Raw genomic sequence first — 71,313 nt, forward strand, 5'->3', positions numbered from 1 at the left:
TCTGTTTGTGAAATTCTGTCTGTTCATAGTTTCTCTATCTCCTCCTTAACTCTCAAGCTGTCTCACTGTCTCAGGGTGCCAATCTGTGGTGCTAGGGATTGCTAAGACAGTGTCTCAGCCTTGTGTGAGCAGGGTCTGAGGGAAGGACCTTCCAGGAGAGAAGGGCTTTTCATGGGCTTTAAAAATTTATTTATTTATTTATTTATTTATTTATTTATTTATTTGGCTGCATCAGGTCTTTGTTTCAGCACTTGGGATCTTCATTGTGGCACGCGGGATCGCTCATTGTGGTGCATGGACTCTCTGGATGTGGCTCACAGGCTTTAGTTGCTCCACTGCATGTGGAATCATAGTTCCCTGACCAGGGATCAAACCTGTGTCCCCTGCATTGCAAGGTGGGTTCTTTAACACTGGACCACCAGGGAAGTCCCTTTCTGTGTGCTTCTGTGTGTGACCTTGGTGACCACTGTTGAGCTGCTCAGGAGCCTTCACCCTTCTGGTCCTCACTGTGCCCTACTAGGTTCATGGGTTTGCCTGATACTTAAACACAGGTGTCAGAGCCCATCTGTTGATGTTTGCAGATTTTGTGGATAGAGTTACCTCTCAGCACTGTTGTCTGGTGCAGGGCTTCCTCCTGCTTCCTGCTGAAATGGCCAGTGCTCAGAGGGCATCCCAGCCCTGATGTAAGTCCCCTTCAGCTGTTATTACCCCATCCATGATGGCCAGTGCTGCAGCCACCTCTCATAGGACTGATGAAAGCAGGGGTGGGAAGGATTTAGCTATCCATATAAATTAGCTTCCCCTGAAGGAGGGCATGGCAACCCACTTCAGTATTCTTGGCTGGAGAATCCCATGGACAGAAGAGCCTGGCAGGCTACAGCCCATGGGGTCACAAAGAGTTGGACACAACTGAGTGACTTAGCACAGTACAGCACATAAGTTGACTTCTGTAGGGTGTAAAGAATATTTTCAAACTCTTAAGAAATTAACTCATGTCACATGTGGAGCTGGCTTTGAAAAATGTAGGCCTGCTCTGGAAGGTTTGGGTAGCCCTCCCGTCCCAGGCTCCTGACCCCTCTGGGGCCCCCTTGACTCCAGGCTGGTGGAAAGTGATACCTCAGTGGGTGCATTGAGTCCTGGGGACTGGGAGCAGAGCAGAGGCCAGGCTGTTAAGTTTTTCTTTTCCTCTCTAAGTTAAATTGTTTAGGGATGTGAGAGGAGAGAAGCTTGGGTGGAGGGGGTGACTCCAGGGCAGAGGCCTTGGAGCTGAGAAACTCTGAGGAGAAACTACATTGTGAGGGTAGCAGTTGGGTTGAAACAAAACCCAGGCTTCTTGATACCCTTGAGAAGACATGCCTGAGAACTGATGCAAGTGTTCCCAGCCTGGGTGTCAGGGCTGGGACCGTCACCCCAGCAGGCTCATCAGCCTCCCACTTTCCAGGTCTCTGCGGGCAATTCTAAGGGCCGCCATAGCTGTTCCTGTCTTCATCCAAAGGAGACCATGTCTGTCTGGGTCTCTTGCCCGGATCACACTTTCAGGTAGAGCAGCTGATTACTGACCCCCCCACCCCAAGTCCTCACCCAGCCGGGGCCTTACATCAGTAAATTTGGGTGACAAGACACATCTCCATTATCATGATATTCTTTTACCTTTATGCAGCATTCAGTTTAAGGCAGGAAGGTCCGTATATGCCCGAGGTCACAGCCTCCCACAGCCCAGCAAGCCTGCAAGTATGAGAACAAAGGTTGGGCTGGGTCCTGTGTGTTCCCAAGGGACACTGTGGATTGGAAAATTTGCAAAGGACTCCAACAGGTCGCTTGCAAATGCCAAGGTTTCACTTCTCTATGATATAGAATATTCTGTGCCATGTTAATGTTTTCTTTTATTTTTAAGTTTTATTTTATTTTATATTTTGGCCACACCTTGAAGCTAGTGGGAATGGAACCCATGCCCCTGCATTGGCAACGCAGAGTCTTAACCACTGGACTGCCAGTGAAGTCTTGCTGTGTTGCTATTTTAAATGTCTTCTTTCCTTTGTTCTTTTATTCATCCACCTTCTCTTGAATGTCTTTCTTGCACACAGTGCTGTGAGAGCTAAAGGTAATGTAGTCGGAGAGAGAGCCAGCCAGACACTGGCAGCCCAGGGTAAGAGGGCATGTAGCTGGACCAGGATGTCAGGGGACAGCCCAGGGCTTGGGGTGACTTTGAGTTTTCTTTATCTCAACAGCAGTGATTTTATAACAAGATGCTTAAGCTAAGATTTAGTTTCAATTTTTCAAGTTGTATTACTTTGTAGGTGTTGCTGTGTATTCCCTGTTGTATCATGGCATGTCCAGTTGTTCTGTTTCTCATGATGCTAAGATTGATGAGTGGATCCATGTACAAAATATTTTTAAAGAAAGGAAAAAAGATTTTGAGGCTCTTTAATTAGGATGGACTAGGTGACAGGCCGTGAATGATTCCCAAAATGGACAGAAGCCATTAAAAAATCATCTGAGGTCTCTTAAGGTATAGTGTTGAGAGTCATTCTGCTTGAGTTTGAATCTTGATTCTACCACTTACTGACTGTTTGACCTTGGACAAGTGACTTAACCTCTCTGAGCCTGTCTCTTCAACTGTGAGATAGCAAAATAATAATCCTTTAGCCCATAGGGTGTTGTGATGATTAAGTGAGATAATGTGCAAAAAGTATACATAATGCTCCAAGTATTCAATGACTATCAATTACCATTATTATGTTGCTATTATTACAAAAATACAGGTTCTGAGGGCTTGCTGCTGGAGAATCTAATTTGGTAGGGTCTGTGGTAGGACCTGAAAATGTGCATGTTAAACAAGTTTTCCAGGTGATCCTGAGTTCCTGGATCCCCTGGCCCTGATCCCTTCCTGAGATCTTTTCCTTGGGTGAGCATTGACTATGTCCCAGTTCCTGAGGTGTGCCGGCTAGATACTTCAGCATGCGTCAGAGACCAAACAAGCCCACTAGGACTGCCAGATTTAGCAAATAAAAATCTTCCCATTTTGTCTGGCAACCCTAAATCCTGAATTCAGGTAAAACTGTAAACTAGTCTTTACAAGGGAGATTCTTTTTGCTCTGTTGGTCTCTCTTCCTGCCACATCAACCATAACATAGTGGAAAGTGGAGTGTGAGGACAAAAGCAGTATTTTAGAGTTTTGAAAGATGAATATAAAGGATGGATCTCGATGGTTAAGGTAGGAATATGCCTTTGAAGAGGTCATGCCTTCTATAAAGTCACAGAAAGGGGCTTTGGGAACAATCATGGTCAGTCTGCCCATTTTGCAGGTGAGGAAACTGAGGCCTGCCTAGAGTAGGTGGGGCAGGGAGTTGTCCAAAGCCAGTAGCAGGGCTGGACTGGAAACTAAGTCTCCATTTTCTGGCCCAGCATATGTTCCTCTTTGTCATCCCACATAGCACTTGTTTCTGTCCTCGGTCACCTCAGTCATATGGCGGGAGGGGACCACCCAGGGTAACCAGGGACCTGAGCCTCGAGTGTTAGCAGAGGCCCTTTTGCTGTCACCTGAGGGTTCCACCTGTTGTGATCCAAAGGGAACACAGCAGATAGAAGTAGTAGCAAAGTCAGTCTCTGTGCTGGCTGGACTGAGCCCGAGAGGTGGGTGAGGGGGTTCTGCCCTGCAGAGTGCCTGGGGGCAGGGGCTTGGGCTTCTGGCACATGGGACTGACTGGGCCTGGGCCCTCCCTACCGGTGTCTTGCAGAGTGTCCGGAGGAGAGCTCTTCGACTTCCTGGCCCAGAAGGAATCCCTGAGTGAGGAGGAGGCCACCAGCTTCATTAAACAGATCCTGGAAGGGGTGAACTACCTTCATGCCAAGAAAATCGCTCACTTTGATCTCAAGGTCAGTGACAGGGGGAGGGGAAAAGAGTCAGTTCAGGAAGAATGGACCCAGTCTCTCCAAATGTCATTGCCAGGAGGGGTCAGCACTCACTTGACCTTCCTCCCTCATCTTACCGTTGAAGACTTTGAGCTCCTGGAAAAGAAATGATGGCCCAGGAGTGTCCCTGTCCTCTGAGTTTCATTCCACAGATCAGGTTTCATTCATGTAGGGGCTGATGGCAAGAAGCTTCTGAATCAGACTAAAGGCACCTTATCTCTTTCAGGGGGCACTTGGGGTGTAATTTTTAAATAAGTGAGCCAAGGACAGGAAATGTGAAACCAAACCCATTTCACAAGACTGAACTTTTCAGTAACCAAGAGCTCATTCCCGAGCCACAGAGCTAGATGCCTTCAGGTGAGTAGTGCTGAGGTTGCCTGGCGCTCTGGACCCAGTACAGCAACCAGCATCCCTTGACCAGAGGTTGGAAATCTTAGAGCCCAGTGACCACGGGCTGCATTCCCCCACCCCACCCCTTCCTGTAGCCATGAAACTGCTTCCAGGGGCCACTGATCATTGGTGGTCACTGGCGTTCAGGGCTGAGAACGTCCATGGTGACCACATAGAACTTCACAAAGTGAGAGTGCGGTCAGAGTCGAAGGACTGGTTCCCATAGTGGCTGAGCTCAGGTTCATAGACTGTTGAGCCTTTACAGACAGGTGAAGCATGAAGACCCTCCACCCTGTGAGCAGGGGGACCCACTTACCGCGGAGGAGACCCACTCATTTTGCTGCGCAGAAATTCCTGTGGTGTCTCAACCGTTGTGCTGAGCGCCTGGGTGTTGCTACAGGTACAAAAGCAACTCAGGACTTCTCTGAGCTTAGTTCCTCTTTTCCAGGAACTTGTACAGGAATCAGAAAAGAGAGATCAATAACTCTAAGTGCTGTGATAGGGGGAAGTACATGGGAGCTGGGCGTCTAAATAAGAAAGCATCTAAGTCAGACTCTGGTGTCTAAGAGGACTTCTTGGAAGAGGTGGTATTTGAGTTGAATTTTGAGGGATTATCAGGCATCATCAGACGGGAAGGGCCTTCTAAGGAAGAGAGGTCAGCAGATACATGTTTCTGAAATAGCATTCAGGGTAGTTCAGGCAAAGGTTGAATGTGCTGAATGGAGAACCTGGGGGAGATCAGGAGGCAGACTCAGGGTATGGGAGCTAAGCCAAAGAATTTGAACTTTACTCTTAGAGATACAGGACCAGGTGAGCAGGGAGGTGAAGAGAGCAGATGTGTATTTCAGAAAGATCCCTCTGAATGGGAGCACAGATAGAATGGGGACAGTCATCTGGGTGAGATGTGGCAAGTGCCAAATTAATTTGAGGAGGGATGGATTCAAGATCTTTTATGGTTGCTCTGAAGATTGATTAGGTGCCTAATTAGATGTGGGAAATGAGGGGGAACGCAGAGTCCAGGATGATGCCCAAATGCTGGCTTGGGGTCCGGCCCAGAGAGGGTTTGGCGTGCCTAGGGTCTCACCAGCTGCACCAGGGCATGGGCTCACATCCCACACATGGATTCCAGCCCAGTTGTTACTCTGCCCTATGGGGTGACCTGCTGTGAGCCTCCCCTCCTTACTAATTGTCGCAGTATCTTGAATTCCTCCAACAGAAGATATCTTGCAGAGTCTCGCTCGGGTGTCACAGAGTACAAATCAGGGCCATCAAGGAGTGTGTGGCCTGGGCTGGCCTTTGGACCTCAGGATGATGATACACCAAGCCGGAAATGGGCTGCCTGGATTCACCTGAGACTTCTTCCTGATAATGCTGTGGAGAGTTGACTTATTTTCTGTGTCTTTTCTGGCTCCAGGAGGTCCAGATTGGGTCCTTTAGCACAAACGATAATACTTAGCTGTCAGAGTTGTAGAAATGAGACAGAAGCAGGATTAAGTGCTGGATACTAGATAGATGCTCTGTAATAGTAGCTGGTACTGTTATTTCCCTTCCCATAACAGAGGAAAAGAAAACACAGCTCTTGTTTTGGGCCCTGCTAGAGTAGGAAAACAAAGCCTGCTGCTGCTGCTGCTGCTGCTAAGTCTCTTCAGTCGTGTCCGACTCTGTGCGACCCCATGGACTGCAGCCTACCAGGCTCCTCCGTCCATGGGATTTTCCAGGCAAGAGTACTGGAGTGGGGTGCCATTGCCTTCTCCGACAAAGCCTGCTAGTGCAGTTCAAAGTTGCCCAGCAGAGAGCTGAGCGTGGTTGTTAGGTGGGGTTGCTGGTGGGGGATTCTTGTCTGGCTCCTGGGCTCAATCTGGACATTTTCCATAACCTGGAGACAGTCTGGGTTTCTCCTGGATGCGTGTAGGGTGAAGATGCTGGTAACCCCCACCCTGCCTCGTATCCTTAGCATTATGTGGACTCTGAGCCTTCTGACTCCCCTCCCATGGGTCCCTTGGCCCAGGCCCAGCTGGGCAACTTCAGAAGTGATGAGTAGCTGGAACTCAGTGGGATTACCTCATGGTTGACTAGACTTTCCGGAGCCAGAATGTGAGTCCGTGTTCCCCTTGGCTGGAACTTCCTGCCACTAGGGGGCCTCGTGCAGGAGTTCCAGCTGGTGGCTTAGAGGGGACTTCCTGATTCCATGTTTCTCACCATATACGATTCATTTTATATGAACACATTTCTCTTGCTGATTTTCCTTCTCCATGAGGGTTCTCAGCCTTCCCCTCCTCTTGTATTCTGTTACTTCTTGCCAAGTGAGTCAGGCTAGCTTGGCCGCCCCATGAATTCAGTCACCATGTTATCTCCACGTCCCTGCTCATGAGCTGTTCTCCATGCTCACCTTCCAGCTGGAAGGAGCAGGTGATGGAGGAGGGTCAGCTCTCTGGCTGGCCTTTGGAATAGGAATGACCTCTCCTCCCATGTCAGCCATTGTGCTAGTGCCAGGGAGGGTGAGACTGTATTCCTGCTTATGATATACTCCCAGCCTTGTGGCAGAGAGCAGATGAATGGAAAGATTGATGTACAGTAAACAGTCTTGGTGAAAACCGATCATGGCATGTTATTGCCTGGAAATTTGTGATGCATCCTTGTCACCAATAGGACAAATGAACCTATTCTCAGCATGGCATTCAGGCCTGTCTTGTACTGCCTGAGCCCCGGTTCTGGCCTCATTCCCCTTTCCCCACTCCAAAACACGAGCCCCAGGCACCAAGATGACAGATAAATGCCCTGTCTCCCCTCCCCTGCGCTGTTCATGCTGTGCACATCCAGGAAGCTACTAGTCTTCCTTTTCTCTGCCCACGGACTTCCTGCTCGTCCTCCAGGTCCAACAGTAATGCCGTTTCCTCTGCGAAGCCTTTCCCATGCCTTGCCACCTCCCAGAGCGTAACATAGAGCTAGCCTGCTTCCTTGCTTCTCTTTCCCCTTGTACAGACTTCCGCTGGGAGCATTTATTCCTGTGCATGACTTTCTGCTCTTGTCTCTAGTGCAGTGCCTGACACATGAGTTACTCAGTGTTGGATGAATGAGTGAATGAAGGAATCAATGCTTTAATAAGACAGATGCATACATGGATAGCACCTGGAAAAGGCAGAAGAGGTTGTGGGCAGTTTTCAATTCCATGACGTGACATTTATTGAGGGACTGTTGTATTATTCATTAAGGGCAGGGTGACAAACATCAATAAGATATGGCACCTGCCTTACAAGAACCCACCCTCTACGGGGAGAAGGCCACAGTGAGACTGGTGGCGAGGCCATCTGGAATAAAAGCTAACCACAATTCTCACCAAGAGACACTCACTTCCAAGGGGTAAGCTCTCTGCCTACGCAGAATGAACACCACCTTGACATGTGTTATAAACCCACTGTGGACAGGCCTGCTGGCCTGAGTAGGTAGAGGGGTGCAGGTGGATGATGTTGCCCTGGACGTGACACTGGGCTGACTGCCCTCATCCTGGATAGCACCCAAGGTACCATCTGGAGGATGGATACCAGAAAATATGGCTCAACACCACCCAGGAATCTCACCCTGGTAAGTGACTCCATACCAATAAAGGCCTTGCAGAGGGCGTTTCTGTGTGGTTTTCTGTGTATTTTGGATTTGGGAGTTTCCTCTCTGAGTATTGTGTCTCCCCCATACTTCCTCATAGCCAACCTCAGAATTCAGAAATGGAAGGTGGTTCTCAGATCTGATGGGTATTTTAAGCAAGAAGAACACACCATGAGAACTAAATGAAATTGTATATGAACCAGGAACCCAGAACTCTGAAGGGACTTTTTGATTTACATAAACAGTATTAGGAGGAGTGAATTCCTGAACAAGATATTCCAACAATCTAAATCTATGCCCTGATCATCTTTTGAGCTGTCTTTATGTTCATGATGTGTTGGTTCTGTTCATCAAGCTTTCTTAAGAATGATACTATGGGTGTGTGCGTGCGAAGTTACTTGGTCACATCTGACTCTTTGCAACCCTATGGGCTATAGCCCACCACACTCCTCTGTCCATGGGATTCTCCAGCTAGAATACTGGAGTGGGTGCCATTTCCTTCTCCAGGGACTCCTCCCAGTTCAGGGACCGAACCCATGTCTCTTAAGTCTCCTGCATTGGCAGGAGGGTTCATTACCACTAGTGCCACCTGGGAAGCTAGTGGTACTAGCTTAATAGAGCTTATTTATTAGAATTTCACCAATGTGCTTTTATTTTTATTTATTTATTTTGGTCATGTTGTATGGCTTGCGGGATCTTAGTTCCCTGACCAGAGATTGAACCTGGGCCCCTATAGTGAAAGCGGCAAGTCCTAACCACTGGACCACTGGGGAATTTCCACTAATAATGCTTTAAATGTACATGATACTTTCTAGAGTACAGCATGCATACACATCTCTCCTCTCATTGATTCTCATGGCTACCCACTGAGGTAAAAGGTGTTTTTACTTTTTATACATAAAGCACTTGGGATTAAAAGAGGTTAAATTACTTGTCCAAGACCAGACGGGTGTTAAATGATAGGGCTAGTACTTGAACTTCTGGAGAAGAGAATGGCAACCCACTCCAGTATTCTTGCCTGGAGGATTCCATGGACAGAGGAGCATGGTGGGCTACAGTCTATGGGGTCGCAGAGTCGGGGACATGACTGAGTGATTAACACACAGTACTTGAACTTAGCCAGTGAGGAGACACTAACAAAGCTGAGAGTCACCAGCTTTTGTTTCACCAGATTCTAACAGGGCAAATTTTGTACTTGCTTGCATCATGCCTTTTACACGTAGTTAATCCAAAGGTCTATGCTGTGCCATAAGTTTATCCTTTGCACAGTTAATTTTTCTTCTGTTTACATTTTTTTTTCTTTCTAATAGATTATTCCTCATACTTAAAAAATCAATCTGTGCTCTATTAATTGCTATAAAATGTGCATGCATTTGAAAGTAGATCTTATAAGAGTAAGATGATTTCCATACTAAAACCTTGGAGCATAAAACAGAGGTGAGACTTGGCAGTTTTTTAAACAATTTGTTGTATTTATTTATTTTTGACTGTGCTGGGTCTTTGTTGCTATGCGTGGGCTTTCTCTAGCTGCAGCGAGCAGGGTCTACTCTCTAGTTGTGGTGGATGAGCTGCTTCTCATTGCAGTGGCTTCTCTTGTTGTGTAGCACAGGCTCTCGGCACGTGGACTTCAGTAGTTGCAACTTCTGGGCTCATTAGTTGTGGTGCATAGTTACTCTGCAGCCTTCGGGGTCTTGCCAGACCAGGAATCGAATCTGTGTCCCCCACATTGGCAGGCAGATGCTCAACCACTGGACCACCAGGGAAGTCCAAGACTTGACGATTTTGACTGTCAAGGTAGATTAGCGTGAGATTGAAAAGGTTTAGGGCAGACCAAGAAGTTGGTATAGGCAGTCACAGCCGTGGAAGACTTTCCTGTCAATTTTTTTTATTATTATTATGAAAACATTTCAAAGCATTTGAAGAAACTAAGAATACAATGGGCACCATTATGTCTTCCTCCTCTATTCAACATTTGGCCACATTTGCTTTACCTCTTTCTTTAAAACAGAAAAATATATTTTTATATTTGTATTTATATAAAAGCATCATTGGGCTTTCCTGGTGGCTCAGTGGGTAAAGAATCCACCTGCAATATGGGAGACCCAGGTTTGATCCCTGGGTTGGGAGGATCCCCTGGAGAAGGAAATGGCAACCCACTCCAGTATTGTTGCCTGGAGAATCCCCATGGACAGAGGAGCCTGGCAGACTACAGTCCACGGGGTCACAAAGAGTCAGACATGACTGAAAGACTAAGCACAGAGCAAAAGCATTATATATACATATATGTGTGTCTAAAATATCTTTAAGAAAAATTTAAAAACAAATAGTAAAATATATGTAATTTTGAAAATTATGGTATAATTTGAAAGAAAATTCTAGCTATATTGACCCTTTACTCTAAATACTTCAATAAGCATCTCTCAAGATTAAATTCAGTCTCTTACCAACCCATAATGCCGTTATCACACTTAAAAAAATTAACAGTAATTTGTGGAAGACCTTTAATTGGTAGAGAAACATTATTCTAGTTCTGATTTAGAAAGCAAATTCTCCTGGCAGAGGAGAGAGAATAAATAGGGGAGAGTGAGCCAGTTGAAGGTAATGATAAGAATGTGGGAAAGAGGTGAACCAAAGATCTTCCGTAAGCATCTTTTAAATGAAATTGATGGTTGTTTATGCTCTTATAAAAAGTAATAAGTCATAGAAAATACAGAAACATACAAAGAAGTTACCTACAGACTCCCTACTCCAAAATATTCACTGTTAACTTTTTGGCGTATCTTCTCCAGCTTTTTATGAACAGTGTGTGTGTATGTGCGTGAGAACTGTACAACCTTTACAATCTTCTCTCCTGCTTTTTTCACTCTATATTCAACTCAAGCAGCACACGTTTGCTCTGTAATGATTTACTTTGCTATTGAGACTTCTATGTCAGTCTCTCCTGATTTCCTTAACCATTGGGTGTGTTCTGAGGGTGGACCTTGTTTCCTGGTCCTCATACCCAAAGCGTGGTTTGTGCCCCAGCCTCAGCGTGTGCCCCCATGAGCTCTTCATCTCATGAAGCCCCAGGTATCAGCCTGGGAGCCTGGACCCTTAGGAATGCATGTTGGCTGCTCCATCAACTGCTATGAGGCCACCCTAGAGTGATCTGAGGAGAAGTGAGGTGAGGACACTGAGCTCCTAAATGATTGAGGAAGGAAACAAAATGTGGCAAAAAATCAACTATGGAGAGCCATTATTGAAAGAGTTGAAATTTGGTGGTAAATGGGGAGCATTAAACCAACCAACTGCTGCTTATAAGATACAGCAAGAGGCCACATGGGAAGCAGAAAGAGAAGGGGATTGTGGGTAGAACCTGCATTTGAGTCTCAGTGCTGCTAGGGGATATTGAGCAGGTCATGGACTGACCTTTCCTGGCCTTGAAAGTGGAGATAATATTGCCCCTCACTTCCTCACCTGGGAGAGGAGTGAGGGGCCAGGGAGAAGTCAGTATTTCTGAAAGGGTCCTGCAAACTCCAAGACTCATTACAAGTGATGGCTGTGAATTTTAACTAGCCTCCCTATGAGGCCATGTTTCTCCCTATTCCTCTCTTTCCTCCAAAGGGATTCATCAAAGGAGGTGGGCATAGAGACACCCAAGAGGGGAATGAATAAGGTGGTGTGTTCCAGCCAGTAGGCTGAGCAGATTCCCAGGGCGGGCAGGACACTGGGTGTGAAGTTGATCTGACTTGGAGTAAATACCATGATCCCTGTTTTACAGACGAGGACACTAAGAGAAAAATGCAGTGCCCTCCTCCTCTTTGGTCCTTATTACGTTCGTCATCACTGTTAGGTGCTCAGAGACCCCTGCTACTGCCGGGTGCCCATCGTCCTCCTCTCTGGGTCCCTGCCCAGGCCTGATCTCCACTGAAGTATCATGTGTTCAAATAGTACTTTTTAGGTTCCATTCACATCTCCACCATCAGCCCTCCCTCTGAGCTGATCTCACTAGGAGTGAAAGAATCTGATTCTGGAAGTGGTGAAGGGTGGTGCAGACAGCAGGTATCTTGGCACTAAAATCCCTGAGTGAAAACCTAGCAGAACCACTTGGTAGTCGTGTGGCCTTGAAGCAGTTACTTAACTTCTCTGATCCTTGGTTTCCTCACCTGGGAAACTGGTAAGGAATTTAGTAATTTAGGAATTATTAGTAAAACAGTAATTTAGTCTATTCAGATTCTGTGCAGTGGTTTTCTGGTAATAGCTGGACTCCAGTAAACAAATACATGTACACACACACTAGATTACTATAAATTCTACTGATATAAAGGTTTATAATATAATTTACAAGTATAAAATATATAACATTTTATTTTGTTAACTTCACAAAATAAATTGATTCTCATAGAACACTTAGCTAGTTATATCTGTAGCCAACCTATGGATGCAGTAGACAGATGAGTGTAATTTCCAACAGGATTGTTGGTTGGTATTTTTGTTTATGTTAATAAGTAAAGTGAAAGTGAAGCAATGAATACTGCTTGTGCATTGGAACTTCACAACTTCAATGATGTGAGTGGCTCCTTTGCTGAATTGGATAATAATTTCTGAATATTAAAAAATATTTCCTCAGTTTTCTCTGCTAGCACAAAATAATAGCTAGAGACACAGCACACATAAGTTTAATCTCTGTTATTAAGTGATCTTTAGCACTTCCTAAGTGTAGAATCAAGAATTCAAGTCCTGATTTGTATTGTCTGCCAGTTTCTGTGGTGTAAATATACCTGCTGTGGCCAATTTCAAGGTACCAATATTGCTGACACTGACTAGAACTGGGAAGAGGGGTGCAGTGACCTACTATGATGTAGTAACATACCGTGATCTCTATTCAGAGAGAAGAGGCATTAAATAACTTCAAGAACATAAAATATAATAAAATAGAGTAGAAATTAGAAGCAATAAGTTTTAAGTGTTTTAAATATAATGTAATTAAACATATTTCCATAATTTAATTTTTAATATTAAAACAATATTCTTACGTGGCTCAGTTTAACACCTGGCTCACAAATTCCTGCAAATTTAGCAGCAGTCTCTCATGAGCCAGTAGGCACCAGCTTTAGCCTACCCTAAGCTCTCTGAGCCCCTGGAGGTGAAAGCATTTTGTAAACAGGACAGTGCTACATGCAGGCTGCTTGCTGTGGAGACGGCAGTGGTGTAACAGTAATGGTGCAGCCAGCATTTGTTCAGGGCTGTAGTCAACATGCAGGCTCGTCTCTGAGTGCTCTGCTTGTATTTATCTACTCCTTTAATCCACACGACAGACCCTATGAGAAAGGTTCCGTGGTCATGGCCGTTGTATAGAAAGGGGAGGTTCCTCAAGGGCTCTTAGGGCCTCCTGAGAACCCAGTACCGTGTTGATATTTCTGTTTTGTGGATGAGGGGCCAAGTGGTGAGTCAATTGCCAAGGTCACACAGCTAGCCTGGGGCAGAAGTGGAGTTCAAACCCAATTCTGTCTAAGAGAGGCCTTCTCTAGTGTTGGTTCCCCAAACACTGAGCACCCTGATTTTGACTTCCTTGCAGAACTTGCTTTAGAAAACCAATTCTGTAGCCTCACTCCCAGTGAGTTGATTTAATTGGTTTGGTCTTTTTAAACACAGCCTCCAGTAGATTCTAGTGGGTAACTAGCTCAGATGAGGCCCTCAAAGCACAGCTTGGGGCTCAGAATGTCTGAATTGAGACCCAGATTCTTCCCTGGCTAGATGGAGGCACTGGGCATTCATAGCTGGGTGGCCTTGAGGATCTAATAAGGTGATGTGTGGGAAGAACTCATGGCAAATGCTAGTCGTCATGTGGCACAGACCAAAGAACCAGAGGTCAAATTGCCAACACCCGCTGGATCATTGAAAAAGCAAAGGAATTCCAAAAAACATCTACTTGTGTTTCATTGACTGTGCTAAAGCCTTTGTGTGGATCACAACAAACTGTGGAAAATTCTTAAAGAGAAGGAAATGCCAGACCACCTTATCTGCCTCCTGAGAAACCTGTATTCAGGACAAGAAGCAATAGTTAGAACCAGACATGGAACAAAGGACTGGTTCCAAATTGGGAAAGGAGTACATCAAGGCTGTATATTGTCACCCTGCTTGTTTATATGCAGAGTACATCATGTGAAATACTAGGCTGGATGAAGCACAAGCCAGAATCAAGATTGCTGGGAGAAATGTCAATAACCTCAGATATGCAGATGACACCACCCTAATGGCAGAAAGTGAAGAGAAACGAAAGAGCCTCTTGATGAAGGTGAAAGAGGAGAGTGAAAAAACTGGCTTAAAACTCAACATTCAAAAAACTAAGATCATGGCATCTGGTCCCATCACTTCATGGCAAATAGATGGATAAAAAGTGGAAACAGTAACAGATTTCATTTTCTTGGGCTCCAAAGTCACTGCGGACGATGACTGCAGCTATGAAATTAAAAGACACTTGCTCCTTGGAAGAAAAGCTATGACAAACCTAGACAGCATATTGAAAAGCAGAGACATCACTTTGCTGACAAAGTATAGTATAAATTATGGTTTTTCCAATAGTCATGTACAGATGTGAGAGTTGGACCATAAATAAGGTTGAGGACTAAAGAATTGATGCTTTCAAACTGTGGTGCTGGAGAAGACTCTTGAGAGTCCCTTGTACAGCAAGGAGATCAAGCCAGTCAATCCTAAAGGAAATCAACCCTGAATGTTCACTGGAAGGACAAATGATGAAGCTGAGCTCCAATTCTTTGACCACCTGATGCGAAGAGCTGACTTTGGAAAAGACCCTGATGCTGGGAAAGGCTGGGGGCAAGAGGAGAAGTGGGCGACAGAGGATGAGATGGTTGGATGGCATCACCAACTCAAAGGACATGAGTGAGCAAACTCCAGGAGATAGTGAAAGACAGGGAAGCCTGGTGTGCCGCAGTCTGTGGGGTCACAAAGAGTCAGACACGACTTAGTGACTGAACAACAACAGCAACAGGCCACTTCATGAGTCTTGTTTGATCCTGTTAGTAACCCTCTTGAGGTAGGTTTTCAGTTAACCCTAATTTACAAGTGAGAAGTCTGAGACTGATAGAGCTTCAGTAACTTGCCCAGTGTTAGACTGCTGGTAAATGGCAAAACTGGCATTCAAAGCCATGTTCTAAGTCTCTATCTATGTTGATTCCCTAAAACAGGTTGTGCAAGAGATGTGCATGTGACTGCATTGGTTCATTCATACCTGCATCCCATCGGCCATTCTTGAGCACCTACTACATGGCAGCCACTCTTGGATAGAGCAATGGAAAAGAGAGACGAAGCCCCCATCCTCCCTGTGGGGCCACGGATACTGGGGAGGGGAAATATAAGAGGCAATTGTAGTGCAGTTGGTTCTCTGCCAGAGGCATGTCCACATACCATGCAGGCCCTTGGGTCTAGTTGTTGGGTCTACAACAGCTAGCTCTGTATGTTGATGGGGGTGGGAGGGCGGGGGTCGTCACCTGAGAGGTTCTAGCGGGGAAGTGTTGTAGCTGGGTGATGAGCAGAGGGGAAGAAACTGGTCAGAAAGGCATTCTTGCAGAGTGAATTGCAGGTTGGGGTAAGGGTGATGATAATCAGCCAGGATGTAGCACAGTGTACGCAGGCCAGAGGTGGGAGGGCCTTGAATGCCAGATGAAGACAGACTCGGGCCTGGGGTGCACTGGAGCCTGGTGGGGAGGGGCTATCTGTGGTCTCATCTGTAGTGTGCCATGGAGTGGGGCAAGTGGCAGGCAGAGAATTTGCTGCAGTGCCATGGAAACCTGCTCACAGAGGCCTGGCAGCGAGCAGCCTTGCTTTCTCGGGTTGCCCAGCACTTCCTGAGTAACCTGGGACAGTGCTTGGCATTTCCAATGAAGGTTCCTTGGCAGCTTCCTCGTCCCCCTAACAGACCTGGCTCTGCTGAGCTGAGCACCTGCCTGATGATGGGCAGACAATGTTGGCACCTGAAGAGGGCAGCAGCCCGGGGTCAGCTGACTTGGGCTCTGTTCTTTGCTGGGTGTCCTGGCAGTTTCTTGACTCTCTGGGTAGCTCTGCATCAGGCAGGGACTAAATGGTGTCTGAGGTCCCTTACGGCCCCAGCATCGTGAGTCTGGGGGTGAAATGGGATATGGGGAGGGGAGCAGAAGATGAGTGGAAGAAGGGGCAGGTCTGGAAAGGACATGTTTTTCAGATTCAGCAGATTCAGTAAAGTCCCCAGGGATGACTGTTGTCACTGCTGCAGCCTAGGAGGGAGAGAACAAACAGTCACCCTGCTCTGAAATCTCACTGGGCACCGCTCCTTGTGTGGACCATCTCTCTGAATCCTCGGAGCAACACTGTGCCACAGTAGGTGTTCCCATTTTACAGATGAGAAACCAAGGCTCCAAGAGGTCCAGAGACTTTGCCTAGGTTTCACTGTGAATGGTAGAGGTGGAATTTGACCCTGGACCTGCCTGACTGTAAGCTCTGGTCTTCGGCATCTTACTGCATAGCCCCCTCTACCTCCTTGAGGCTGCCTTCATCCTTCAGGGACTCTTAGACACGCTGTACCAGGCTGGTATGGACCCCCCTGGAGCATAAGCTTCCAGTTGGCACCAGACCAGGCGCCTCTGGCCAGATCCACTGGCTTGCTAAAGGGCACATTGGCCGGCAGCTGCTTATCTGGTGGGCTGAGCTAGTGGGTTTGTTTTAATGGAGGGGAAGATTTCAGCTCCTGGTGGCTGCTCCATGGGCCCTGGGCTTGGCATTGGCAGCACCTATGATAATATGATCCCTTCCTCCAGTCATGCTTTGGAAGTTATGTCAGGTGTGTGGGTGAGGTGTTTGGTTGAAATAAATAAAGCTGGAGGAGACATGACAGGAGTGAGGGAGTAGAGATAGCTTTGTACTGCCCCAGAGGGCAGTCTGGCTGGGCTGTCTGCTCTTCCTTCCTGACCTGGGGCCAGGAGACCTGAACCTTTGCAGGTCCTGCCTTGGGGCCCAGAGGAGTGGGAGTTGGCCCAGCCAGCTTGGGAGGTTGTGTCACCTTGCAGTCACAGAGCCTAGAGCTTGAAGGAGCTTCAGATATCATCCAGAGAGGAAAAGCCTGCTTAAGCTCACACAGCCTTTGGTGGTGGAGCTGAACTGGAATTTCCCAATTCCTAAACCTAGGCTCTTTCCCACTATCCTGCACAGTTTGGGGAGGGTAGACTCGAAGAAGCTTAGACCATACTGCCTTTTTCCTGCCCTCTGACTGCTCGGAGACCCTTCTTGATCAGCCTCTTTTCCCTGCTGACTCAGCCCTGTAGCTGTCCTGAGGGGAGGTGTGCTCTCGGGCACCCCTAGTGGTGAAGAGCCTCCATGGCGAAGAAAGGGAAGGGCGACGAGCTCCCAGTTCCTTCACTTCGCATCTGCAGAATTTTGTGAAACATCGATGCAAGACATCAGAGGGGGTGCCAAGAACGTTAAAACTGATTGGAGTTTTCCCAGAAGGGCTACCTCCCAGGAAAGGCGCATCACAATACAAAAGAGTCTGCAACTAGGGCTACTTGCTCGTAAGCATGATCAGCTCTGAGGGCTTAGAGCACAACGTCAGGGTGTGCTTCATTGAAAAGTAAGGAAATAAAGGGAGGCAGCGATGAAGGCCTGGCTCTGAAAGTGTGGTGGAGGGTAGGAAAGGCATTCGAGGCAAAAGGAAGAGCCAGAGTAAAGGATGGGGTAGAGATGGCATTCTGGACCTGGTAATGCACACCCTGAGGGTACCAAACGACCCTGTCTTCACTGGAGAACATTTACTGAGCACCTGGCTCTAGGCCAAGCCTTGGGTAGTTGGTAGAACTGAGACCCTCAGGAAGCACTTAGCCCAGTGGAGAAGACAGGTCAGTAAACTGACAAGCTTGAGGCAGTGGGAGAAGCACTAAAGTAGAGGAAGTGCAGGCTGTGATGGAAACTGGGGAGGTGGTGAGTATGGGGAGGCTTTCTGGAGGAGGTACTGTTTTTACTGAAATGTGAATAGGAATTAGCCAGGTTCGGGGTAGGGACTATGCAGGAAGTGTCCCAAACAGGGGAGCTGTGTGTGAGGTTCTTGAGATGGGACGGGGGACAAATGGGACTCAGGTGAGGAAACATGGCCTTGCCTGAAGGTTCTCACAAGCCAGCGGAGGGGCTATTTTCCCCAGAATGTGGGCCACAGAAGGGAGAGGATGTGAGGCAAAGATTCTTTTCACCGCTCAGGGTGCTGCCTGGGAGAATTCCACCTCTGATTGTTCCTCCTTCCTTCCTGTGGGTCCCTGCGTCCATCCCTACTGCTCCCCAGTCTTGGGACCATCAGGGCTATGTGTCCACTGCAGCTCTCAGCTCCTTTCAGCATGTTTTGTGGTGGTGCCGTGATTTAAGCACACCGTGGTGGTCAGGAGTACCTGGGCTGGGCCCCTCAGCACCAGGGAGAAGCCTCGGGGCGGTTCCCTGGAAGAGAGATGTTCCCCAAAGGTGGCTCAGGAATACTTTGGAATGGGAGGAGGAGAAGCCCGCCAGTTCAGGAGATGGTGGGCTGTGGGGAGGGTTTAACTCACTTCCTAGGTGCCAGGACACTTGGGGTCGTTGAGCAGCCACCAGAGGGCCAGATCAGCGCACTGGCGTGGGACTCCTAGCCTGTGTCCCGTGTCCTGACCACCTGCTGCCCTCATTCGCCTTTCTGCAGAGCCCAAGGAGCTGCCCTGCCTTGGAAAAGGACTTTGACACAGTTTCAAAATAAAGTGGAAAAAAATATCTGGAGGGGAAAAAGAATAAACACACTTTAAAGATGCAAAAGGAAGCATTTATTTTTTAAAAAAGGAAAAATATGGAAGAGTTCCTCATCCAACTCACTTGAGTGAAAGTTTCCAGCCACTGTGATGTGAGGTCAGGGACTTCAGGGAGCGGGAAGTTCCGGATGCAAACATCTGGAGTGTCCTCAGTGCGGATTCAGGATCAGTGTAGCCAACAGCAAGGGCCACCGTCCACCTGCCACCCTCTGTGTTCTGTGTGGTGGTGGAGATACAAAGACCTGATTCTTCCCTCCAGCTGAGGGTCCAGTAGGGCAGCGAGGACTGTTGGACAAGAGAGAGTGTGACAACTATCATGCAGAAAGGTTCCAGTGAGCATGGAGGAGTCCAGGGGGCAGAGAGGGTTCACATCTGCGGGCTGGAGAGAAAGCTCGGTGCTGCTGAGGGAAGGTTTCAAGGAAGAGCTGGATTAACTTAGACTTTGAAGCCTGACTGGGATTTCAGCAGACAGAGACTGAGGAGAGACTTTCCGGGTAGAGCTGAAGTGCAAGGTGGGAAATTCTCTAGTACTTTGAGAAACAGGGACATTCAGTTTTCTCAAGCATTTCTTTATTTGCTTATCTATTTATTTAAAACTACTTTATTGAGAGTTATATGTCACATATACTTCACCCATTTGAAGTGTACAATTTACAAAGTCGTATAACTCACACTGCAATCAATTTTGGATGATTTTCATCACCTCAGAAAGAAACGCTGTACCTACTAGTAGTCACTCCCCATTCCCCAGGCCCTAGGCAACTCCCTGTCTACTCTCTGTTCCTGTGGATTTGCCTATTCTGAATATCTTATATAAATGGAGTCATATTATCTGCGATTTTTGGTGACTGATTTTCACTTAGCAAGATGTTTTCAAGGTTCACCCATGGTATATAGCATGTGTCAGTACATCATTCCTTTTTATGTTTTTCTCTGCCTCCATTCCTTTTTATGGCTGAACAGCACTGCTGTATGGACAGACTACACTTCATTTATCTACTCATCAATTCAGTTCAGTCGCTCAGTCGTGTCCGACTCTTTGCGACCCTATGAACCGCACAGCACGCCAGGCCTCCCTGTCCATTACCAACTCCTGGAGTTTACCCAAACTCATGTCCATCGAGTCGGTGATGCCATCCATCCATCTCATCCTCTGTTGTCCCCTTCTCCTCCTGCCCCCAATCCCTCCCAGCATCAGGGTCTTTTCCAGTGAGTCAACTTTTCGCATCAGGTGGCCAAAGTATTGGAGTTTCAGCTTCAGCATCAGTCCTTCCAATGAACACCCAGGACTGATCTCCTTTAGGATGGACTGGTTGGATCTCCTTGCAGTCCAAGGGACTCTCAAGAGTCTTCTCCAACACCACAGTTCAAAACTCATCAGTGATGGCCATCTGTGTTGCTTCTACTTTGAGACTATTATGAATATGCTCCTGAGAACATCTGTGTACCAGTTTTCGTGGGCATGTACGTTTTCAAGGCTTTTCTTTTCGAATGGGATCCAGGATAGTCCTGGTGAGGAGCAGGAGGAAAGAAGATGAATCAGAGGGACCTGCTCACCCACCGACTGCTCTGAGCAGTTGGGTGGGAGTGCAAAGGTTCAGCTCAGGATCCTGTTCTGGTCTCACTGGGAACTGGGGCTGTGTGAGGCCAGGTCAGGGCTGGGCCCCCACCAGCAGACACCCCCAGTGTTGTGTTCAATCTGGAAACTGTTTGCTGGGCTGGAAATAGTCTAGGCAGCTGGTATTTTCCCTGGAAATCAGGTGGTTTTTCCTGTGTCTCACTGAGGGCCAAAATTAGTTGAACACGTAGAGAAGTGTGAGCTACACTGTTAATCTAGGGGAGGGGAGTGTTGTCAACAGGAAGCTGACCGGCCAGGGGAAAGGGGTGGTCAGGAAGATGCAGGTCAATAATCCAAGTGTAAATTGGGGTTAAGTTGCAGTGCCCCTCCCCCATCACACACACAGAGAGGCTGTGGTTTTGTTTACAGGAAATGCTGCAATTTCCCTGGCCCCATTTGACAGATGGGGAGACAGAGGCACTACATTAAAGGGATCTCCCATTCAGAAACAGAAGAAGGATTAAAGCCACAGTCTGGTTCTGTTGTCAGCAGCAGGTTTGGTAAAACCCAGGTCTTGCCCTCAGCGTTATGGTTGTTTTTGGGTTCACAGGAGCAGGCTGAGGACACAAGAATAAGAAAGGGTTTGTGCTGTTTTGATCTCCTAAAAAAGAAGACTAAACCCCACCTTAAACCCAAAGCAAAAGCATAAAATAGGGCTTTAATTACCATCTTTTCTTTTATCCCCTTTTCTTCATTTTTTTTTGTTCCCCAGCCAGAAAACATTATGTTGTTGGACAAGAATATTCCCATTCCACACATCAAACTGATTGACTTTGGCCTGGCTCATGAAATAGAAGATGGAGTTGAATTTAAGAACATTTTTGGAACACCAGAATTTGTTGGTGAGTTTTACACCTGTTTTTCTCCCAGCTGAGAATCTGGTATCAACAGATAGAGAAATCCCAGGAGCGAACCCTGTATCTGGGGCTGTAACCTCTGGACTGAGAGATAATGCCTTGTGTGCGTGCGTGCGTGTGTGCCAAGCTGCTTCAGTCATGTCCGACTCTTTGCGACCCTGTGGACCATAACCTGCCATGCTCCTTTGTCCACAGGAAATGTCTTGCTGGCCTCTGGGTGAGGGTTGAGCACCAGCGGGGCAGTGGGAGGCCAGGTGGGGCTGGGGCCCTTTGCAGAGTTAAATCTTCCCAAAGCTGGCCCCACTTCCTGCTCTTAGACAAGCTGATTGTGAAGATTTAAAATTACCTCACCCTGTTGCATTCCCATAAACTCGATCTTTTCTGGAGTAGCTTTTGATTTCCTAAAAAAGAAAAGGGAAATTATCTGCCAGATGCCAGATCCACACACTTGCCTGTCCCATACATCTGGCCTTCATTCATGCACAGAGTGCCCAGTTCCAACAGGGCTCTGGCGGCTCTGTCTTCCCTCTGTGTCTCTCAGCCTCGGCCCAGGCCACAGAAACCCCCTTTTAGGACTTGTGCCACAGGTCAAGGGGTCATAAAGAAACAGCTTTGCAGAGGAGAAAGGAGTGAGAATTGAGAACCACCATCTCACTGCTCGGGGAGTTGAAATGCTCTTAGAGATGGAAGGAGGGCATGGTTTCCTCATAATCTGGGGACTGAAACTTCTGACCACAGTCTAAACAAAAAGAAAGATGAACCAGATCATCCACCATGATGGAGCTTCAGGCCACATATACCAACTCTGTAGCCACTAGGGAATGAAACTGCAGAAGCCCCAGCAGGGGAATCTTGCCATGTGCCAGGCACTAGGCCTGGTGTTCTGTATACAGACATTGTCCAGTTAATACCCATACAATCCTCGGAAGAAGGTTCAAAATATTTTCTCCATCAAGTGCCTTATTCAAGGTAAAACAACCAGTACACGATAGAGCAGAGATTCAAATACAGATACATCCAACATCAAAGCCTATGCTCTTTTTTTTTTTTTTTTACTGCACTCCGCAGCATGTGGAATCTTAGTTCCCTGACCAGGGATTGATTCTGTGCCCCCTGCAGTGGAAGCGCAGAGTCCTATACACTGGACCACTAGGGAAGTCCCAAAGCCTATACTCTTTCCATTATACCAGGATATCTCTCGAAGGAGCCTTCAAGGGGCTTATAATTTAGCTGTGGAAACAAGACATCAAACCATCAAACAATAGTGCTAGAGGGATCTTTTCAGATCATCTGGTCTAGTTTAACAGACATGGAATTGGAGAGCTAGGGGATTTTAAAGTCAACCAGTGGTTATTCTCTACCTACGGTATGATAGACATCAGATGCTGGAGACACAGGGATGGTAAGGAGGCACAATCAGAATGACACACCCAGGGTCACAGAGTGAGTGGCAGAACCAACTTGAACCTACGGGTACAGGTGTACAGTCTCAAACTTTGCCCAAGATAGCAGTTCAGTTCAGTTCAGTTCAGTCGCTCAGTCGTGTCCGACTCTGTGCGACCCCATGAATCGCAGCATGCCAAGCCTCCCTGTCCCTCACCAACTCCCGGAGTTTACTCAGACTCATGCGCATCGAGTCGGTGATGCCATCCAGCCATCTCATCCTCTGTCGTCTCCTTCTCCTCCTGCCCCCAATCCCTCGCAGCATCAGGGTCTTTTCCAATGAGTCAACTCTTCACATGAGGTGGCCAATGTATTGGAGTTTCAGCTTCAGCATCAGATAGCAGGTACTGCCCACCATTCACATATGTGGTAAAAACGCATGTTTTATTTAAGTTCAAACCAAGGGTTGAATAATAATAACTGGTTCAACTAGAAATTCAGGGCAGTAATGGAAGAGTTGTCATGAGAGAGGATGTGGTTAATTGTCAAGTGAGTGATACAGGCAGCTCTGAAAGACGAGATAGCCACTCTCACAAGGTCAGTGGGCTCAGTCCTGGCCTTGAGTGAGATACACGGTGCTGGTGTTGTGGGTGGAGGGGAATCTAAAGGAGAGTGGGGTGGGGAAGAAGCCAGGGCGGAGGAGGTGCATATCTGAGGTACCCCAGTTTATCAGGGACAGTTCACTGTCTTTTCTAGATGGATCAGAGGGTTCACATGGGCTGGCAATGTGATTGGGACACTGATGGGCAGAGCCAGACAAACTGTGGAGGGTTTTTCCCAGTGATATACTGGTAAATGTCTAACAGTCAGGTCTCAGGGCAAAGCAAAATACAACCCTAATTGATAACATTTACCAGTTTCTAGCTACCAACCTGTTTCACTGAATTCAGAGTTGGGAAGAGATGCACACAATTGACCCTTGTGAGCCAGTATGATACAACTCCAGCCTAGAACTGGTCTTATTTGCTCCTTACAGATATATAGGATGGTTTCTCTAAGCCCCTGCCCAAATTATGATGACTTCCTTTTCCCAAGACCCCTGAACACAGGTTATAACCACTGTTCCCTATTCCCACCATTCTTTGAAATTTTAACCTGAGACCAGGGTTAAAAACTGTCAGCTTCTGGGAATGTGGTGGCCAACTTCTTCCAAAAGGTCTTCTCACTACAAAATTGGATTCTTGAGAAAAATATGGTTTTTAATGTGATTCTGGATTTAGGAAGTAAGATAAATCTTTAAATATAGTTACTCCTTCAGCATCTCCTCTCCTACCCTAAAAATTGAGTGAAATGAACTTAGAGCCGGAGCTGTGAGCTACAAGAATATTCAGTAAGACCATCGCTCCTAAAGGCAAGTGCACATGTCAGCATTTATCAGAGACTAGCAAGATTTAGATGTTCAAGGAAGTAGGATATTAAAGTGATCAGATGTTGACTATAAAATAAATGGAATATATATAGAAATAACAGGTAAACTCTTAAGAATGAGCAAGCAACAAGAGATTCAAAAATGACCAGGTAAATTTTTAAAAGAACCAGATAGAACTTGAAGAAACTCATACGCTCATTGAAATTTTAAACTCAGTGGATCAATGGCTAATTCATTTCAATGTATGACAAAAACCACTGCAATGTTGTAAAGTAATTAGCCTCCAACTAATAAAAATAAATGGGGAAAAATAAATAAATAAATAAACTCAGTGGATGGGCCAAACAGCAGATTATACACAGCTGAGGAGAGAGTTAAAGAATTGGAAGTCTGAGTTGGAAAAAATTAGCTAGACTATCACACAGTGGCAAAGATATAGAAATATTAAAGAGAGGATAAGTGGAATAAGGTTAAAATAAAAGGTTTAACATAGGTCTATTTGGATTCCTGGAGGAGGGAATTAAGACACTAGAGGGGCAGTATCTGAATAAAACTGCTGAGAATTTTCAGAACTGATGTAAAAACATGCATCCCCAGATACAGAAAGGACAGTGTATTTCAGTCAGAAAGAAGTCCATACCTATAAGGTCCATACATTATACTTAAACTATAAGGCATCAGAGACAAACAGAAGATCTTAAAAATCAACCAGAGAGAAAAGACAGATTGCCTACAAAAACCAAAAATAAACAAAAACCAATAATTTGACTAACAGCATACTTCTTAAAATGACAATGTCCAATAGAATATGATATTCAATGAACTGGGGAGAAATAAAAACTCCATAGTTGTGAAGAAATTGTATTTCAAGAATGAAGGTAAGAGATTTTTTAAAAAAAGCAAAAACAAAATAAAAAGAACAACAACAAAAAAGATAAATAATAAAAACAACCTCCAACAGACCTTTGTTAGGGGAACTTCTAAAAGGTGTACTCGGAGTTCTAAATGCAAGAAGTAATAGAAGCAAAGAAATCAGTGAACATTAGGCAAATATAATTATTTCTTTCCTAAATAATGATGATGATGATGAAGCTTAAATATGGGGTTGAAAAAAGATAGAACTAGACACTGAAGAAAATAATGTTAGATAGGACAGAGTACTTGAAATTAGTGTTCTAAAATTCTTGTATTGTTAGTGTGTGTGTGAGTGTGAGTCGCTCGGTCGTGTCCGACTCTTTGCGACCCCATGGACTGTAGCCCGCCAGGCTCCACTGTCCCTGGGATTCTCCAGGCAACAATACTGGAGTGGGTTGCCATTTCCTTCTCTACTGTATTGTTAGAGGAGGGCCGAAATATTGCTTTATGTTAGAATTTGTTTCATGTCCATAGTAAAATCTCAGGGGTAGTCATTACAAAAATAGAAGTTAGAGAAAAAACAGCCAATAAGAAAACTAACAAGAAGCAATTTTTTAAAAAGACGAGAAAGAAAAACACAGATGAAAGTGGAAAAACAAAAGCACCTGGAGGACAGAAATGAGTATGTATTTATATCAAGCAGATGAGCACTGAAAAGTGAGTTGTGCTTCTCAAACTCTCTATGAGGAACAACTTGGGGGAAAATAGTATATCCTGGACAGCTTCTTCAATAAGATACAATACAAATCAATTCCTAGAAAAGTGACCATGGTGTGAGTGTCATGGCAATGTCAAATTGCTGTGTGTGTGTGTGCTAGGTCGCTCAGTCGTGTCTGACTCTTTGTGACCCCATGGACTGTAGCCCTCCAAGCTCCTCTGGCCATGGGATTCTCCAGGCAAGAATACTGGAGTGGGTTGCCATGCCCTCCTCCGGGGTATCTTCCCAATCCAGGGATTGAACCTGGGTTTCCCACACTGCAGGTGGTTCTTTACCAGCTGAGCCTCTAAATACATACTCTCAACTTCTGTTCATATCTTGTCAGCACCCTTGACAGTCTGCAGATTATTTGCCTGCAGACTGTACTTTGAATATCACTGTCCTAGTGAAAGACTTTCTTGTGTGTCTCAGGAGACAGGTACAGAAGAGCTCAGAGCAATGTTTTTTCAATAAAAGATAATAATACAATAAAATAATAAAAATAAGTATAGACCACCCAAATGATCACCAAGGAAGTGACTGGAAGATAGTCTGTATTCACAAAGTGGACTGTTATATAACAGTGAATATGAAAGACCATGGGTGAACATTCAGTGAATGCTGGAAGCATCAGTTGAGTGGGGGAAAAAGGTCTATTGATGGTAGATGAGATTCAGTATGGCATCATTTTTTGGAAGCTGACAAGAAAGCAAAGCCAGGAGAGTGGCTCCCTGCATCTGGGAGGGTGGGATGGTGGGCTCATCCTATAGATGCAGAGGTTTTGATATTGTTCTAGATAAACAAACTTAGCCTTCCCCTCTCTCCACCGTCTCCCATTCCTGATTAAACAGGCTCAATCCTCCCTTTTCTAGTTATCGCCTCCTGTTTCTTTTCTATTTCATCACCAAGCTTTTTTAAAGAGTCATCTGCACCCTTATCTCACAGCCCACACTCAGCCCTCTCTGGTCACTGCAGTGGGTGTGAAATTCAACACTCGCTTTCCAGTCCATCCAGGGCCATGGGCTTGATCTCCAGGCAGCATTTGGTTCTCTTCTCTCCTGGGTAGTCTTCTTTCCTAGACTCTGCCCCTTCTCATGGTCCTGGCAGCATGCACATGGCTCCTGTTTCTACCTGTGTGATGACCTGGGTGATGGCTCTGGCCCACCTCATTCCTTTCCCAGGTGCCCAGCCTGTTCCTGGCACCTTCTTTTGGATGCCCCTCAGACATCACAGGCTCCTCACCTCAGTGGCCACCAGAATGTCCTCCTGCCCCTGCTCAGGTGGGAGGTGCCCTCTTTAGACACCCTCAGAGGAGTGTGGATTCTCTCTCTGCCTCCTTTTCTCCCCCATCACCTTCCAGCACTGGCCTGACTGGTTTCCAGCTGAGAGTTCTAAAGCAGTCTTTGTTGTGGGCCCCACTGTCCCCTCCTGCACCCTCCTCTCCCCACCCTCCTCTTCCTTTTCCAGAAGTCCCCTTATGCTTTCTGGCTTCCTCACTATCAGAATAACAGGCAACTTCCTCCCTCAAAATCCTTAGACCCAGGTTATCTCCATCTGCCTCTCTAATTTTCCTTAGAGAGGGTTTAGGATGGAGACATTTGGCATCTAATCCCCTAAAATTCCTTAAGATCATCTCTTCTCCTTTTCTTACTCCTGCTGACTCTTCAACATGGCTTCTTTCAGCTCCAGAAATTGTGAACTATGAGCCCCTGGGACTGGAGGCTGACATGTGGTAAGTGGGACAGGCCACCCAGGTGGCCCCATATCCTGGCTCTGGCTGACATCCCCCCTGGATGAAAACCTCTTCCTCCACACTCACCTTTAAGAGCCTCTGGCTGTTCCTGGGGTGCTGGCATGTGGCCAGTTAGCACATGGCCAAGGCAGAGAACAAGGGGCTGGAAGCTAGAGGTACAGGCTCACCTGAGACTGCCATGGCCATGATAAAGATACTAGTGACAATAATTCGTTCTGTTGGCCAACCATGTGATCACTGGGGGCCTCATGTATCCCAGCTACTGTGCTGGGCTGGGGCACACCACAGTGATTGACTCTGCACAGACAGGGCTCATTTCATGTCAACTGTGCTATACAGTTGGCTGAGCACCTTGATCACTTGGTTTTCTAAAATCCTCCCAGTGGTCCTGTAAGATAGTTATCATTATCCTCATTTTATGAGGCGAAAGAGGCTCAGAGGTGGTCATCACAGATATAAGTGGGCCCTTGGACTCAACGTCCAGAGCTGGTTGACCCTGAGCGAGTCCCAGGCTGCTGCTGAAGTGTGGGGTGGGGAGGGGTGTGGGGCTTGAGGCAGCGTGCGGGGGCTGCCGTGAAGGGGCCCTCAGAGCCATACGGGGAGTCGCTTGCTGGTCTGGGAGGAGAGCCAGGCGGCCCTGACTTGACTGTTCTTTGTTTTGCAGGAGCATCGGTGTCATCACCTACATCCTGTGAGTATGACTGATCCTGGGGCCCTGACCCAGCTCAGATCCAGGGGGAGCAGGAGGAATGAGAGAGGGGCAGGCAGGCAGACAGACAGACTGACATTTCCTGAGCACCCACCATGACCAGATGAGTTAGATTCACACAGCCAACCTGAGGCTAAGTGCTCTCAGCTCGATTTTGTAATTTGAGCCTGGCCTTGGGGTTGGGCAGGAACCCGGGAGAGCAGCCTGCAGCCCTCCATTCTGCACTGCTTGTGTCTGCATCCCTCCTGTGGCCGGGATCCACCGTGTGGTCTCACCCGGACCCAGGTTTCCGGTGAGAATGTCAGTTTTCACTCAGAAACCTGGGACAGCCCTCAAGTCACCATGCCCTTCCTTATCCTGCTTGTCTTTCTCTGCCTTTCCTCTCCCTTCCCCAGAACCCCTTTTCCTCTCACATACTGTCTCTTCTCTTTTCCCCAGAGTCTCTCTTTCTTAACTCTGAAGTATTAAGTGCGTAAGCAGAGATTTCCTACATTGTGTAGCGAAACTGTCACTTTCCATCTCTATGGCCTAGGGCAGAAAAACAACCTCTGGGCTTGTTTTTCTCATCAGAAAAATAGGAATCATAAACTTCCTGCCACGGGTGTGTTGAGAATTAAATAAGCCAACGTGCAAACTTCCTAGCACTGCTCAGCCACAGACATGGCTGATTAGTTGGTGTTCTTTACATCAGTACTTCCCAACTGTTTCCGCTCACAGCACTCCTGGAAAATGCTGTTTTTATGGCACTCGTAAGAGGCAGCCCACAGCCAGAAAGGATGAAGGATGGGGAGGCCAACACTCAGCTCTCTCAACACCCCTGTAATCCCTCGCTCTGACTCCTCTTGGACTGGGAGCTCTGCTCAGTGTGGTGGATGCCGCCTCCCCGCCCCACTTCTGCCCCCCGAGTTACAACAGAGGGTGTCAACCCAGGCAGCATGTCAGACCTTTTTTTTTCTTTTTCTTCACATCACACCTTTTAATATCTGCTAAAGCCCAGGCCCCACTCCAAATCTATGAAATCAGAATCACTAGGAGTAAGATCTGGGCATTAGTATTTTTTAAAAGCCATAGAGGATTTTGATGCAGAGAGAATTTGATGCATTGCTGCATAATTCCAGATTAGAGCCAGGATATTCAGACATGGGCTTTAAACACCTTGATATCTTCAGAACTGTGGCTTCCCTATTGAAATAGTAAGGAATTCCAGCATCTCCAAGACACACAATCTTCCTGTAGCTCACTGAATTCCATACAGTTTATTGACTGCCTGATCCTCAGTGAACACAGTGCCAGGCACTCAGGGTACTAAATGGAGAGTCTATCCTGCTTGCCTGAAACTTCTTTTGTGGGAGGGAGACACCAGACTGCTCTCACCCAGTGGGACCAAGGTTGTGCTTTAGGTATGAACGTGGCTTTGGGAGACAAATGGGAGAGCCACTGGTTTGCTGGGACTGCAGAAAGTTTAATGGGAGAGAGGGAGTGAGAGAGGGAGACAGGAGAGAGAGATTGATTTGAACTGGACTGGAAGGAATGAGATGAATATTCCTGGTGGAAAGGAAAGAAAGTGCCATCCTGACTGAGGAAGGGGACAGCGAGTGTGGTAAGTGCAGTGAAAATACAGAATGTGTGGTGGAGATCAACTTTTGATGCCTTGCTGAGAAGTTTAGATGTGATTCTATAGAAAACAGGAGGGAGGGTAGGGCCCAAGGACTTCTGGGACAATGGCGTATTTTGAATATTAGGCAGGAGACAGTAGATTCAGGAGTCGCTGTTTGAATGGCACATTTTTTAAAAAATATATTTATTTATTTGGCTGCACCAGGTCTTAGTTGTGGCACACAGGATTTTTCCATCTGTTGTGGGATCTTTGACTGCAGCATGGGAACTCTTAGTTGCAGCATGTGGGGTCTAGTTCCCTGACCAGGGATTGAACCCAGGCCCCTTTCATTGGGAGCACAGAATCTTAGCCACTGGACCACCATGGAAGTTCCCTAGTGACACCTTCTTGACAAACCCTGCAGGGAACCTCATACAGCCCTCTACCCCTAGTGGCCCATCTATTGCCGCACTTGTCAGGCTTCGCTCAGGATGCTCGTTAGCCTAGAAGACCTTCCATCTCCTTTTCTGACTGCTGACAACCTCTTCATTCTTCAGGACAAAACTGATGCAAATGTCAGCTCTTCCATGAGGCCTGCACTGGGCCTCCCCTCTGTCCTGTGCTCCTCCAGCCCTTTGTAATCTATTTTATTCTGTGTTCTACTGGAGATTATGAAGAGCAGGTCTCTGTTTCTCTCCACTCCTCTTTCAAGTCCCTTGAAGACACAGTTCTCTCTTTCAGGTCCTTAGGAGGCAGTCCATTAAGTGTATTGAATTGGACTCAGTTGAAAAGCTGTTGACTGGCCCCGCCACCCTCCGCCAAAGGATTGCGGGGAGCCTCCTATCCCCATGCAGCCGCACGAGTCCAGGTCCCTGAATCCATCACCCCCACTTGCGTCTCCTTTCCTACAATCACACATTCCCTCTCTGTGCCCAGCCTCAGTGGAGCATCCCCCTTTCTGGGAGACACGAAGCAGGAAACGCTGGCAAATATCACAGCAGTGAGTTACGACTTTGACGAGGAATTCTTCAGCCAGACCAGCGAGCTGGCCAAGGACTTCATTCGGAAGCTTCTGGTTAAAGAGACCCGGTAAGAGGACAGAGAAGAGAAGGGCACTGGCTTCTCAGGTCCTGACTCTCTCCTGCCACTTCTCCGACAGGCATGCCAGCCTGTCCCTGCTTTGCCACAGGCTGTCATCGACCATTGCAGTCTGATCTGGGCAGGTGCTGAGGAGTGTGAACTGGCCAAGACTTGGCTTGCATCTTGTTTACTCAAGTCTTTCTCATTTCTTTTCCTGCTGAAATGCAAATAACCATGTGTGTGTGTGTGTGTGTGTGTGTGTGTGTGTGTGTGTGTAAGTCAGTCTGAATTTTTTTAGATCTCTTTATTTTTTGCAGTTTGTCTCAAAGGTACCTGGAACTAGAATTGGTTAAAGGAAAGGGGCAGGGTTTTTAAGACGATTCAGGACGGGAGTGGGGAGGGTGTCCAGCCCAGAGGGGTCAGAACAGTGGGAAAATAGGAGACCTGCTAATGCCACCCCTTCCTCAGGGCTCAGGGTAAGCCCCATGGGTGTGTGATCAAAGGAGATGGGCAGGGAGTTGGAGGGTGCTGGTGCCCAGAGGATGGATGAGCTGAGGTGGGAGCAAGGTCCTCACATTCTGGAAGGCCATGTCCTTTTGATCCCCTAGACTTCAGAGAGACATAGAGTAAGGTCCTCTAAAGTGCAGTGCCTGGTTTCGCTGTTGAAGGGCAATGGTAGGAGGTATTGCCCCACCTGGGTACAGGGAAGGGCAGAGAAGAGATCTGGAAGGCAAACAGGAAAACAGAGACCAAAGTTTTCACAATGGAGAGCATTTAGGACTCTCCAATAGTGTGGGGTTGGGCCCTGCAACCCTGAACTAAAGATGAGGTTTTATATAAGGTCATTTTACTGAGAGGTCTGCCCACTGCTTTCTCTAATGTGCAGGAGATGTAGCCAGTCCCCCATCCACCTCTGCATTCCTTATGATTCTAGTTTGATGGCAGTGGTTGAAGGATGCCAAAAAGCAGGTCTGAGAAGAGTGAGAATGGAGACTTCTGCTCTCAGCTTCTCATGGATCATCACTGTTTTCTGATCTTCATTTAGGAAGCGGCTCACAATCAAAGAGGCTCTCAGTCACCCCTGGATCACGGTAAGCGCATGGTGACGAGTTTCAGCAAGCAGGTTCCTGCTCTGTCGCCAGGGATGCCTGGGCCAGATGCAGGGGACCTGTGGCAAGGCCTTTGCTTGACACACTGACCCCTAAGCACAGATGAACGCTAACTGGGGGTCTCCAAGGGTTTGGGCTTGTTCAAATAGGTCTACGAGTTTAAGTTTCTATGTCATATGTTCAGGTGACTTATGAAAAGAAACTTTCACAAACCTCAATTGAAATCTTTGCTCTTTGGGTGATCTTACAAACTGTTCTTTGTCAGAAGACTCGTGTACGTGCTAAGTCGCTTCAATTGTGTCCAGCTCTTTGCAGCCCTGTGGACTGTAGCCTGCCAGGCTTCTCTGCCCGTGGGATTATCCAGGCAAGAAAACTGGAGTGGGTTGCCATGCCCTCCTCCAGGGGATTTCCTGACCCCGAGATAGAATCTGCGTCTGTTACATCTCCTGCATTGGCAGACGGGTTCTGTACCACTGGCGCCACCTGGGAAGCCCCTGTCAGAAGACATGTCAGTTATTCTCAAAAAAGAAATCAGGACTCCTCGGCTATAGAGAGGGATCAGCGACAGTTGAAAACCTCAGATTTGTAACCAGGGCTCCTTGTTTCCGACTTTCAAAGCGCTGAGTTAAGGATGACTCAAACCAGTCAGTGGCTTCCTTAGGCACCTGGTGACCTCAGAGAATGGGCCGCCCAGCTGGAGGCCTGCTGGGGGAGAGGCAGTCACCCCTCAGGGTAGTTCTGTTCTCTCTGGGGAGAGTGGGGCACAAAAGTGACTTCCTGCCTAACCCACTTTGTAACTGGGCTTCTGGCTGCTGGGTGTTCAGAGGGCCTGGCAGACTCGTCTCAGGAAAGTGCAGGTGATAAGCACTTTGGCAGGATGGGAATCAGGGGAGCAGGATTCTGACCCTGGTTCTGCTGATGGATGAGATGTGCCCTTCCAGGAACATCAGCAGACCTCCCTTTCACTTAAATTGTTAAGTGGGAGAGCTGGCGAGGGTGATCTGAGGGTGCAGATGAGAACGGGCAGAGGTCCACAGGAGCTGGGAGAGCAGAGAGGGCCGGAGTGCCCTGGAGAAGGCCGGGTTCATTGACTCAGTGAAGGAAGGGGAAGGCTGAGGGCCTTCTAGGTTTGAGTGAGGAGCTGGGGAGTCTGGTGGGCTGTCTCTTAGCTCAGCATGTTAAGTGTTGCTGAGGCCCAGGGAGCCCACAGGCCCTGATGGAGAGAAACCCCAGCTTCCCCCATTGGCCATGGCCTTGCACGCTTCTGCTCTGGAATGGATGCTTGCACAATCCTGGCTGTAACCTGCTTGACTGTGCGAGTACCCTTAAATGCTATGTGTGCAGAGACCCTCTCTAATGACCGTGGACCACCCTGCCCTGAAATGTGTGTGCAGGCAGCACCCTGTCCTCCTCGACCTTTCTGATGGTCTGTGGGGGTACTCATCCCGCCCTGGTCCTCCCGTGGCCTGGCGCATGTGGTGAATGCAGAGACAGCTCGAGTGCCTTCCTCCTGCACCTTGGAGCAGATGTCAAATTAACTCTGGCCCTTCTGTCTAAACACCCACCAGTCCAAAGGAGAGATCAGAGCCCCAGAACAGCACAAGGCAGAGCCCAACCAGCTGAAGACCAAGCGCCTGAGAGAGTACACCCTCAAATGCCACTCAAGCATGCCCCCCAACAACACCTATGTCAACTTCGAGCGCTTTGCCCGTGTAGTCGAGGACGTGGCTCGGGTGGAGCAGGGCTGCCGGGCCCTGACAGGGGCCCATGACACCATCCAGGACGACGTGGAGACCCTGATCTCCATCTACAATGAGAAGGAGGCTTGGTACCGGGAGGAGAGCGAGAGAGCCCGGCACGACCTGTCTCAACTCAGGTATGAGTTCCGCAAGGTGAAGTCCTCGAGGAAGCTCCTACGAGAGGACATCCGGGCCACAGGATCCCGCCTCGGGGCTGCAGCCAGGAAGCTGGACCACCTGCAGACACAGTTTGAGACCCTGAGGCAGGAGCTCTCAACAGACCTCCAGTGGCTCCAGAAACTGGTGGGCGGCTTCCAGCTGGAGAGCGGGAGTGTGGACAGCCCAGGTTCCATGTTCTGCCGGGACGCCAGTGAGTCTCTTGGGGAGCTGCTCAACAGATCATACAACGAGGAAGTCTTGGCCAGCTTGAAGCTCTGAGCACCAGCCTCGGGTCACTAATGCATCCTGGATGGTTTGCTGAAGCCTGCTCCCAACTGCCCTGCCAGGCATCGACTCAAATCTCCTGCAGGGGTTGTGTCTGTAGCATAGCCTTCCACCTCCTCCCAGAATCCAGAACCATGGAGGGACTAGCTAGTTGTCCATTCTGTGCCTCCTCTCACCTGCCTGGTTTGTTGGAAGGGTGACTGGCCAGGCAGCCAGCCTGTTAAAACAATTGCTGTTGAATACCGCTCAGCATTCCCTTCTCCAGAGGGAGAGAGCTGGTCCTGGGGAGACACTCAGTAACTGATTTGTGATAATGGACTTGTTCACATCTCACTTCCCGCTTTATGGACTGCAGGTCTTGGGTACCATTTGAGTTAACTAGGGCTAATAGTCAGTCAGCTTGTTGCTTTCCTGCTGCTGATGGCAGAATTTTAAATTCACAGAGAAAAGATTACTTTTCATTTACATTGACAATTAACTTACCAAGCATTTGTGTTTGTGATCCTTAAAAAAAAAACTCTGTGAGACAGGAAGGTAGGTGGTATTATTGTTGTTGTTACTGTTATTTCCATGTAACTGATGAGGAAACTGACCTCCAGGGGAAATGACTTACTCAGGATCATTCACAGCTAGCTGATACAGATGAAACACAAGTCCAGAATGCCTGAGTCTAAGATGAGGTATATAGGAACAGATAGCTTTTGATGTAAAAATGCACTTTAATATTAAAGTTCAGATCCCACAGGTAAAATAAACAACTTCATGTATTTTGCCAGGTAATGTGGAAGCCTCATAACCTCTAACCGACTGTCCTAAGAAGTGTGTCTCTAGAAGGCAGGCAGTTTATTGTTCCCATCCAGCTCTTCCCTGTCTGAAGATCAGCCTGTGGAATAGGAAGGAAGGGGCAGCTTCTTGCCCTTCTCCACCTTCCCTCCTGTGGCTCAGGGCTCCAACCTTCTGTTGGGAATGAAGACCCTTTTCTCATGTTCCTAAGGTCTGAAGAGGGTGGACATTAAGACTGGGAAGCATGAGGCCCAGTGGTTCCTTCCTGACCACAGGCTGTGTGCACCCCTCCCTAAAGACTGGATCATCTCATCTCCCTCTTCCCAGAGGAGGAGACAGCCAGCCAGCTCACAGAGGCAGAGTGCGGAGAGTGGGCCCAGCGCCGTCCTAGAGGCTTGGGGGTGACAGAACAGATCATATCGTTCCAAGGTGCCTTCACAGACTCATAAACCCCCTTGTCAGAGAGGAAGGGTAGGTGTTATTCTGAATTTGGTGCTGAGGAAACAGAGAGGGTGTGATTTGCCCAAGATCACAGTAGTGGCAAAAGTAGAAGCCTTCCGATGGGGTCTTCTGCTTCCTTCCCCTAGCTGCCCCAGGCTCCAGGGGTTCACTCTGCTGTGGGGCAGGTTCTACCTAGACACATCCATCTATCCACTTACAAAGAATTGTTCAACACCTGTCAACTGCTGGGCATTTGTCCTGTCCCCAGGAATACAATGTTGAGTGAAAACAGGTGTGTTTCCTGCCTTCATGGAGTTTGCAGTGAAGGACTCCACGTTGATCTAGAACATTCTGCAGAGGTGGAACTGCAGCTGGGACAGATGCTATGAGAAGATTGCAGCACTGCAGGAGCCTGCAATGGGGGGTGACCTAGTCAGAAAGGGTGTCCCTGAGGTGGTGACTCTAGAGCTGAGATCAGCGAAGCAAATCAGAGAGAAGGTAGTTTTCTCCACAAGACTGTCATGCCAGGGCTCTGTGCTGGGAGGGGGCCTGAGAGCTGAAATTGCTCAGGCAGAAAGAAAGCTGGAGAGGAGAGAAGAGGAGTATGATGTAGATGTTGCTGGAAAGAAGGCAGGACCAGCAGGGCTTTGCCGTACTGAAGAGCTCTGTCTCCATCTCAAGGTCATGGGACTGAAATGGGTGCCCAGCAGTCAGCAGCCCGATGTCCTGGTAGGGGTGGGGCTGCCCAGGGAACAGCACAGATGGGACGTGGTTTAGAATGATCCCATGAAACCATGTCTTTAAAATCCTACCTCCTTTTCTATTACATGCTGGATCACTTCAAATATTATATATAATATTTGTAACAAACAGTTTTCATCAAGTAGAAGAAACCATATTTTCATCAAATGTAAGATGCATCATTATTTTATGACCCCAAAATAAATTTAAAAAGAAGCCCAAGATGGGAAGTCCAAGAGAAAACCCCAAATACAAAGCTGGGACACCCTCACTGAGAGGGGAGGTGAGAAATAAAGCCACCAGGTAGGAGGAGAAGGCAAGGGAATGTGTGCATCAGGCTTGACACTGGGTTGCTCAGTCGCTCAATCACATCCGACTCTTTGCAACCCCATGGACTGTAGCTTGCCAGGCTCCTCTGTCCATGGAATTCACCAGGCAAGAATACTGAGTGGGTAGCCATTCCCTTCTCCAAAGGATCTTCCCGACCCAGGGACTAAACCCAGATCTCCCGCATTGCAGGTGGATTTTTACCCTCTGAGCCACCAGGGAGGCCCTGACGCTGGGGAGAGGGGTGGAAAAATCCTCCCCTGAGAACAGGAGCCCGAGGTGGGTGGTATTCAGACAAGACTCCTTTCTGCATTTACACAATTAGTGGAATCCAAACGAACCTCAAGCAAAAAATCTAATGTTAAACAGTCTGAGGCTGGGTAGCGCTAATGGCTGGCAGAAGCAGTGTGGTCATCTCCTGGAGTACCTGCCTTCACTTCAGACCCATGGTAAAGATACAATGCCATTGTTTGAGAGATAAGTTCTGATTTCAGAGATCCAAAAATGTGTATCTTGGAATCAATGAAAGATGGCAAAGCCCTGTTTCCTATGCCCTGTCTGGGAGAATTGATATAAACAGCCCACCTACAATCTCTCCAAGAACTTTTCTGCCCTGTCACAGGACAGGATATAATCATCTGGCATAAGACACTGCAAAAATTAATGGTCCCTTTGGCCAGGTCAACCAAGTCAAGGGCTTTCCTGGTGGCTCAAGTGGTAAAGAATCCACCTACAATGCAGAAGACCTGGGTTCGATCCCTGGGTTGGGAGGATTCTCTGGAGAAGGGAATGGCTACCTACTCTAATATTCTTGCCTGGAGAATCCCATGGACAGAGGGGTCTGGTGGGCTACTGTCCATGGGAGCACAAAGGGTCAGACACGACCGACTGACTAACTCTTTAACTTGGCCAAGTCAACAGGTTTCCTAAGACAAGGAAGCCCCTGATTGAGCAACTCAGGGCAAACTTTCTTGTGAGGGTCGAAATAAAATGCAATAAAGGAGTAAGCTGTGGATGATGATTTAAATTAGGGATACTGGGAAAAGAGAGGGAGAAGTGGTTATTTTAGAATCCTAGCATCAGCTGCATGCTATCTGTGCTGGAGATTCTCAGGGGTGAGCCATCTGACAGCCTCCTTTTACAGCATTTTACAGGACAGGGTTTGTCTATAGTCTACCGGCCAGTCAGCCCTGGAGCTGACTGGAGAAGGAATCATAAGTGGATTTCTTCACTGTAGTAATCGTCCTCTCCATGATCATGTCCAGTTGTGGGTAGTAGAACAGACTCTTTTATTTAAGAGTTTCCAAAGACAAAGTGAAGTGAACTGAAAACTGCCCTCCAAGTCTTTCAGGGAAGTCAGAGGGGACTATGACCTTCCCTTGCCCCCTGGCTAGTCCAACGCCCATCACCCTTTGGCAGCAGAACCTGATGCCAAGGGGAGTCCAAGGAGTCTGGCGGAATGCCCAGCCAGAGGACCTGCTTGACTCCCCTCCACATGCCCACAGATGGCATTTTAACAGTGACATCAAGAACAGGGCAGAGCAGGGCCGATGGGGCAGGATGGGGTGTTTCATTGGCACCTAGACAGACAAAGGCCTCGTGGGGGTTGCCGCCCTGTGGGCCAGCCTGTGTGCCATCACAGAGGATCTTTTCATTCACCAGGCTGTGAATGAGAGGTCAGCTTCTGTGCTCTCTGCTGATGCCATCGCGGAGAGGGCAGGGTGAGCCTGTAACATCTTCCTGAACAGTGGTTCCCAAGAGGCTGGAGAGTTGGTGCCTGGGGAAGGCAGCAGCCTGTCCTGCTCTGGGGCAGACGCATGAGGCACACAGTCACCCAGCTTTGTGTTGGGAAGGGTGGAGATGGTGTGATGGTGATCCATGCTTCTGCAGAATCAGGATGATGGTAGCGAAGGGAGGGAGCAGTCATAATGGTGGGAGAAGCCAGAGTCTCCTCCGTGAACTCCTCTCCCCACACCACCCACCCACCTCTCCAGGTGATTATGAAGGCGGTGGCTCCCCACATCACTCCTTCAGGCAGCGCAGTGGTCCCATGCCAGAGAGATCTGGCTGTGTGCTCAGCTGTCATGCCTGCTGTCAGCCTCTGTACACATCTGTGGAACTGAATGGCCTTTTCTCCTTTGTCTGTGAAAACTCTTGGCCTGTGGAGAAGATTCTTTGCCCTGGAGAGGAGATCCAGCAGTGGGCATATTTGAGGAGTGGAAGCGGTCAGTTCTATGAATAAACACTGATTGTGTCCTGGCTCTGGAGGGAGGTGACAGATAAGGACAAGACAACCCTTGAATAAAAGACTCAGTGTCTGGGACAGGTAGGGCCCCAACCAACTGCAAGTGAGAAAGACCGTGGTGAGTAATAAAACAGGTACCTAATATTCCAGAAAACAGTAGGGAGATGAACTCTGAGGAAGGGTAAGGAGATGGCAGGGGTTTCCCAGGTGGCGCATGGTAAAGAACCCGCCTGCCAATGCAGGAGACATAAGAGATCAAGGTTCAATCCCTGGGTTGGGAAGATCCCCTGGAGGAGGGCATGGCAACCCATTCCAGTATTCTTGCCTGCAGAATCCCATGGACAGAGGAGGCCTGTGGGTGGGCTACAGTCCATAGGGTCAAAAAAGAATTGGATATGAATAAAGCGCTTCACATTCTCGAAAGTAGGTGGCAGAGGGCAGAAACAGAGGGCAGAGGGCAGAGGGCGGGTGAGAGGTATCTTCCGCCAACACTCCCCTCCCTCTATAACCTTGTGGGGAAGGTGCTAGGCAGAACTTGGAGGGATGGGATGAGCTCAGATTGTGGTCTGGAACCTAGAGCTGTTAAGTGGAAATTATAGGAGATTATAGAGATTCAAAAGAAGGAGAGTTTGTGTTTTTAGCTTTTCATTATGGGAGATTTTCAAACCTTGCATGGAAGTGTTAAGAATGGCTGAGTGAATTCCATGTATCTATTACCCAGCTTCAAAGTATTTTAAAGCAAACTTCAGACTCACTTAATTCATAAATTCTCCAGCAGGAATATCTTATAAGGTGTTACTTTTTACCATGACCGCTGCATCATGATTGCACCTGACAAAATCAAGAATAATTACTTATCACCATCTGTAATGCACAAGCCAAACTGACTTGCCCCCACTCTTCTCGAGGGTCTCCTGCTGTACTCAGTTCAAATCAGGATCCAAACCCAGGCCACATATGGCTGTTGGATATAATGTCTCCCAAGTCTCTTGTCTTCAGTATAAGAGGGAGAGTTTTTGAAGCTTTTCCTGGGAATGAGAAAGTTGCTCAGAAAACTGAATGTCCCGGAGAGAAGATGAAAAGGAAGAGCGTATGCATGCCGAGACCTGACTCAGAAAAGTAAGGCCGGGTCAGGCAAAGAAAGGGGCATTCTTACCCCTTTCCATTGGCATGCTCAGTAACAGGACAACCTGCGGGCACGCAGCCTCGCTGAAGCTCCCCCCACTCAGCCACAGGGAAGCAGATTCAGGCCTCCTTTCCTGGGTAAACAGAGAGGTAAGGCCAGCAGGCTCCAGCCAGCAAAACAATCAGCAAAAGGGAGAGCTGGAGATGCCACCTACAGAGCAAGGAGCCACTACAGAGGGAGAGGAAGGAGCAAGGCCCAGAGTGATCGTCCTGGGCAAACCAAGAAAGTGGGTGCTCAGGTGTCCCTGGCTTTCAGTGGAGGATAGGGCTGGAGGACTGACTCAGATGGAGGTTTGAAAAGTTGCAATCTGTTGGCAGTTTCTAGAGGAGGCTGGAAAACCAGCATTCTGGTCTTTATGCCTGGAAGGATGGCTGCTGCTTCATCTCCCCGCTCTGTGGATGTTGGTGCTGGCCTAGCTCGCCACAACAGACATTTTTTTAAACTGGAGGATAATTGCTTTACAATGTGTTGACTTCTGCTTACAACAATGTGAATCAGGCATAGGTATACATATAGCCTCTCCCTCTTGAGCCTCCCTCCCAACCCACCCCTGTTCCCACTCCTCTAGGTCATCATAGAGCACCAGGTTGAGCTCCCTGTGTACACAACAACTTCCCATTAGCTATCTATATCACATATGGTAATGATTATGGTTGGAGGAGGTTGGTTGTATGTGCTTAGTCGTGACCGACTCTTTGTGACCCCATGGACACAAAGGGGTCCCGCCAGGCTCCTGTGTCTATAAGATTTCCCAGGCAAGAATACTAGAGTGGGTTGCCATTTCCTACTCCAGGTAATGTATAAATTTAAAATTATATTCTCTCAGTTTATTTCACCCTGTTCTTGCCCCCACCATCCATGTACACAAGACCATTTTCTACATCTCTGTCTCTATTACTGCCCTGCAAATAGGTTCATCAGTACCATTTTTCTAGATTCCATATATATGCGTTAATATAAAATAATTGTTTTTCTCTTTCTGACTTACTTCCCTCTGTAAAACGGCTCCCTGAAGGACTTTTTCAGAGACATCTGTGTCCGCATAAACAAAACCTGACTTTAGCCACAGAGTTCTGTCTTCTTTTCTCCCTTCACATTTTTCTGTGACACTAAACATACTCCTAGGAGCCTAGTCAAAACTGCCCACACTGGTGTCAGTGAAGGACCACAAGGCTGAAAGACTTTGTTTGCAGAAAGGGGAGGGTCAGGAGAAGGTGGGACAGAGTCCATCTCCCCTCATACCCTCGTTTAATCCAAAGCGTTGGTGTCACATTCCCTCTGGAACTTGTGTCACTGCAGAATTTACATCTCTCTGACTTCAAGACCTAGAGACAGTGTCCATGTTTGGTGAGCCTCTTAGCAACCAACAAGGCCCATTGATTGGGAAAGGCCAGCCTGACAGGTTTATATGCTCTTCCTTGGAGTTCATGCTGTTTTGTGTAGAACACAGACAGGGTCCTTGAAGTGACTGCATCACCTCCCAGGAGCAGCCTGTGGGAATGGTCCCATGTGATATTGCAGTTGGGCGTCTCTGCTTAGTGGCTGACACTGCTGGACCAGTTGGAAGGTGGGATTCTCACTAACGGGATTCCCCTGGCCTGCATGTCGACCTTCCAACCATGGGGTTTAGCTAACTCTCCTGGCAAGGGAGCCAATCAATAAGTAGACAAGAAGGGGTCCCTTTGGTCCCAGAGTCCACTGATTCCAGCTCATCAAACTCTCCGAGTGCAAGAGTGTTCGCAGGATTAGACTGGAAGGTGAATAGCAGATATTTGTGAAGTTAGAGGTAGAAATGTTCTGTGGGGTGGCAGGATGCCAGTGACCTTGGGAAGGAGATACTAGTTGCTGGGAGGTACAGAGCAGGGGGATTAACAACAACTAAATAAATATAGAATAAAAGATCAGGTATCAACAGGTCCTGTGAAGAACTAGGGCAGAGGCACAGTGAGTTGCATAGGGCAACCAATGTGCTATTTTATATAGGGTGATCCTGAGGAGGTGACACTGGGGCACACACCTGAATGAAATGACAAAATATATACAGTAAGATCCTGAGACCTGAGGTTCCTGTACTAGCAAGCAGACCCGTGCAATGAAAGCCACAGGGATAGGAAGGAGATGGGGAGAAAATCAGATGAGAGAAAGACCCAGATGATACAGGTCTTGGGGTTCTTGGTGAGCTTGTTGGGTTCTTTTGAGAGTGCCTGGAAGCTGCTGGAAGGCTTTGATGCCAGGAAAAAGCAGGATCAGGACAGACCAATTTGTCCTCTGCCCTCTTTCACCACTCTCTTGCAGGGAGGACCTAACCCCAGGGCTTGGTTTGTGAGGGGGAAGAGACAGTTAAGGAGAGAGTTGAGAGAGCAGGATATGAGCTGATGGTGCCCTCAGAGACCTCATCCTTTTCTCTTCTCTCTCCTCTCTGCCTCCCTCCTTTCCCTCCTCTCTTCCTTCCTGTATTCTTTGGACCAAACCACTGTGTCCCAGTTTGGGAGGGTGAGTAAGCCTCTGGCTCTCTCGCCTCCCCTCTGTGTCAAGGTGGCATGAACTCTCCTCCATGCTCGCTGACCTCCCCAGGACTCCATGTCTCACCTCACTGGCCCCCCAGGTAGAGCTGTGGGGAGTCAGGGTGTCATGACACACTTCTGCGGTCTCACAGCTGGGTGGACCCAAGTGCCTGGGCCTTGTGTTGGTGGGAGTCAGTAGGTCCCAGGTCCTGGGACTTGGTTCTGATTTGATTCTGCTGCAGCTCGGGGAAACAGTTGACCCATACAGTGCTTCCGCACCCACCTTCTTAAGCTCTGGATCAGGAGTGGGGCATAAGGAAACACTGATAGACATGAAGGAAATCATTCCTGATTGGCCACTAGTGGGAGATGACTGTACTGCGGAGCTGACCGAGAGAGGTGCTGTGTATACTAAAGGAGCACACATGTGTTTGGGTCATGTTGGGAGAGACATTGTTTCTTGGAAGTTATCTTGGAAGAGGTCATAATTGAATAGGGCTTTGAAACACACAGAGGCCTTCCTGGAGGAGGAATGTTGGGTGAACATGGAAAGAGCCTCCTGCTAGAAAATGTCAGGACCAGAGCAGTGTGCACCAGCCATATGCACCGGCTTCCACGGACATCTGGTGCCATGATGACAAATAAACAGGCATGGAGGTGTGCTCACAGTGTGGTTAGGAGACAAGACCAGCATCAGGAATCCATGAGCAGCCTCACTCACTGAGATCACTGAGGTGCAAAAGGAGGCACTGCTTTGAGGAGACTGTCAGAGCAGAGAGAAAAAATAAAGCTGGATGGGACCTTTTGGATGACCCTGGGTGGTTCATATTCTTGAGGTCACGGAGTCCTTTAAGAATCAATCAAAGCTATTGACTCTTCTCAGAAGAAAAATATGTCTGTACCTGTACACTAAGTTTTTAAAAATTGAGATATAATTCACATACTATAAAATTCACTACTTGAAAGTGTACAATTCAGTGCTTGTTAATGTATTCACAAGGTTATACAACCATCATCTCTATCTAATTCCAGGGCATTTTCATCACCCTAGAAAGAAACTTTATAACCTTTCATAGTCTTTCTCCATTCTCCCCTCTCTCCAGCCCTGGCAACTACTAATCTACTTCCTGTCTCTGTGGATTTGCCTATTCTGGATATTTGGGGCCTTTTATGTGATTCAGTTCAGTTCAGTCACTCAGTCGTGTCCGACTGTTTGTGACTGCATGGACTGCAGCACACCAGGCTTGTTTATGTGATTAGAATTATATAATATGTGGCCTCCTGTGTCTGGCATCTTTCACTAACTATATTGTTTTGAAGGTTTATTCATGTTGCAGTATGTATTAGTACTTCATTCTTTTCATGAATGGATTTTCCATTTAGTTCTTCCATTGTATGGATAGAGTAGGCTTCCCTGGTGGCTCAATGGTAGAGAACCTGCCTGCCAATGCAGGAGACACAGATGTGATCCCTGGGTTGGGAGGATCCCCTGGAGAAGGGAATGGCTACCCACTCCAGTATTCTTGCCTGGAAAATCCCATAGACAGAGGAGCCTGATGGGCTACAGTCCATGGGATCACTAAAGAGTCAGACACAACTCAGTGACTAAAACAACAACCTGGGTAGACCACAATTTTTTTTGTCCACGCATCAGCTGATGCACATTTAGGTTGTTTCCACTTTTTACCTGTTATAAGTGATACTGCTATGAACATCCATGTACAAGTTTATGCACTAAAATCTGCAGATCATTTCAGGAGATTCATAGAACCCCTGAAACTCATCTCTTGAATTCTTGAATTAGGAAAACCTTGTTTATGAAGAGGCAGGAATTCATGAGGGAATGAGCTCCTTAAACTGGAGTCCATTAAATATGTCCACTTTTTAATATCAATTGACTCTAGTACTCTTGCCTGGAAAATCCCATGGACGGAGGAACCTGGCAGTCTACAGTCCATGGGGTCACAAAGAGTTGGACATGACTGAGTGACTTCATTTTCTTTCTTTCTTATATCAAAATAAAGCTATTTTTGAAATAAAATCATTTTTATAATGATGGAATGGAGAAGACAGGAAGGCTATCAGTAATTTATTACTATTTACTGAGCAACTCTAAGTGAGGCACTTCACATCTCACAGTCATTTAATCCTAAATAACCCTGTGACACAATGTTATTCATCATCCCCATATTACAGATGGGAAAATTGAGACTCAGAGAAGCCATGCCAGGTTTCTCGGAGAAGTCAGAGCTTAAGCTGAGCCTTGACTGCCAGACAGTGAAAGAAACTACACATCCCATCTCCTCTCGACCCCCATCAAGGCCCCTATTTCCTCCCATTTATTTTTAAGTGGAGTACTGATGCCCCATCTGCTAGCAAGGCACCCATTTTGCTAAGCCCAGAACTGACCCAGTGCACGGTGGTGTCCTGGACTGCCGTACAATGAACCTTCCCCAGAGGGCCCCCTGCCTCCTGCTCTTTCCCTTTGTGGGGGGCAAGCCTCCAGTCCAGCCAGTGTGCCCATCTGGCTGTGGTAATAATAGCTCAGGGGCGCCCTGGGCCTCTCTGGAACAGCAGAGATTCATCTGGAGCCCTTGGTGTGAAGTCCTTCTGTGTGTGGTGTCCAGCAGGCAGGTCCCAGGGTCAGGCTGAGGGTGGCATGTGGTCAGGGGGTTAGCTGCTGTCTGAAGCCCAGTGTCCGCCACCACGCTCTCTGCTTTGTCTCCCAGCCGGTGGACAACCAGCAAGCCCTGATACGCAGGGAGTCTGCGGTCAATCTGGAGAACTTCAAGAAGCAGTATGTCCGCAGGCGGTGGAAGGTGGGTCAGGGTTGAGGGGCGGGCGCGGGGGGCTGAGGTGGGTTCCTGGTTCCTTCCAGACCCCTCCAGGCTCTCTGCACTTTCTCACCTGGCAATTCCCCTCTGCTCCCCCACTCAGCTCTCCTTCAGCATTGTCTCCTTGTGTAACCACCTCACCCGATCCCTGATGAAGAAGGTGCACCGGAGGCCGAACGAGGACCTGGTGGGTAAACACAGTGCTCTCTGAGGGTGTAGCCTTGATCTGGGAGGGGGTGTGGGGAGCAGGTGGGGCTTAACTGATTCCAGCAGGCTCTGCACCGTGTGATCAGCAGAGGCTGTGTTCACGGGCGACCACTGGGGTGGTGCTGGAAGAAGGGTGCTCCAAGGTGGGGCTGCATGAGTCTCTGGAGGATCTTGAATCCTTTCCTAATGGGCTTTAGGAGGGACTCTGCTGCCACTCCACAGCCCCGGCTTCCCTGGAGGACCTGTAAGGCTACAGGTCCTAGGGGCTGCAGGAACTCTGCACAATGAGACTATCACGGGCAGGCAATCCAAAGTCAGTTCCTGATAATCCAGGGATCTGCTTTAGAATGAGAGCTTTACATTCATTTGCCAATTTTTCCACTTCTGCTTTGCCTTTGATTACCAATAATAATATTTAGATGATATATTTGATTAGCCTGTTGCAACTTTATGTGCATTTAAAATGGGAAACTTATAATGTCAAAAGCATGGCCTCTGGAGCCAGACTGCCAGGATTCAAATCTGCCACTTACTAGCTGTGTGACCTTCAGGAAATGACTTAACCTCTTTGTGCTAAATGAAATCATTTGTAAAAAGGGGTTAGCAATAGTTCTTACCTCATAGGGCAGTCATGAGGATTAAATGATGACATATTCTTAGAGCCTGGCATTTTAAGTGCTTGATGCTTATTAGCAGCTAGTATTGTTTAAAATCCTCTTGTAGACTCTCAAGTGCAGTGCTGGTGCTCCCAAGTGCAGTGTTAGTATTGTTGCTGGTCAATGGTCCCTGGCAGACCCTCCTCACAGCTTACCGAGTGTGGTGACGGCCTCTCGAATGGCCCAGGTCAGGAGAGAAGGTGACTCCCTACTCAGGAAGAGGCCGTAAGGCAGCAGCCTGCCTGTCAGCCCTGGGCAGCCTCGGGGCACACAGCACTTAGGCTACATCCCAGGTCTTGGCACTGCCCCTGTGTGCCCCCCACCAGCCCGAGCTCTTCTTGAGCTTGGGGAACTGGAGGACTTATGGCTTAGAGACCCATAAACTGTGGGCTTTGGCCAAACTGTGTTCCTTCTCTGGCCACATTCCTCATCTGCTATAAAAGGGGACTGGAACAGCTTCAACTGCATGCAACAAATTGTGATAAATTCTCTTTTCATTTTTATTCTGTTACAAATATTTTCTAATTTTCCTTGTTCAATACAACCATCATTTAAAAGTGGACTTTTAATTTCCAAATACATAGAGTTCTTAATGTTAAAAAAGAAGTGGGGAGGGGGACTGGACTTGCTCCTTCTGAGAATCCCTGTTAATCACAAGCAGATTGTCACCCAGCTTACTTTTTTATTGTTTGGCTCTGACTCATGCTAAAAAGTTGCAATTCAGCAGAGCTTGAGTTATTTTTATTGTTACAGCCAGGCTAGGTCCAGGATGTATTTGGCTAAAGTTGATCTTGACCTTGAATTTCGAGCTGGTTCAGGCCAAGGGAAAGAGATGGGGCCCTGAGTAGGCACACGGCTGACAGCATGCACACCTCTCAGGCTGAGTTGGCCTGATACAATGCTGGCCATTGAGAAAGAGAAATAGAGAGTAATTGAAAAGAATGTAAAATTCTTTCCTAATTTTTGTTTATGTGTGAACATTTAAATTAGTTCTCTTTTTACTCAAACACACAGCACCTGATATCAACCCAATGGCTCACCCTCTAAGTAGAAAAGAAATGGGTCCCAGACATCTATTATACAGCTTTCCCAAAAACATTTTCCTTAAAAAAAAAAAAAAAGGAAAGAAGAAGAAAAATAGACACATCCTTTTGTTTAGGAAGCATTAAAATTTAAAATCTGAGGACTTCTCTGGTAGTCCAGTGGTTAAGACTCCATGCTTCCACTGCAGGGGACATGGGTTCGACCCCCCAGTCAGGGAATTAAGTTCATGCATGCCACAAGTTGTGGCCAAAAAATTGGGGGAAAAAATACAAAATAGAAAAGCTTTAAAAATAAAAAAAATATATATATATATATATATATAAATAAATAAAACTGTACATCTGACAACAGATTTTTCTATGATTTGCATAAGTATTTCTCAATTAATACTTCTTTCAATAGTTTTAATTATTTAAGTAGATGCATATGGAATGAATGAAAAAGGCGCGGTGACTTCCAGGGTGGCGGCCTCTGCTCTGGCTTAGCTATGTAGGAGCTGATAGAATCTGCTTTACTCTTTTTCCCTTTCATAAAAAAAGGAGCACAGAAGCCGTTGGCCCGGAAAGACTACATTGCAGGACTGGCTAAAGGTGCAGCCTAAGCCAGTCAAAGAAGAGGGGGTGAGGTGACCATCGAGCCTGGGGAGGTCCTGCTAGCCCTCCTTCATTCTCTGTAGGCGAGGTCAGGAGACCCATCCACTGACCAGCTAGCCAAGTGGTCTTAATTATGTGGCAGCCACAAAGGACACCAGATATAATTTTCATGATTATCATTTGGCCTCTTCTGGTGCCTGACTTCCCCTAGAGGCTCTGCCTGCTTTCCTTCCTCCTGGAAAGGCGGCCTGCAGGCAGTTGGCCTGGCCCCGCTTCAGGGACCTCCCCATCCCTCTCTCTTCCACCCCTGGTCTCTGGACAGAGCAACAGGCTTCCCCTCCATGTCCACCTCCCTGGTTGACAGGCTCCTGACTCAGGTGCATCAGCCCAGGTTGCCCAGCATGACCCCGTTTTTGGCATCTTCTGACCTTCTTGCTCTGGGTCTCTCTCTTTTTTTCTTTTTTTCCCAGAGGAATTGTGAGAGTGACACGGAGGAGGACATCGCCAAAAGAAAAGCCCTCCGCCCCCGGAGGAGGAGCAGTATCTCCTAACTGACCAGGCTCTAGGTGGCCACCAGGGAAGCCCAGGCCCAGCAAGCCTCCTTTCTCTGCAGACTCTTGGACCCTGCTTGTCACCAGTGCCTGAGCATTCTGCAACCCTGAGCACTTTGCAAGAAAGATGGGCATGCAGGATTCAGAGGGATTTGTGGGGGATCCAGGAGATCCTGGGAGCTGTGGCTATCTCCTATGGAGGAGACTCCAACATTCCCAAAGCCCTTAATTCTCCATAAAATGGGCTTTCACCTGTCTGCCCACCTCAGAAGCTGGGATGGGATGTGACCCTAAGAAAATGATGTAGATGACCATCATCACCATCATTATGGGTAAAGGTCAGATTTGGGCAGCTTTCCTTGCAAGATGAGGGAGTTCAGAACCAGCCTGGTCAAAAATGATACCAGGAAGACAGACACCTCACCCGTGGGCAGAAGATACAGAGTGAATGTTGGGGTGTGAGGGACCAATCCTGTGACCTCCCAGAACCCACATGGAGTCAGCGTGGCATGCCGGCCAACTTATCAAACCTCCTAAAGCAGCCCATTGGCAGCCCACTGTGTTGTCATTTTTTTCACTTTTATTAAACTTCTTGTTTACCTGATGCTCAGATTCTTCTTGGGCTATCTGCATCTGATTTTCTTTAGCTCGGGTGTCTATGACTCTGGGGAGCACCCAGGGTTGGGGTGCTGAGTGGATAGCACCTCAGAAGGTCATATTGAACCACCTATTCTGGACTCAGAGTCCCTGCCTTCTTCATCTTTCCCTAAAGGTGTGCAGCCCAAGAAAACCAGCCTGGATGCCAGCCTAGAATACCTGTGTCCCCTCTGCCACAGGGACCATCACCTCTGCTGGTACCACAGAATATTTGGAGAGAGATCTTCAAAGAGGTAGTTAAGGAAAATGAGGTCATTGAGGTGGCCCCCACATCCAATATGACTGGCGTCCTTATAAGAAGAGAGATCAGAGGAAGAATGTATGAAGAGACAGTGAGAAGGCGGCCATCTGCAAGCTGAGGGGAGAGGCCTCAGGAAACCAACCCTGCCAAGACCTCAATCTCAGACTTCTGGCCTCTGAAACTGTGAGGAAGTCAATTTCTGTTTTTAAGCCACCTAGATTGTGCTGCTTTGTGAAGGCAGCTCTAGAGAACTAATACATCTGCCCAGTGATGGCCAAGATAGGGGCAGGGGGCTTTTTGAGGATATGGTTGAAGAAGGTCAAAGAAGGACCTACAGGGAGAAAGGAGAGGAGAAAGAGATGGATTACCTGGACCCTTGAGTGAATATGGCTGAGAACCTTAACCACTAGGAGTTTGGACCCTGCTTTGTAGGCAGAAGAATAGTGGTGCTGACCAGAAACCCAAACCGGAAGAGGGGTCCAGGTGAGGCCCCAAGACTGAGAAAGTACATGGGAAGAGGTGGAAAGAAAAGGAGAGAGGTTCCGGAAGGTGAGTGAGGGGAAGTGTGCAGGAAGCAGAGAGGGAAAGAAAATAGAGGCGGAAAGGGAAGGGCACTGGGAAAGGGGAGGCAATCCTTTTCCATTGTCAGCAGCAGATTTCAAGACCGTTGTATAAGAGCATGGATAGAGCAGCCCTCATCCAATGGATGGATCCGGGGCAAAATGGCCCCACAGGATCAGAAAGTCAGTCCAGTTTCAGAAAAGCTTCCAGCCAGAAATGGAGTGACCTGCAAGCTTGTTGAAGAAAGCTCTGCTGTTGCCCTGTAGTTCCTAGACATCCCAGTTCTCAGGAGGATCCAGTGCCTCCCTCTAGCCTCTGGAGGATAGCCAAGGCCAAGAACCACCGTGTTCAGGGCCCCTTGGTCCTGGCTGTGGCTGGACACGCAAATCATCAGGGAGTGCTCTAGAACAGGGGCTCCCGGGAGCTGCCAAGCAGTAATAATGTGGTAGTGGGAAGGGGACTGCCCAGCTGCTAGGAAGAAGAGGAGTGGCTTTTACAAACCCAGTCTTGAGTTTCCAATCATGACCAAAGGGCAAGCCTTTTGGAACTTGTCGGCCCAACTACTGCATTATACTGAAGCTGAGAGAGAGGAAGTGACTAGTTCTGCTTCACACAGCAAATTTGTGAAAGTGCCTGATGAAAGCCCAGACTTCCTGATTCGTAGTACAGTGCTCATTTCTACAACTTGATGAACTTTGGGAGACTTTTCAGGAAATGGATGGACCCTTTGCTTTGGGTCATCTTAAACATGCTCTCATCTGTTCTTTACTGTTGCCTGTCTTGTTCATTTCTTTGAATTAGATGAAATGGTCACAGGGCACTGCCCCTGAGCAGGGACAGCTTGGTAGCCAGTCTCCATGGGCTGCAAGTCAGTCAGTGAACTGTTGTTTTTGGACTCGCTCTGTATGCCTGGGACTGTTCTAGATGGGGGGTTAGAACAATTAATAACACGGAGGTGACACCTCCCCTACAGGGGTTGACATTCTCCAAGTCCTGGGAATCTAGGACTCCATCCTGCCCACAGGCTGCTCCTCCCACCTCCTTCCCATCCAGGTTATATGAAGCCCTGTTGCCTGAGTCCTCCCCCACCCCCTCCGCCCACGCCAGCTCTCTGGGGTTCATTGGAACTCGCTGGGTTTCCTGAATCCCTCAGGAAGCACAGGGGCAAGCAGTGGGCAGAGGGGGACATTTGAGAATATGCACATCCTTTGAGGATGACTTTGATACCCAGTAGTCCGAAGGCAAGCACCTGTGCCCCCCATCCAGGGGCCTGGTCCCTGTGGCCTCTGGGCCAGCAGATGGCTGGTGCCCTCCAGGTGTGAGGAGGGTGGGGCAGCTGGCCCAGGGGGATCAGGTGTGCTGGGTTTGTTCTGAAGAAGGCTTCGCTCACCAGTTGATACCTCAGGAGACCACAGCATGCCCTGAGGCAGATGGAACATTTTTGGTGATGAGAGCTGTGCTCAGTTAAAAGGCAGTCTTCAAAGAGTCTGAGGGTACCCTGTGTCTGTGTTTGCAAGATGCTGTATTAATATTTCACAAATGCATTTATAAATATTTCAGTGCTCTGCATTTTAATGTCAATCTCACTGGCTTTCCTGACTCCAGATCTTAGATCTCATTTGCCTTTTCCACTAGCCTTTAATTTGCTGATAACCTTATTTTGGAAGGAGATGAAGGCCATATCAGAAGAAATGAACCACAAAATCTCTTTGAAAGGCAAGTAGGTAGGTACGTATGAAAAGAGCTAAACCGAGGACTGGGATAGTGTAAGAAATTTCATCTGGCACAGGCTTATAGAACTTTTCATCTGGTCCCCCAACTGATGTCATCCTGACATTGTTCGGTGCACTGTTGCTGCACCCCAAAGAATAATTGTCCCTTGGTGGGGACCCCTAAGAGGGTCCCATTCTAAGGAGACCTTAATAGGCTTTGATATTGGAACAGTTGAAGAACTATAAACAATGGTTAATTCACATTTCAAAAATCAGAAACACAGTTGGTGACCTCTCATTAATAGCTTCTGTTTTCAACCTTTTTCCTACTAGTTCCCTTTTTCTCTTCCCCTCCACCATTAGCAAGTCATAAATATATAGCTGAAGTATATGCTTTATTAATGTCTTTACTTTTTGAATAAAGTTTGTGTTTCCAGTTCTTAATCTAAAAAAAAAAAAATAGTTGGTTATATTATCTGGGGAGAAATAATTTTTTAAGCATTTCCTCCCACACTGAAGTGGTCCTCTACCACTGAGCTAAAAAAAAAAAAAAAATTGAAAGAAAAGCTCACAGTAATTTTTAAAAACCTGTTCTGCAGTAGGAGCACTTATATACAACATTTTAACATTTTATTTAATCTTTGTAACCTTGTAAGATAAAGGAGAGCTCCATTTCTAAAGATGAGGAAGCTGAGACTTAATGGAGTTAAGAAATTTGCATGCAATGAAACAGCCCAGTTTCGCCTACCTCCAATTCTACATCCTTCTCTACTTTTCCTAGGGAGGCAGTGTTGAGTGAACAAAACATCCCTGAGAACCAGAGACAGCATGATACTGTTTTTATAAAGCTCAAAATCTATACTATACTTTGTTTGGGAGTACATGCCAATGTAAAAAACAGTATTTTAAAGACAAGGCAATAATTACACACAAAATTCAAGATGAGGCTTACCTCCTGATGGCCGAGATGGGGAAGAGGTCAGCAGTGGGTGCTAAGCTGTTGGCAGAGTTCTGGAGAAATTCATGATGGGCTTACAGGAATTCATTTTATTACTTTGCTTTCAAGACCATCCCCATGGAAAAGAAGTGCAAAAAGGCAAAATGGTTGTCTGAGGAGTCCTTACAAATAGCTGTGAAAAGAGAAGCAAAAAGCAAAGGAGAAAAGGAAAGATATTCCCATCTGAATGCAGAGTTCCAAAGAATAGCAAGGAGAGATAAGAAAGCCTTCCTCAGCGATCAGTGCAAAGAAATAGAGGAAAACAACAGAATGGGAAAGACTAGAGATCTCTTCAAGAAAATTAGAGATACCAAGGGAACATTTCAGGCAAAGATGGGTTCGATAAAGGACAGAAATGGTATGGACCTAACAGAAGCAGAAGATATTAAGAAGAGGTGGCAAGAATACACAGAACTGTACAAAAACGATCTTCACGACCCAGATAATCACAATGGTGTGATCACTCACCTAGAGCCAGACATCCTGAAATGTGAAGTCAAGTGGGCCTTAGAAAGCATCACTACGAACAAAGCTAGTGGAGGTGATGGAATTCCAGTTGAGCTATTTCAAATCCTGAAAGATGATGCTGTGAAAGTGCTGCACTCAATATCCCAGCAAATTTGGAAAACTCAGCAGTGGCCACAGGACTAGAAAAGGTCAGTTTTCATTCCAATCCCTAAGAAAGGCAATCCCAAAGAATGCTCAAACTACCACACAGTTGCACTCATCTCACACGCTAGTAAAGTAATGCTCAAAATTCTCCAAGCCAGGCTTCAGCAATACGTGAACCGTGAACTTCCAGATTTTCAAGCTGGTTTTAGAAAAGGCAGAGGAACCAGAGATCAAATTGCCAATATCCACTGGATCATTGAAAAAGCAAGAGAGTTCCAGAAAAACATCTATTTCTGCTTTATTGACTATGCCAAAGCCTTTGACTGTGTGGATCACAATAAACTGTGGAAAATTCTGAAGGAGATGGGAATACCAGACCACCTGACCTGCCTCTTGAGAAACCTGTATGCAGATCAGGAAGCAACAGTTAGAACTGGACATGCAACAACAGACTGGTTCCAAATAGGAAAAGGAGTACGTCAAGGCTGTATGTTGTCACCCTGCTTTTTTAACTTATATGCAGAGTACATCATGAGAAACGCTGGGCTGGAAGAAGCACAAGCTGGAATCAGGATTGCCAGGAGAAATATCAATAACCTCAGATACGCAGATGACACCACCCTTATGGCAGAAAGTGAAGAAGAACTAAAAAGTCTCTTGATGAAAGTGAAGGAGGAGAGTGAAAAAGTTGGCTTAAAGCTCAACATTCAGAAAACTAAGATCATGGCATCTGGTCCCATCACCTCATGGGAAATAGATGGGGAGACAGTGGAAACAGTGTCAGACTTTATTTTTGGGGGCTCCAAAATCACTGCAGATGGTGACTGCAGCCATGAAATTAAAAGACGCTTACTCCTTGGAAGGAAAGTTATGACCAACCTAGATAGCATATTAAAAAGCAGAGATATTACTTTGCCAACAAAGGTCCATCTGATCAAGGCTATGGTTTTTCCAGTGGTCATGTATGGATGTGAGAGTTGGACTGTGAAGAAAGCTGAGTGCTGAAAAACTGATGCTTTTGAACTGTGGTGTTGGAGAAGACTCTTGAGAGTCCCTTGGACTGCAAGGAGATCCAACCAGTTCATCCTAAAGGAGATCAGTCCTGGGTGTTCACTGGAAGGACTGATGTTGAAGCTGAAACTCCAGTACTTTGGCCACCTCATGCAAAGAGTTGACTCATTGGAAAAGACCCTGATGCTGGGAAGGATTGGAGGCAGGAGGAGAAGGGGACGACAGAGGATGAGATGGCTGGATGGTATCACCGACTCGATGGGCATGAGTTTGAGTAAACTCTGGGAGTTGGTGATGGACAGGGAGGCCTGGTATGCTGCGATTCACGGGGTCGCAAAGAGTCGGACACGACTGAGCAACTGAACTGAACTGAACTTTCTCAATTACACAGGAATTATCTACATTTTTCAGCAAATATTATATTAAAATAATAAAGGGAGAGGAATTTCCCTGGTTGTCCAGTGGTAAAGACCCTGTCCTTCCAATGCAGGGGATGTGGATTTGATCCCTGGCTGGGGAACCAAGATCCCACATGCCTCACAGTATGGCCAAAAAATTCTTAAAAATTAAATAAAATGGTCGGTACTTTAATAATAATAATTAAGGGAGAAAGTGAGGTGAAAAAAATCAGCCCAAATGGTTATGAACCTGAACCTCCAATATTTTGGCCACCTGATGCTAACAGCCAACTCATTGGAAAAGACTGATGCTGGGAAAGACTGACAGCAAAAGGAAAAGAGGGCTGCAGAGGATGAGTTGGTTGGATGGTATCACCAATTCAATGGACATGAACTTGGGCTAACTCTGGGAGATAGTGAGGGACGGGGAAGCACGGCATGCTGCAGTCCATGGGTTCACAAAGAGTTGCACTTAACAACTAAACAACAGTCATGAGATGCCATAGTGGGCAGGACATGGAGGCTGCGTAGCAATGATCCCTGTATGTGCCTTTGCCCTCAAGACTTGATGCTGGGCGTTGCCATGTGTCCTTTTACCTTGATCCAAGGTCATTGTGCCACCCCGTGTGAATGCTGTGACTGAATTATTATAGTTCCATTTTAAAGAGAAGAATTAGAATATCCCTCCTGTGTCCCAGGTCACCTCCCCAGCCAATCCCTCCCCTTGGAGTATGCCTAAAGACTGTGGTCTGAGGACAGCTTCTGAGCCCGGCTACATTGTTGGCCAACTCACGCTCTGGTGCCTTCCCGTCTCTCTGAGCTTAATCCCAGAGGCTGGACAGGGTTTGAAAAGCCATCTGGGTCATTCCCCTGCTCATTTTGAATTGAGAAGAGGCAATCCAGTTCTGAGTCTTCCCTCAACTTCCTTTCTTAATTCTCAACCAAAAGTATTAGTCACTCAGTCATGTCCAATTCTTTGTGACCCCATGGACTGTAGCTCGCCAGGCTTCTCTGTTCATGGAATTCCACAGGCAAGAAAACTGGAGTGAGTAGCCATTGCCTTCCACAAGGGATCTTCCTGACCCAGGGATTGAAACCAGGTCTCCTGCATTACAGGCAGATTCTTTAGCCTCTGAGCCTCCAGGGAAGACCCTCTTAACCGAAAGGCCTGGGTTAATTCCCTAACACTTTTCAGCTTTTGGATCTTGGCCTTGTCTTTCACCATTTCTGGGCCTCAGTTTTCTCATCTGTGCACTGGTGATAATTATATCAATGTTATTTGTCATGAATGCCTCATTGAGACCCATTTTGGAAGGGAGGTTTTGAAGAACTTGGTAAACATAGGGACTTGTTATTTACATAACTTTGATGCACTGTGAGACCGTAGGCATAAGGAGCAGCTCTGAGAAAAGTAAAAGCAGAACACCCTTGGTAACAGTGGCGCTCAACGCTGGTGCCCTGGACTCTGGGTGGTGGGTCCTGGGGTCCTAGCTCACCTCCCACTCACCTCTTCTGGCCCGACGCCCCTGTGTGATGCCTGATCCTGCACAGACACTCGGCCGTGGTTTATTAAACAGAGGAGGAAGCAGAAAGGGCTCCGGCGTGTGGGCCCAAGGCTCTGAGCTGGCCACCTTCTGCCCACCCCGCCGGAGGGTGCCTGCTAGGGGGGCCGGAGGTAGGAACAGAGCCCTGCTGGAGGCAGGGTGCTGAGAGCGAGGCTTACTGCTGCTTTGCCTTTTCATTCAAGGCTTGTGCAGCTCACCTCAAAGGGCATGACAACTCTTTGAGGAAGTAAATACAGGACTCAGACTATTTGGCCCCCACTTTGTTTCCTTGTTTTGTTCTTTTTGATGCTGTTTTAATTTGCTAGGGCGGCCATTGCAAGATAGTAGCCTGGGTGGCTTAAACAACAGAAGTTTATTTTTTCACAGCTTGAGAGGCTACAAGTCCAATATCAAGGTGCCAGTAGGATATGTTTCCTCTGGGGTCTCTGTCCTCAGCTCGTAGACAGCTGCCCTTACTGTCTCTTAACACAGTTGTTCCTCTGGGCACAAGCATCCCTGGTCTCCGTGTGTCGGTATTTCCCCTTCTCCTAAGGTCACCAGTTGTACTGGGCTAGGGCACACTCTCCTGGATCAGTTTAACTTGATCACCTCTTTGAAGGCATGTGTGTGTACTCAGTCGCTTCATTTGTGTCTGACTCTTTGCAACTCCATGGTCTGAGGTCTGCCAGGCTCCTCTGTCCATGGGATTCTCCAGGCAAGAATACTGGAGTGGGTTGCCATTTCCTTCTCCAGGGGATCTTCCCCACCTGCATGACAAGTCTCTTGGCATTGGCAAACAGATTCTTTACCACTAACGCCACCTGAAGGCCCTATATCCAAATACAGTCCCATTCTAAGGTCCTGGGTGTTAGGACACACGAGTTTGTAAGGGAGGTGGAAGACACAATTGAGCCTACAACAAGTATATTCTTTAAGAATTACTTGCGTTTTTGACGTCTGCCTCCTCCTGTGGGCCGTAAGCTCTATGAGAGCTGTATGGTCTGTCTGTTGTTCTGTGTATAGTGGGGTGTTCGTAAGTATTTATGGACTAAATTAGTGAATGGCTTGTTTTTCCTTGGTTGGTTCAAGATGGCAAGGAAAGCTGCAGGACCTCACATTGGCAAGAAGCCAAAACAGAGCCCTGAGAACCAGGCACCCAGCAGCCACCCTCTCCCCACATTCTGTCGGGGAGAGCATAATGGTTTAATACAAATTGGTGCCGAATAGGCCTACTACAGGTCAGATGTTCGTCTGGCCGTAAGGATGAGTAAGCTTCTGCTAAGATGAGGGTAAAGAAAGTAGTGGTTAGCATTCTGTTTGTTCATCCTTATGTCTTCCCCCGATGATGGGAAAGATTGAAGGCAAAAGGAGAAGAGGGCAGCAGAGGATGAGATGGTTAGACAGCATCGCCGACTCAATGGACATGAATTTGAGCAAACTCCGGGAGATAGTGGAGGACAGAGGAGCTGGCATGCTGCAGTCCGTGGGGTCACAGGGAGTCAGACACAACTTAGCAACTGAACAACAGCAGCAATAATGCCTTCCTAGGGGTGAACTTTGGTAAATCACCAAATCAAGGAGTAAAACTTCTCTGGGTGTTGAATTAGTCATGTGATGAATTAAGAGTTTACCATTTTCCCCCACCTCTAGACATAACCCTGATTCCAGGTCAGAGACCCAGAGGGCCTTGCTGGAGAGCCAGTGGCCACCTGTTGTGATTCGAGGAGGTATTCAAGTCAGGTGTAGACAACATATCGAACTCTGGCTGAGTGGGAAGAGTGAGAGTGTGTGTGAGTGTGTGTGTGTGTGTGTGTTCTGGGTGTTTCAAGGTATTTGCATGTGTACATCTGTCTCTGGGATATTTGGATGTATGTGTGTGCATCACTGGGTGTATCTGAGTTTTCTCTTTGTTTCTGTGTGTGTGTGTGTGTGTGTGTGTGTGTGTGTCTGACTGGGTGTCTGGGTGTGCACCTTTCTCTGTGTGGGTGGATCTGGGTATCTGGGGTGTTGTGAGAAAGGACTCATGATGAAATGCCTCTGCCGCAGGCTTTGTAGCATCTGTCCTAATGCTGTCAGACCTCCAGGGCTGGTCTGACATTCCAGGGGACAGAGTTGAGGACAGCCACATCTGCTGAGTCATAAGGATGTGGGCTCTGTGTGTCCACAGTTGGACGTATCTCCTTTCACACACACAGAGGGGAAATTTCAGATGGGTTGGCTGACTCTGCATTCTCTCAGAAGGTCCTGACCTCAGCCAGCCCCAGGAACGAGCGGAAATGAGAATGCTCAGAAGACCTAGAGGTTGGCAGGAGGTGAGCTGAGACTTGGGTGCTCCCCAACTGGGTACCCTGGGTCATGGCTTTCTCAGGCTCTTCCAATAACCAACGTGCCAGCTTTGCAACTGATTGATGACCACTTCCTGATGGACGAGGAAGCCAGGGCAGATGGTCCTGATCGATACAAACTCCAGACCTCACCAAACTCCTAGTGCTAACCCTGGAAGGTCCCCCCAGGCCACAAGTCTGGACTCTGGGAAATCCTTCTCTTCCCTCCCCAGTCCACCCAACCAACAAATAAACAAAGAACACGGCAATAGTACGCCTAGCCACAATGCAATCAAGTGAGTCTTTCAAGCCTATCTGATATAAACAGTTCTATTTCCCCAGGGTTGGCAGGGACGGGAAGCCTCCATCACTGACTCCTTGACTGGAAATGATTTCATAGGTTCTTTTCCAAGAGCAAATGAAGAAGGGCAAAAAGGCCTTTGTGGTGTGTACCTGGCAGGGCATGGGAAGTAAACATATCTTCTGAGAATTGACACATGCCTGGCATGGAGCTGGGTACTGTTTCCTGGGAACACAGACTGGGGGAAAACCTGTAGATATCCAGTTTATGCAGAGATAGGGTGCCTCCTGTCCAGAAGGCTGCAGGCACAGGTGTGGGTGAGGTGAGGCAAGGGGGCATGGGTGCATCAAGGAGGGGTTGGTTCTTCTGTATGTGTGTATGTGCTAAGTCCCTCACCCTGTGGACTGTAGCCCGCCAGGCTCTGCTGTTCACGGGATTCTCCAGGCAAGTATACTGGAGCAGATTGCCATCTGCTACTCCCAGATCTTCCCAACCCAGGGATTGAACCCAAGTCTCCTGCATTGCAGGCAGATTCTTAACCAACGAGCCACCAGGGAAGCCCTGGTCCTTCTGAGGAGGTGGTATTCAAAGGCAGGAGGGGGACCGGCTCGAAGCAGGGCCCTCACCACTGGTCACTTCTTCTATTTAGACTGTGAAGGCCGCTGACAACCATCATGTCTCTCTACCATCCTTCACTTCTGGCAAGGTCCAGCGGACCCGTGATACTTTGTGGGTCTGGATTTCAGGGCAGTGGGTTTAGTGGGGATCCGCTTCTCCTGTGGCGAGAGGGGCCTGAGAAGGAGGTTGAGTGATCAGTACTGCATAATCAGGGACTTCGGCGACCGTAAATGCCCATCCAACATCATTGAAGATGACCACAAGCCAGGGAGTTCATAATCTCCAGGCAGGACCCTCAAGAACTGGTGTCAGACTGTTCACCTTGTTGCAAGATTTTCTCAGGGTGAGTACAAATCTGCCTCTCTGAAGTTCCAGGTGTTGTCCTGGTTCTATCTTCTGGGGTCCCATCCATTTAACAAATATGTAGATAAAGATGAAAAAGGCAGTCTATGTCCTCAAGGTATCCACAGACCAGTGACAAGAACAGCTGTTACACAGGGCAGGATGAAATAGGGGCTAAGCTGCAAGCTGAGGGATGAGTCCTTCGTCCTGACTGATGGGGGCCTAGGAGGCATCCAGAGGAGGTGACACTGGAAATAGGCTTAAAGGATAAGGGGGCTGGTGCATGTGGAGGGGCTCTGGAGTCCAGGTCAGGAGAAGCTTGAGAGAAGACACAGAGGCAGGAGAGAACAGAGCATCTCCTGAGGATATGGGGTAGCCTGGCAGGGTAGCAGCCTGGTGTGGCAGGGAGAGGTGGGGGAGATAGGGGCTGAATCAAAGAGATCTAGGCCTGGGTCTTTATTCAGTGGGCCATGGAGAGGCTCAGAGGTTTTGTGAGACTTTATCAGAGCTGAGGTTTATTTACATCAGTGATTCTCAAAGTGTGTTCCCTGGCCAGCAGCATGGGCATCATCTTGTTAGCAATGCAGATTATCAAGCCCCGCCCAGACCTGCTGAATCAGAAACTCTGAGGGTGGGGCCTCACTGACTGCTTGCCCAGGGCCTCCAGGTGATTCTGATGCACTGCTTAGGAAAACAACCCTGAGAGCCAGGGGAGGTGGGCAGAGTCTGGAAAAGGGAGAGCGTTGAAGAGCTATTTGAACCACCTGAGTAGGGGGCAGGAAGCCACTTGCCCTAGGAAGGAGGCAAGAAGAGGTAGGCGGATTTGGGTTCCAGTGCCAGCCCCTCACCTCTAGCTTTTCGTGAACCAGGGCCAGGGACTCCCCTTTCCTGGACTTCTGTTTCTGTATCTTCAGAGAGGAGTTCCAGCTGGAGGAAGGTAGGAGACCATCAACCACCATGGGACTCGGGGCTTTCAGTGCTAAAACCAGGGGCATCCAGGGCAAACGGGGATGGTTTATCCACCACCACCACCCCCAAACAGTGCCCAGAAGGAAGCACTGCTCAGGATGCTTCCAGAGTGAATGCTGAGGGCGGGGTTGCTGAGGGGCCCAAAGCCCATTCTTGAGCACTTTGGTAGTAGCTGAAGTTGCCAGTTCCTCTTCTACCGTTTGGTGCCCAAGTACCAGGAGCCTGCCTCCCAGGCCCCTGCCCCCCAGGCCCCTGCCCCGTCTGGCTCCAAAGGCCAGCAGAAAGGGAGACAGGGCCCAGGTCCGACAAAGGCACTAGGCTGGCTCCCCTAGGCCATGTTGCTGGCCTGGTGCCTCGGTCACAGGAAATACAATATGGCTGAGGCCTCCTGGCCACTGCTGATTCTGCTGGACGCTGAAAATACCCAGTGCCCTGGCTCGGGCACCTGGCTGACTCTTCTGGGTCAGGAGTCGGGGGAGCGGCTGTGGTGTCTGTTACTTCACTAGTCTGGTCTCAACTCGGTTCACCACTTTGGCCAAGGGCGTCTGGGGGTGGGGGGTGAGGAACTGCAGGCCTCTTTTCCCACAGTTGGATTTTTTTTTTTAGTCAAAGTATGGTAGATTTACGATGTGGTATTAATATCTGTTATACAGTAAAGTGATTCACATACATGTACATATATACACACACACACACACACACACACATTCTTTTTTATATTCTTTTCCATTATGGCTTATCACAGTGAATACAGTTTCCTGTGCTATATAGTAGGACCTTGTTGTTTACCCATTCTCTGTGTAATAGTTTCCACTTGCTAGTCCCAAACTCCCAGTCTATCCCTCCCCTACTCCCATCCCCCTTCCTCCTTGGCAACCACAAGACTGTTCTCTATGTCCATGGTCTGTTTCTGTTACCTAGATAGGGTCACTGGTGTCATCTTTTAGATTCCACATGTGAGTGAAATCATACAGTATTTGTCTTTCTCTTTTGGACTTATTTCACTTCGTATGATAATCTCTAGTTGCATCCATGTTGCGCAAAATGGCATCACTTCGTTCTCTTTTATGGCTGAGTTGTATCCCATTGTGTATACACACCACATTTTTTTTAATCCATTCATCTGTTGACAGACACTTAGGTTGTTTCCGTGTCTTGGCTATTGTAAATAGTGCTGCTATGAACATAGGGTTGCATGTATCTTTTTTAATCAATTTTTTCTGGATAGATGCCCAGGAGTGGATAACATGGCAACTCTATTTTCAGTTTTTTGAGGAACCTCTACACTGTTTTTCATAGTCACTGTACCAACTTATATTTCTACCAATAGTGTAAGAGGGTTTCCTTTTCTCCACACCCTTTCCAGCATTTGTATTTGTAGACTTATTAATGATGACCATTCTGACTGTTGTAAGGTGGCACCTCATTATAGTTTTGATTTGCATTTCTCTAATAATTAGTGGTGTTAAGCGTCTTTCATGTGCCTGTTGGTCATCTGTATGTCTTCTTTGGAGAAATACGTATTTAGGTCTTCTGCCCATTTTTCAGTTGAGTTGTTTAGTTTTGGTTGTTGAGTTGTATGAACTGTGTGTGTATCTTGGAAATTAAGCCCTTGTCAGTTGCATTATTTGCAAATATTTTCTCCTACTCTGTAGGTTGTCTTTTCATTTCGTGTTGATGGTTTCTTTTACCGACAAAAGCTTATAAAGTTTGATTCAGCCCCATTTGTTTATTTTTGCTTTTATTTCTACTGCCTTGGGAGACTGACCTAAGAAAACATTACTATGATTTATGTCAGAGTGCTTTGCCTATGTTCTCATCTAGGAGTTTTATGGTGTCACATCTTGCATTTAAGCCTTCAAGCCATTTTGAGTTTATTTTTGTGCATGGTGTGAGGATGTGTTCTAATTTCACTGACTTATATGCAGCTGTCCAATTTTCCCAGTACAGCTTGCCGATGAGACTTTTACCCATCATATATTCTTGCCTCATTTGTCGAAGATTAATTGACAGTGGGTGTGTGGGTCTATTTCTGGACTCTTCTGTTTTGATGATCCGTATGTCTGTCTTTTGTGCCAATACCATGCTGTTTTGATGACTGTAGCTTTGTAGTCTAGGAGGGTTATGCCTCCTGCTTTGTTCTTTTCCCTCCGAATTGCGTTTCTGAGGCAACTCTGAGTCTTTTTTAAGGTTCCGTATAAATTTTAGGATTTGTTCTAGTTCTGTGAAAAATGTCATGGGTAATTTGACAGGGATCACATTAAATCCCTACAGCTGAGTTTTTAAAAACAGGGACTTGAGGTGGAAACATCAGAAAGAAAGGTTACCCATGGCTCAGAAAAGTGGGTCCGTTTTTTCTGAAGATCTCAAGGAACCTCTCCTTGTGTCTTGCTGGTCCTCGTGTTCATCCATGGACCAGTAATGCAGACTGGGAGCAATTAGGGCATTTGTTTTGACCTGAGACCCAGGGCCTCAGCGCTTGGGGCAGAGAGCTTCCCGCAAAACTGGTAGGGGAAACTGAGGCCTTTGCCAAGAGAAGGCAAACAGATGTTGGGAGGGACCCAATGTCTCCTTCAATCTCTTCCCCTCTCCTGCTGGACGGTGCCCTTCACTTAGTCCCACGGCTAGGATGCCCTCCACACGTTCAGGGTTGCCTCCTGAGCATACTCTGGGGTTCGAATGGGTCTCACACCCCCAACATGCACCCACACCTGCCCAGGAGCCAGGCCAGATGCAGCCTCCAAAATCTGCAGTCCCTTCTCATATCTACCCCTCTTCCCTGAAAAGAACTTCACATCTGGGCAGGTTTGCTAGTCTCAGGTGTGAAAATACTGGTTTGGGAGTCAGGCCAGGCTTCCAGGTTTGAATCCCAGCTCAGGCACCTTCTTGGTCGAGTGACTTTCAGCAAGAAATTGAACCTCAGTTTTGCCTCTTATAAAATGGGAATAATGTTATATTCCTTGAAGTGCTGTTATGAGGATGAAATTGAGTGAACAGATGTGTGAAAGTTAATAGGGTAGGAACTTCCCTGGTGGTCCAGTGGCTAAGACTGTGCTGTCAATGCAGGGAGCCCAGGTTTGATCCCTGGTCTGGGAGCTAGACCCCGCATGCCACAACCAAGAGTTCGCGTGCTAAACTAAACAATTCCGAGTGCACAACTAAGACCTGGCACAGCCAAATAAGTAAATAAATATTTTGAAAAATATATAAAAGAGTCACCTGCTTACAAAAAGAAGAGCTAATGGGGTAGGTGCCCAGTATATTGTGCTCAAAATTGGTTGCTGCTACAACAGTCATGCCTTTCCTTGATGTCATACAGTAAAAGAGTAGACAAATACATAAATGAGGAAACTGGAGCGAAAGAGAAAGGTGGAGACTCTTTGGAGTGTATCTGCCCCTGGCACCTACTCATAAAATCTGTGGCTGGCAGGTGACTTAAAGTGAATGAGAGGCCATCCCTCCCAGGCCTCTCAGCACTGTGGCGGGTACACTCCACAAGCTGGAGTTAGTTAGGAAACCTCACTGCCTGGCCACAGGGTACAATCTGATTTCCACTCAACCAGAACCCCACACTATCACATGACTGTCAGCAAGCACGAAGCCAGCCCAGCCTCTTCCTACCTGTCTGTGCTGGGGGCAGTTTGAGTTAGAGTAGTAATGATAATAGTGGTCCCATTTGTCATGTGCCTGCGATGTGCCAGATGACTTGCATATATTATGTTCAATCTTCACAACAATCCTGAAAAAGAGCTATTGGTTCCATTTTACAGATGAGGAAAACTGAGGCTCAGAGAGGCAAATGACTTTTCTAAGACTGCATAGCTAGGCATAGACTAACAGGAGAGTTTAGGTTCCAATCCAGTTCTATCTGGATCTGAAGTTCTAGTGCTTTGGACCCCAGAGTGAGGAGAAGATGGCTCAAAAGCTCCAGGTCATTAATTCCGTGGGATGGGCCAAGTACCTCTGGTTGCTGGTCCTCAGTTTCCTCACCTGTGAGTCATGTGGTACTTATGATCAGGATTTTATTCTCCTGGCATCTGACTTCTTGGAGGCCCGTTACTGCCATGGGTATAGAGCACAGCCAAGGCAGAACTGTGACACAGGTGACCTCAGTACGTCCCTTTTTCTCTTGTGAGGCTCGCCCTCTGGCCAGGGTGGTATCTTTCAACTGCCAGATGGCTTTGAACCCAGGTGTCACCCATTCAGGCTGCTTTACCCTGTTCTCTGGACATTGCTGCTCACAGCCTCAAATAGGACATTTTCAGCCTGGTGTCTTGTCTTGGCTGGGTTCTGCCCTCTTTGAGAAGACTGAGCAGGGAAGCTGAGATGGATGTCTGAATTAGACGGTGAAAAGTTAATGGGCTCTTTAGTTGCATTTAATCAGAAGCTTCTGGAAACAGTGTCATAACCCCAAAGAGCAAGTGGTCAACTTAGTAACTTCATCAGTGCCTCTCTGAGTTCCCTTAAGGCCCTGCACATTCACTGTGATTTTGGCTGTATTTAGCTCTCCTCCAGGCCTATGCATGTCCTGAGGGCAGGGGCTGGGCTTTGCTCCCTGGTTAGAAGCGCTCGATGGAGCGCCAAGGCCACCATACCCCAGGGGGTGACTGGACCTGGATCTGACTCTGCCTGTGAAAGCGGCAACCACTTTCTGAACTCGGTCACTGCCTCAGCCAAGCCTGGAATTTATTCCTTAGTAGCTAAAGAAGAGGGCTTCCCTGGTGGCTCGGGGGTAAAGTATCTACCTACCAATGCAGGAGACTTAGGTTCAGTCCCTGGGCCGAAAAGATCTCCTGCCAAAGGAAATGGCAACTCACTCCAGTATTCTTGCCTGGAGAATTCCATGGGCAGAAGAGTCCGGCGGGCTCCAGTCCGTGAGCTCACAAAAGAGTTGGACACAACTTAGTGACTGAACAACAACAGTAAAAGAAGCAGGAAGGTCAGAGGAGGGAGGGAGAGTGTTTAGAAATACTAGAAGCATACAGATTTCTCAGTCATTGCAGTGTTGAATGCTTCCAGTTCTGTGGCCACAGAAAGCTCCTAGGAGCCAGGCTACTCTCTTTTGGGTAGGAGAGTAAATTTATCAAGAAGTAACTGAAGGGAAGATAATTAACATTTATTAGTTTCAAGTTCTTGTTATGTGAAGGGATTGTTCTAGATGTGCATGCAGATGCTACCTGACTAGTACCAGTACCCATTTGATGGATGAGAAAACTGAGGACCTGAGAGGTTAATCCATATGAGATAACAAAGCTAGTAGGATTCCCTGGCAGTCCAGTGGTTTAGACTCTGCACTTCTACTGCAGGATAGAAGGTTCCATAGCTGGTTTGGGAACTAGGATCCTGCATGCCGCACAGTGCAACCAAAAAAGAGGGAGAGCTAGCAAGGCTAGCAGGTGGTGGAGCCAGGGTTTGAACCCAGATCTAACTTTAAAGTCCACATGCTCTGTGCTCCTGCAGGCTGCCTCTGGGTGGCTCCTTGGGACGCAGAGGCCATGGAACTCTGAAAGCGGTACCTCATTCCAAACCAGGACCCAGACAACCAGTCCTGGAGGCTGACTCTATGCCCACTGGAGCCGCCCTCATCCAACCTGTGGGCACAGAGTGCTGTTACCCTGTATCCTCATCCGCATCTGCTGAGCATCCCCATAGATTTTTTCCCAAAGGATGCTTGGAATCGTGTCTGAATAAGACCACCAGGTGGCGCAGTGTAGGCTGCAGGCCCTTGATTCTTGGCTCTAAGGCTCAGTTCTTGGGGATCTGTGATAGACCAGGATTCCTCTAAGAAGTTCCTGGGGACCTCAAAAAATACAGGTCCAATACCTGAGAGCCTGGTTTGATACTCTTGATTGAGTTCCTAGAATCTTCCATTACTTGAAAGTTATGTTTTTTGGTTTTTTGAATTGGTAAATTTGAATTCTCATGGTTCAAAAATTTTAAAATATGGAAGGATATATAGAGAAAAATCCTCTACTCCCCAGCAAGTTACTCACTATTATTAGTAACTTGTGAATCTATCTAGAGATTATACGTGTGTATATAATGTTATGTATGTAACAACTCTATAAGATCATATGTAAGAGCACACATACATCATAAGAAATAAGGATATATATTCTTTTTCCCTTTTACCACAATGGTTGCATTATCTTTTTACTAAATGATTTTTATGTCTAATGGCCCAGCAGGTAAAGAATATGCCTGCAATGCAGGAGACACAGTTTCAGTCTCTGGCTCAAGAAGAGGAAATGGCAACCCACTCCAATATTCTTGCCTGAAAAATCCCATGGACAGAGGAACCTGGTGGGCTGCAGTTCAAAGGGTTGCAAAGAGTCAGATATGACTGAACTTCTAAGCATACACATACATCTAATCATAAATTTTACAAGAAAAAAAGGTATTCGCAGTTTTCTATTAAATAAAACTATTGCCATTTAAAGCAATAAAGTGACTGATCTAAGCCATATTTTATTTGTTAACATACAGATAAGATATGCCGTGCAATAGAAGAAGCAGAGTGAATAGATTTTAATTAAAGTAACAAAGTAAATTATATATTCCTTGTTGTCTAGCAAATGCTAGACAAGTAAATCACAAGTAAAAATATTAACAAGAAATCACTGTTGATTTAATAGGAATATGAATATCTCAGCCACAATCCTTACTGTAAAACTTCATTTGATTTTTGATGGCCAATCTCAAATTGTTGTTTCACAACTGTCTCGTAGTCTAGGTCACCAGGTTTGTGAATGTCACTTACTTTGTCTTTTGTCAGTGTTAATGATGAACACTTTCATGGCATCCTTAATTTGTACAAGTTTGTCAAAAAACTTCTTTGCGGGTATTATGCTGGTACTACTTGACTTTCAAGTAATCTTGCTCATTTGACTTAACAGAAGCTAAAATAACATGATGCCTCTGATGGCGGTGTTGGGTTCTTTCCAAATGTTGCTCAGCCTCTTGACTTTGGGGAGGTGTGGCTCTTGTAATCTCTGCTTTGGAAGTTGTGTTCTTAACCTCCCAATGTATGATGATGCCAAACCACTGGCCGTACACTTTCAAGCACTCTTGGGATGGGGTGGCAGGTGCCGAGTTTACCAGCCATGGTAACCTTCTCCTGCGACATGGAAGTCTGGTTGCCTTTGGAGATGAAAGTATTGCTTATAATATCTACTATTTGGCACCTTGCTTTTTTTCACATAACAATATAGAGATTTTTTTTCCCACATCAGTTCATAAAAAGCTTCCTTATTCTTCATTATAGTTGTATCAGTTCAGTTCAGTCACTGAGTCATGTCCAACTATTTGCGACCCCATGGACTGCAGCACGCCAGGCCTCCCTGTCCATTACCAACTCCCAGAGTTTACCCAAACTCATGTCAGTGATGCCATCCAACCATCTCATCCTCTGTTGTCTACTTCTCCTCCCACCTTCAATCTTTCCCAGCTTCAGGGTCTTTTCCAATGAGTCAGTTCTTCACACCAAGTGGCCAAAGTATTGGAGTTTCAGCTTGAACATCAGTCTTTCCAATGAACACTCAGGACTGATCTTCTGATAGGATCAGGAGATAGATAGGATTAGGATAGACTGGTTGGATCTCCTTGCAGTCCAAGGGACTCTCAAGAGTCTTCTCCAACACCACAGTTCAAAAGGATCAATTCTTCAGTGCTCAGCTTTTTCTATAGTCCAACTCTCACATCCATACATGACTACTGGAAAAACCACAGCCTTGACTAGACAGACCTTTGTTCACAAAGTAATGTCTCTGCTTTTTAATATGCTGTCTAGGTTGGTCATAACTTTCCTTCCAAGGAGTAAGTGTATTTTAATTTCATGGCTGCAATCACCATCTGCAGTGATTTTGGAGCCCCCCAAAATAAAGTCAGCCACTGTTTCCACTGTTTCCCCATCTATTTGCCATGAAGTGATGGGACCAGATGCCATGATCTTAGTTTTCTGAATGTTGAGCTTTAAGCCAAATTTTTCACTCTCCTCTTTGACTTTCAAGAGGATTTTTAGTTCTTCTTCACTTTCTGCCATAAGGGTGGTGTCATCTGCATACCTGAGGTTATTGATATTTCTCCCGGCAATTCCAGCTTGTGATTCTTCCAGCCCAGCGTTTCTCATGATGTACTCTGCATATAAGTTAAATAATCAGGCTGACAGTATACAGCCTTGACATACCCCTTTTCCTATTTGGAACCAGTCTGTTGTTCTACGTCCAGTTATAACTGTTGCTTCCTGACCTGCATACGGATTTCTCAAGAGGCAGGTCAGGTGATCTGGTATTCCCATCATTTTCCACAGATTGTTGTGATCCACACAGTCAAAGGCTTTGGCATAGTCAATAAAGCAGAAATAGATGTTTTTCTTGAACTCTTCCTTTTTTGATGATCCAGCAGATGTTAGCAATCTGATCTCTGTTTCCTCTGCCTTTTCTAAATCCAGCTTGAACATCTGGAAGTTCATGGTTCACGTATTGTTGAAGCCTGGCCTGGAGAATTTTGAGCATTACTTTACTAGCGTGTGAGATAAGTGCAATTGTAGTTTAAACATTCTTTGGCATTGCCTTTCTTTGGGACTGGAATGAAAACTGACCTTTTCCAGTTCTGTGGCCACTGCTGAGTTTTCCAAATTTGCTGGCATATGGAGTGCAGCACTTTCACAGCATCATCTCCGAGGATTTGAAATAGCTCAACTGAAATTCCATCACCTCCACTAGCTTTGTTCTTATTGATGCTTCCTAAGGCCCACTTGACCTCACATTCCAGGATGTCTGGCTCTAGATGTCTAGTGATCACACCATTGTGGTTATCTGTGTGATGATCTTTTTTGTACAGTTCTTCTGTGTGTATATTCTTGCCACCTCTTCTTAATATCTTCTGCTTCTATTAGGTTCATACAATTTCTCTGCTTTATTGAGCCCATCTTTGCATGAAATGTTCCCTTGGTATCTCTAATTTTCTTGAAGAGATCTCTAGTCTTTCCCATTCTATTGTTTTCCTCCATTTCTTTGCACTGATCTCTGAGGAAGGCTTTCTTATCTCTCCTTGCTATTCTTCGGAACTCTGCATTCAAATGGGTATATCTTTCCTTTTCTCCTTTGCTTTTCACTTTTCTTTGCACAGCTATTTGTAAGGCCTCCTCAGATAGCCATTTTGCCTTTTTGCATTTCTTTCTCTTGGGGATGGTCTTAATCCCTGTCTTCTGTACAATGTCAGGAATCTCCATCCATAGTTCACCAGGCACTCTGTCTATCAGATCTAGTCCCTTAAATCTATTTCCCACTTCCACTGTATAATCATAAGGGATTTGATTTAGGTCATACCTGAATGGTCTAGTGGTTTTCCCTACTTTCTTCAATTTGTTTGAATTTGGCAATAAAGAGTTCATGATCTGAGCCACAGTCAGCTCCCTGTTTTGCTTTTGCTGACTGTATAGAGCTTCTCCATTTTTGGCTGCAAAGAATATAATCAATCTGATTTCAGTGTTGACCATCTGGTGATGTCCATGTGTAGAGTCTTCTCTTGTGTTGTTGGAAAGGTGGTATAATAGTCTGCTATATGAATTAAACAGATTTTTATCAGTTCCCTAAGTGGAGCTGTTGAATTCCAGCTTCACTACAGTTATTTGAGATTAAGTAACAGATGCTAAAATGCAGGAGACGCATGTTGGAGACCTGAATTGGGAAGATCCCCTGGAGTAGGAAATGACAACCTACTTCAGTATTCTTGCCAGAGAAATCTCATGGACAGAGGAGCCTAGCAGGCTACAATCCATGGGGCCACAAAAGAGTTGGACATGACTTAGCGACTGAACAACAGTGATCATATTTAGGTTGTTTCCTTTGCTGTTGCAACCAAGGCTGTAATGAATAACCTTGTGCATAGGTCATTTCAAACATGAGTAATATCTGAGGATAGTTACTAGAAGTAGAATTGCTAGATCAAATGGTATGTGTATTTTTAATTTTTAGAAATACTGCAAAATTGCCCTCTGTAAGGGTTGTATCAATTTATATTTCTCCCGTTAAAGTTTGTGGCAGTGTGGCCAAGCAGTCTAAGGCAGTGGATTTAGGCTCCAGTCTCTTTGGGGGCATGGGTTCAAATCTCACCACTGTCAACAGTGTTTGGGCTTCCCTGGTCGCTCAGCTGGTAAAGAATCTGCCTGCAATGGAGGAGACCCTGGTTTGATTCCTGAATCTGGAAGATCCCATGGAGAAGGGATAGGCTACCCACTCCAGTATTCTTGGGCTTCCCTGATGGCTTAGAGGATAAAGAATCTGCCTGCAATGTGGAAGACGTGGGTTCAATCCCTCGGTTGGGAAGATCCCCTGGAGAAGGGAATGGTTACCCACTCCAGTATTCTGGAGAATTTTATGGACTATATAGTCCATGGGGTTGCAAAGAGTCAAACACGACTGAGCAACCATTGCTTAGGAAAGTATAAGAGTACTTGCTTTTCATCAGTTTACCCAATACAATGTGTTACCAAGCTTTAGGATTTTTGCTAATCTGACAATGTAAAAAATGGCATCTCAGCATTTCTTTTATTCTGAGAGAATTTATGGGGTTCTTTTCCCCCTATTTTAAGGTCTATTTATCCTTCCTTTACTGTGATTTGTCTGGGGAATCTTTCATTTATTACATATTTCTCAATTTTAACCTTAGGCAAAACACAAAAGGATTGACACAGTTAACGACATTCAAATTATAAACTTCTCTGTAATAATCAAGACCATTAATAAAAGTTAAAAGATATAAGAGGAAAAAATATTCACAGTGTTCCCAATATAACTTGCAGATGAAATTTCAAAGAAGAGGAAAAGGCCAGAGTTCTGCCTGGCCACCACCCCTCACCATCTTTATAGTTTTTGAAGGAAATGCTCAGA

At 47.0% G+C, this 71,313-nt stretch overlaps 1 protein-coding gene across 2 annotated transcripts; it reads left to right on the plus strand.

Annotated features, from left to right (window-relative positions):
- The first annotated feature begins 3,793 nt into the window (after positions 1 to 3,793).
- Positions 3,794 to 48,738, plus strand: DAPK2 (death associated protein kinase 2). 2 transcript variants are annotated; one of them, XM_020905003.2, is made up of 9 exons: positions 3,794 to 3,876; positions 21,023 to 21,152; positions 27,275 to 27,323; positions 28,009 to 28,035; positions 30,587 to 30,739; positions 31,776 to 31,821; positions 44,979 to 45,068; positions 45,187 to 45,270; positions 48,054 to 48,738. In XM_020905003.2, the coding sequence occupies exons 2-9, from the start codon at positions 21,035 to 21,037 to the stop codon at positions 48,132 to 48,134; spliced, it is 648 nt and encodes a 215-aa protein (XP_020760662.2). In that variant the 5' UTR covers positions 3,794 to 3,876; positions 21,023 to 21,034; the 3' UTR covers positions 48,135 to 48,738. The 2 variants fall into 2 exon arrangements, with proteins under 2 accessions (XP_020760662.2, XP_070325245.1); XM_070469144.1 differs by lacking the exons at positions 44,979 to 45,068; positions 45,187 to 45,270; positions 48,054 to 48,738 and adding an exon at positions 33,408 to 41,632.
- The last annotated feature ends 22,575 nt before the right edge of the window (positions 48,739 to 71,313 follow it).

Source organism: Odocoileus virginianus, chromosome 6, assembly GCF_023699985.2.
Source record: "Odocoileus virginianus isolate 20LAN1187 ecotype Illinois chromosome 6, Ovbor_1.2, whole genome shotgun sequence".
Taxonomy (NCBI): Eukaryota; Metazoa; Chordata; class Mammalia; order Artiodactyla; family Cervidae; genus Odocoileus; species Odocoileus virginianus.

Coding starts and splice junctions, on each gene's coding strand:
- DAPK2 (XM_070469144.1), top strand. CDS start 21,035: ATGTTGTTGGACAAGAATATTCCCATTCCACACATCAAACTGATTGAC. Junction 21,153..27,274: donor TGGAACACCAGAATTTGTTG/GTGAGTTTTACA, acceptor GGCTTCTTTCAG/CTCCAGAAATTGTGAACTAT. Junction 27,324..28,008: donor GGACTGGAGGCTGACATGTG/GTAAGTGGGACA, acceptor TTTGTTTTGCAG/GAGCATCGGTGTCATCACCT.